The following is a 57,524-nucleotide window of genomic DNA, read 5'->3' on the forward strand; positions in this document are numbered from 1 at the left end:
ATCAGTGTCAATGTTCTTCAATCAAAGACCACTAGAAGGCCCTGTCTGGGTAGCTCAGTTGGTTAGAGCGCCCTCCTGATACCCCTAGGTTGAGGGTTTCATCCCCTGAGTTAGAGCATATACAAGAAGCAACCAATGAATGTATAAATAAATGGAACAATAAAATGATGTTTCTCTCTCTCTCCTTTTCTCCAAAATCAAAAATTAAGAAAATTTTTTAATTTTACTTTTTATTCATTATATTTTATTGTTTAGGCTAGTACAGTTGTCCCACGTTACCCCCTTTTGTCCCCCTTTACCCAACGCCCCCACCATCCCCCACTCCCTCAGGCAATCCTTACACCATTATCCATGTCCATGGGTCATGCATATATGTTCTTTGGCTACTCTATTCCCAGTGCTGTACTTTACATCTCCATGACTATTCTGTACTACCAATTTGTACTTCTTAATCCCTTCACTTTTTTTACCCATCCCCTTTACACCCCTCACATCTGGCAACCATCAAAACATTTTCTGTACCTATGATTCCATATCTGTTCGGCTTGTTTATTTTAATTGAACTGTTAAATTCAATCGTTGATAGATATATATTTATTACCATTTTATTGTTTATTTTAAGTCATCATCTTCTTCAAGAAGACCCACTACCATTTCCTATAATACTGGTTTGGTGGTGAGGATGAACTCCTTTAGTTTTTTACTGTCTTGGAAGCTTTTTATCTGCCCTTTGATTCTAAATGATACAATAGCTTTGCTGGGTAGAGTAATCTTGGTTGTAAGTCCTTGCTTTTCATGACTTTGAATATTTCTTTCCAATCCCTTCTAGCCTAAAAAGTTTCTTTTGAGAAATCAGCTGACAAACTTATGGGGAATCCCTTGTAGGTAACTAACTGCTTTTCTCTTGCTGCTTTTAAGATTCTCTCTTTGCATTTAATCTTTGGCATTTCAATTATGATGTGTCTTGGAGTTGTCCTCTTTGGGTCCATCTTGTTAGGGACTCTCTGTGCTTCCTGGAATTGTATGTCTATTTCCTTCACCAAGTTAGGGAAGTTTTCTTTCATGATTTTTTCAAATAGGTTCTCAATTTCTTGCTCTTTCTCTTCTCCTTTTGGCACCCCTATGATGCAAATGTTGGAATGCTTGAAGTTGTCCCAGATGCTCCTTACATTTCCTCATTTTTTTGAATTTTTTTCTTCTTCTTGTTCTGATTGGTTGTTTTGTTTTGTTTTGCTTCCTCATGTTCCAAATCACTGAATTGATTCTCGACTTCATCTACTCTATTGTTGATTCTCTGTAAATCAGTTTTTATTTAATTAGTGCATCCTTCATTTCTGACTGGATCTTTTTTACGCTGTTGAGATCCTAAGTTCCTTGAGCATCCTTATAACCAGTGTTTTGAACACTGCATCTGATAGATTGATTATCTCCATTTTGTTTAGTTATTTTTCTGGAGTTTTGTCCTGTCTTTCCTTTTGGGTCATGTTTCTTTGCTCATTTTGGCGGCCTCCTTGTGTTTGTTTTTATGTATTAGGTAGAGCTACTATGTCTTCCAGGGTTGGTAGAGTGGCCTAATGTAGTAGGTGTCCTGTATGGTCCAGTGGTACAGTCTCCCCTATTATGCAAGCTGGGTACTCAAGGTGCACCCATTGTGTGGGCTGTGTACACTCTCCTCTTGCAGCTGAGCCTTCATTGCTATTGTCATGTTCAAGGTCAGCCACTGCCTGTGTTCTGTCTGGGGTCACAATACTGTTCTAGTTGTTCTATAGCTACAAAGTGATCTGCAAATGGCTGCTACTTTTGATTGGCTTGGAGATATCCAGGCAAGGCCAAGCTGTGAACCAAGGCCAGGTGCTGCTAGTGCAGATCCTGGGACAACTTAACGAGAAGTACAGAGCTCACTGTAGCCAGATTCTGCTTTTTTGAGAGCATATAGGAGAATCTGAAGCATGGGCCAAGACAAGCCATTTCTATGGAAAAGACACTGAAAAGAGCTGGATGGACCTGAAAGTTGTGTATGGCAGGACCTCAGGGAATCACCAGGGTAGGGCAAACAGTGTGAGACAGGTTGAAGGAATCTCAGATATGGCACCCACCTGCTGCTTCTTTGAGGAGGAAGGCTCAGAAAAGGAACAGTGGCCTCTGCGAGGCCTTCTGTCTGGGAGAAAGCTTGTTCCCAGCTCTCACCCTGCTGCCAGACAGTTTAGTTCCTCCTCGTATGTCTCTGGTGCCTTTCAATCTGGTGCCCTGGAGCTGGAGCTCAAAGGTAATGAGTCCAGGTAAGCGTGTGCATGGGCACTTTAAGAGGAACTGCCTGGGGCTCCTGCAGTTTCTATCTTCCACAGCTCAATCCTCACTGGTTTTTACAGCTAGAAGTTATGGTGACTTATCTTCCTAGTACTGGAATCCTAGGCTGGGGGTCCTGGTATGGGACTGGGACCCTTTGCTCCTGAGCTATCCCTCCTAATTTTTACTACCACACATGGGGATGGAACCAGCCCTCTCCACATGTCTGCCCATTTTACTAGTGTCAATGTGGTTTCTTCTTTAATTTGTAGTGTAGGACTGTCATTCAGCTCAATTTCTGATGGTTCTGAATTATGGTTGTTCTATAGTTTAGTTGTAATTTTGATGTGGTTGTGCAAGGAAGCAAGCCATGTTTAGCTACACTGCCATCTTGACTGGAAGTCTCCCAATATTTAAGATTTTTTTTAAAGACCACCAGGAATATCCCTATAGCTAAACAACTTTGGGATTTACTGACTTGCAATGAAGCACAACACACCAAAGAGGGTGTTAAATTAAGGTGTTAAAAAGTACTTATTATAGTATTTAGCCTTGTGTTAAGTGCTTTGGAGGAGGTTTACGAGGGGCTTTTCTCTACATTGGATGCAGGAAGGAAGCAAGGATAATTCTATTTTGGGTATTTTAATAAACTCGATCTTGAAAGCTAAGGAGAAAATATTTGCAAGTAATATATCTGATAAAGGATTAATATCCAGAATATATAAAGAAATACTACAACTCAATGACCAAAATATTTTTTTAATGAGCAAAAAACTTGAATAGACATTTCTCCATGGCCAGAAGGACATGAAAATATATTCACCATCAATAATCATTATAGAAATTCAAATCAAAATTACAATGAGAAATTACTTCACACCAATAAGATGGTTATTATAAAAAAAAAGAGAAAATAACAAATGTTGGCAAGGATGTGGAGAAATTGGAACCCTTGTATATGGCTGGTATAAATATACAATGGTACAGCCACTGTGGAAAGTAGCATGGTGGTTTCTCAGAAAACAATACAGAATTATCAGGTAATCTAACAATTCTACTTCTGGGGATATGCCCAAATAAATCAAAAGCAGGAACTTAAACAGATATTTGTACAGCAATGTGTCAATGTAAGAAATGCCCAAACCTGTAAGAATTTTTTTATGAGTTTATTTGAACCAAAGTTATGACAATTGCCAGGAAGAAAAACCTCAATAGTTTGAGAAAATGCTCCAGAGTATAGCAGTTTTGCACTTATTTTTACATTAGAATCAAAGAAAAAGACATAAGGGGGTTACATGAAATTTATTGGTGATAGCTTAGGAAGGAAGGAGAAAGCGAAGGAGGGGCAGGAAGTGGAGAGCTTCTGGGACTGGATAAAAAGTAAAATGATAGACACACACTTCTTTCAGATAGGTGGGGTACAGGATAGTTAACAGTCAACAATTAACTCAATAACAATCAGGGGATTTCTTGTCTTCCCTTTGGTTCTCTGGTGAGGTATCTGAGCTTTGAGCAGTCTGGAAAAACAAAATTACTTTGACATTCCTAAGGTATGTTATCATAGATGCAAAGAAACAGTAGACAGCCTTAATAAAGGAAAGACTGACTTTTGTCAGGGAAGAGTCTAGCCTAGGACATGACTATGACTACCTGCCATAAACTGTTTCTAGTTAAGAAGTTTTAATTTCAGACCATCCTTTGTGGGTTACTTTAGGTCTCCGAGTTAATAAGGCCGCCGTGCAGGTCTCCCTGAGCTCTTCAGGTTTAGCATGTGGCCCCTTTGGTTCACAAATGTTCATAGCAGCATATTTACAATAACCAAAGGCAGGAGCAACCTATGTGTCCATCAGTAGATGAAAGGATAAGGAAACTGTCATAGATATACAATAGGACTATATTCTGACCCTTGCTACAACATGGATGAAACTTGAGACGCTAGCTAAGTAAAGTAAGCGAGACACAAAAGAACAAATATGGTATGATTCCACTTACGTAGGGTATCGAAAGCAGCCATTCATAGAAACAGAAAGTAGAACAGCGGTTACCAGGGATTGGAGGAAAGGAAAAATATGATTTCTCAATTACATCACATTCCACTGTGGTTATCCCTGGACGGTGGTGGACTTTCTCCACACAGAGATTCAGGGAACTAGGCTTCTTCCATAATCCCCTAGGGCTGTAAAACCCTCTGTATCCAGCTGACAAAAACAGGAAGAGAGGACAGAGAAAAGGCATAACGCTTCATAAACATCTTAGCTTGAATGTAATACACATCATTTCACATGCTTTTCACTGATAAGTATTTGCATATCCTTACTTAGATGCAAGGAGACAGGTAGAAAATGTAGTTCTTAGCAGAACAGTTATTTCCCAGTGACAACCCTCACTATGTAAGTGGGAGCTCAAATTTTGTGGCTGTCACTGCAAAGTTAATCAAAGACTTCCCTGGCCTTTTATAATTGGATCTGACAGAGACTCAGGCTATGAAGATGTGAGGTAAGCTCTGGCCTGGATAGGTGGCTCAGTTGGTTGAAGTATTGTCCTGTAAAGCAAAAGGTTGAGGGTTCAATCCCTGATCAGGGCACATACCTAGGTTGTGCTTCTAAAAAGACAAAAAGTATCCTTTCAGGCCTTCGTTACCAGAGCTAGCTATCTCTCTTTCCTTGAGTCTTTCAGGCATAACTAACTGTTGTTTCTCTGAGCCTCTATTCTGACAACTGGAGAGATTACTGAAAACATCCTCTGCACAAATGTTTTAAAACATATACAAACAGGACATACCAGACTGGAGTGTCCAAATCCAAAGATAACACCAGAACAAACTGAGCCTACACAATCAGCCCAAAACAACCTGATTTACAACTAATTACCACAACCACCCAGCTGCAACTCCCTCCTCCTTTATCATCCAATAAAAACTCACAGCCCCAATCTTTCATTGCTGGTCTATCTCTTCACACCTAGCCCCTTTCCTCTCTTGGAAAGTTAATAAAAATTTTGCTCTCTGCATTTTTCTCTCTTTGTGCGTTCTTTCACGGTCCCCAGCACCAGCCATCCTAACAGCTTCAATCCCTGGTCAGAGAATGTGCAGGAGGCAACTGATTGATGTTTCTTTCTCACCTTGATATCTCTCTGTCTCTGTCTCTCTCTCTCCCTCTCTCTCGTGCTTGAGTGTCTTCATGACAAAGCAGCTGATTTCTCCTAGAGTGAGTGATTTGAGAGACACAGCAAGGAGGAAATCAAAATGCATTTTACAACCTAGTTTCCAAAATCACATATTGTCAGTCTACCTTATTCTATTCTTTAGAAGAAAGTCACATTAAATAATTTATGGACATATTTTAAAGCAACCACATTGTCTTAACAGTTTTGTTTCATGAAGCAATACATACCCAATTTCACATAAGCTAGTTTAAACTTGGTTTCTCTTATTTGCAAATGAGAGCTCTTACTAATGCTGGAATCAAAAGGCATATATAATAATAGTATTGTACAATCATTTCATAAAACACTTTGGCAGTTTCTACTAAAACCGATCCTATCCATGTGCTAAGATCTAGCAGTTCCATTCTTAGGTATATCTCCAACACATAAACATAATACATGTGCTCCCATATATTAGATAAAAGAATGTTCATCGCAGCTTTTTTTCATAATAGCTAAAGCTAAAAACAAACAAATACATCCAACTAAAAACAAACGAAAATATCCAACTAGAACAGAATGGATAAATTGTGCAATACCTATTGTGATGGTTAATTTTTTTTTTAGTCCTGACCTGAGGGCATGCCCACTAACCCCAGAGATGTTTACTGAGAGAGGAAGGTGGGGAGTGAGAGAAAGAAACATTGATGTGAGAGAGAAACATTGATCGCCTGCCTCCCAAGGGAGAAAGTGCAAGCACACTAGGTCCTTTGTCTTGAGGCTTTTATCTCTCTCTTACAGGCAGGGAATCTTAGGGGAAGTCTTAGGTGAGTGTTTCAGCAGAACATTCCTCAGTTCCCCAGGTGTGCCATTTTAGGGTCATGGTCTCCACTGATTGGTCAGTGGCAGGGCAGCGTGTCTTTTAGTCAGTGTAGTTGGTCCTTGGGTTACCCACCTGGTTTTGATGCTTTTCTGGTCCTGGAGGTGAAATACAAGTGAGGCCTAGATGTTATCTCTGGGGAGAAGAGGTTACCCTGGGGGCAAGGTCCTTTTTTTCCCCCAGTTTGCCCCCTGCCAGGTACTGGAGGCCTTCAGTCCTGGTGACCATCTGCACCTGGATGTAAATTGCTCATCCATTGTGTTCAGCTCTGTCTCAGCTTCCCTAGTCCACTTGCCAAGAAATTTTCCTAGCTTCTTACTATCCTGCCTCATGATGATCTGTAAAATATCCTCAAAAATGTCTCTGACTGGATGGGTGAGAAGGGGAAGAATACACCAATGTAAGAGCAATATCACCTACACATTACTTCTACCAGTGAGTAGAAGTCTGGGAAACTAGCCTGTATGTCATAGCTAAATAAAAATATGTTCTGATGAAAGCTGATAAACAAAAATCAAACAAACCAATACTAAAAAAAAAACCAAAAAAACCTATCTTAATATAGTGCTTCATATAAATCAGATATTTTAAGGTCTTGTAGAATTACCCTCCTCACCGACAAGTGTAAATTATACAACCCCTGAACTGTCCAAAGATCAGTATTCTGTTGCTCCCCTGCAATAAAGGCAATCAATGGCTTAAGTAATTGTTCTCTCAGTTTTATAGCTACGCAAAATTGGTCAAGACCCGAACATGTACCACACACCTAACTGTTGATAATTAATTCACAGAAGACAAATGAGTGAAAAATTTAAATAATGTATTTTTTACACAATAATAAAATATAAGTTCTCTTAGCTAGTTCCTTTAAAATTTGCCTCACATACCCACAAGGATTGCCCCAGTACCCCTTCCCTCAAACAGCAGTGGGCAATAATTTCTAACCTAATCTAGGGAATTTTAGTTCTTTTTTTATTTATTGATCGAGAGAGAGAGAGAGAGAGAGAAAGAGAGAGAAACATTGATTTTGTTGTTCCACTTCTTTATACATTCATTGGTTGCTTCTTGTATGTGCCCTGACCAGGGATGAAATCCACAAGCTTGGTATATCCAGAGGATGCTCTGATCAAATGAGCTACCTGGCCAGGTAGGGACTCTTTCTTCTTAAAAATAATAGTATGTACCCTTTTCCCCTAGAGCAGGAGTGTCCAACCTCTTGGTGTCTTTGCGCAACACTGGAAGAGGAGTTGTCTTGGGCTATACATCAAATACCTTGCAACATGTAATCACCAAAAAAAATCTCATAATACTTGAAGTAAATTTATGATTTTGTGTTGGGCTGCATTCACAGCCATCTTGGGCTGCATGCAGCCGGCAGGCCACAGCTTGGACACCCCTGCCCTAGAGAGTACTGAATTTGGAGTCAAAGACTTGCTTTGATATTTAGAAACTGTGTTTTGGAAGGAGACAATCATCCTCCCTGAGCCTCAATTTCTTTATCTGCAAAACAACAATAATAATATCATGGGTTGTTTTGAGACTATAAAAAACAACGGGCCTAACTGGTGTTACTCGGTTGGGCATCATCCAGCAAAGCTAAAGGTCGCAGGTTTGATTCCTAGTCATGGCACATGCCTGAGTTATGGGCCAGGTACCCAGTTGGGGGCGTGTGCAACACATATATGTTTCTCTCCTCTTTGTGCCTCCCTTTCCCTCTCTCTAAAACTAAATAAAATCTTTTTTGAAAAATCACAAGGATAATCAATGACTTTGTACCTTTCTTTTTTCCTCAAATAGCACTTTTTTCAGTGTTCCCTGGAAGGTTTTTTTTTTTTTAATATTTTATTTATTTATTTTTAGAGAGAGGAAAAGGGAGGAAGAAAGCGAAAGAAACATATTACATACTATGTGAGAGAAACATAAATTTGTTGCCTCTCCTATGCACCCCAGGCATGCGCCCTGACCCTAAACCTAACCAGCAACCTTTGCTGTAGGACTCCCAATTGAGCCACCCCAGTCAAAGCATGAACTGGAAGCTTCTTGAAGGCAGGGCTTTCTTCTCAGTATTGTGGCAGAGGGTCAATAAACATTTACTAAATGAAACTCTTCATCTCACTAACGATACGGCATTCTAACAATTACAAAAGTTCCCAATCAACTCACCCACAGAGTATTAAACTTACCTATAAACTAGGTGACGCAATCACGGGAACTTCAAGGAATAAGGGCAACCAACCCATGACGTACTTCCGGCGCGACGCTGTCCCTCCAAACCGAGACTGGGTTGTGGGGGAGGGAGGCGGGTAGTGGGCTTTAGCGCCTTTCTGGCGGCGGTAGATTTGAAGCGTTTTAAAGGACCCGGGGAAGAGGAGACGGTAGAGGTGCAGGTAAGTGGTGTGAAGGCCGTGTTGTTTCGGTGGCGTCCTTCGCTACAGTCGCCTGTGCGAGAGCGGGAAGAGCCCGAGAAGAGGGGCGGAGCCGGCGCGATAGGCCCTGCGAAGTTAACCGTCTTCCTCTCAAGGTAATGGGGCTGCCTGGTTCGACAGGGGACCCTCAAGGACCTTGGCGCCGGCTTTGCAGCTGTTGCACTTGGGGGTGGCTTCCAGCCGTCTCACTCGGGCCTGGGAAGCGGTCCTCCCCCTGCCAGCCCCCGCCCTTTCCATTCGGGCGCACGCCTCCCTCCCTGACGCATTTTGCCGCACAAGCTGTAATATGGCGGCAGCGACGGCGGCCTGAACTCTAGGGAGCCGGGGTGATTTTTGATGCTTCAAAACTGTAAGACTAAACACTAATGTGGGGTAGGTAGGAGGATTGGTGGGGGAGGGCAAGGCGTAACCTGTCACACTGTCAGGGTTGGAAGAGTGGCGGGCCAGGAGCCTGGATCACAGGAGTTAAGATTAGATTGAAGGCAGACTTTACTCCGACTGCGACCTTTTATTTCCTCGTAGGGACAGCGTCTATCGTGAATAGTTAAGAGGCCCAGTCCACCTAGTTCAGCATTCTTCAAAAACTCAAATCCAGTCTCTTCCTCTCTCATCCCAGAGCTGTCTCGAAGTTCCCCCACGTTTCCGAGGATCGGGTGAGCAGCGCAGGCCTTTTAGGAGGAGATTATTACTTTAGGAAGAAAATGATGGCTACTAAGTTCCATATGCCTTGGGGGAAGTGTGCGAATTTGGCTTATCTTTAGCCTTTTAAAGTGCTAAGTCGAGGTTTGCGGGCATTAAGAACTGCCGGTCTTTCTAGCGATGTTATAAAAGCACCATTTTGTGCATTGATTTTAATTTCTCACAACACTACTTATATGTGTACGAACAAGTTTTTGCAATAATGGTCAGAAATACTTCGAAGGAACAGTTAAATATTTTGGAAATTTGGGGGTACGTTAACTTTCCGTAGCTAAAACCAAATACGGGGAATATATGTGTATCTGTATGTATTCCCATTTGGCAAAGAATGGCCATTTACCGGTTCGGAATGAAGGTGGGGAGGCTGTGTGTAAACATTTTTGAAACTGTGCCATAAAATCCAGAAAAGGCACAGATGTCTAGATAGACGCTTCTTTCACTGATAATGTGTTATGTATCAGAAAATTTAGCCCTTTTAGCATTCCCCCTTTTATTTTAACCATTTGAGATGGGATTATTTTATAACAAGTTACATACTTATGTCTTAACCAGAGTCATCTTATGTTGTTTAATATTTTCTTTAAGATTCAGGATTAATGGTGCCCTGGGATTGTTATGGGTCTTGCTTGCCTTGTGGGATTCTGTACTTTTTTAAAAACTGTATTTGCTTTTTAAGTTTTTTGTTTGTTTTGTGTGTGTGTGTTTTGATTGTTGCAGGCTCTTGCAGGGCCACCTTCTCTTGTCAGTAGTGTACAAGTTTACAAACTCCTTAGGTTAGAAATTTTTGTTTCTGGCTTAACCATCTTTCTGCACCTCAGTTACTTCATCTATAGAATATTTTGATTTCAGACTATCATGAAACTGGGTTTCAAAAGTAAATATTGAGGTTTGTTAAAATTCTCTTGTAAAACTGTCTTTCAGTAAGAACTGTGGTTCTCCTATGAGTGAAGAGCACACATTACATTTCTTGGGACGTATTAAAGGCCTTTAGTTTTTGGTGGTATTCATTTTCAGTAAGAACTCAGTTCACCTATGAATGAAGTGGAGCATACATTACACTTATTGGGATGTACTAAAGATCTTTAGTTTTTATTGCAGTCTTGCAGTATCCGTGGCCTTGAAGAAAGATCTTTGTCCTTTTGCATATTTTAAATTAGATTTTCTGTCGGGCAGCATTCATTCTATAAGGAAAGGGAAATTGGTAGCCATTTAAAATAGGATGAACTAGTTCCATTATCAGGACACCATCTGCAGTTCTTTCAGTATTGCTTTTTTAAGAAATATGTTGATGTTTTCCCTTCATATTTTACTAACAGGATAGTTCAATGGAATTAAAATGTATTATCTGTTTTTAGTATCCTAATGTACTAAGGTGTTTTACTTGGGAAGCCATAGATAATTGACTCAAATGATTTGAAGAGTTTGTTGCATAGCTTTCTGCTATGTTGTGGTATTGCACTTTTTCTCCTGCTTTAATATTACAATCAATCTTCAGTTTTCATTTGATTTACGTGTCAATAATTTTGTCCTGGTTTAATGTATATGTGATCCTAATAAGCATTCATGGTATTTTTATTTATGTAGGGCAAATCTTGTATCTTGAAATTTGCTACAGGCAAGTATTAATACTCAAAGAAAACTGTTGTAACTGGGATTTTTACTTTTAGTGCCAGAGAGGAAATCTTTTGCACTTGGTTTTAGTTTGAGCGGTGGCTTACAATAATGACCAATTTCTTTTTGAAATATAATTACATCATACCTGTAAATATAGACATCAATTTTTGATATTAAAATGGTTATTTTTAAAATGTGAATGATTCCTTAACTCACTGATTTTTAAAACGAATGAGAAACCTGTTTGTTTATATATTAAACCACTGTTAATTATGTAAAACTTTAGCTTAAGGTTTAGTTAGTCATTGCATTATGGTCATATGCTAGAAAGTTTAATAAGCCATAACCTAGAATATTTGTGACTAAGCTTGTTTCTGCAGTGAAGCTATAGAGTACTTAAACAGAAATCTTTGCTTCCCCCCCCCTTGTGACCTTGAGCCAGTCACTTCAACTTGCAGTCCTCTTGTCCTAAATCTATAAAATCAGAAGATTGGAGCAGATTCTCTCTCATGTTCCTTCTAACTTCAGGAGCTGGTAGTTCTATAGAAATCACTGAATTGAATAATGTTGATAGGATGGTATAGGCATAGCTCTGGAGACATTAAAATAAATTTATCATTATAAGAACTTAGATAATTGCAGGTACAATTTTAAGAATATTAGCAGAGATTTCCCAGTTAGCATATGCTTTTTCAGTTCAGTACTAATACAATTTTACTATATTTTTATGTCTCTTGGATTGTGTGTGTAGAAAGTGTATGATATCCTTATTGTACACTGAATTTGGCAACATGCCAGCATTTCTCTTTGTAAGTTTTCTGAAGGATTTAAGAATTTCGTAACTGCCTATACATTGTTAATTGGTGGTTCTACCAGAACAGTGGTTTATGACTGTCAAAGACACTAAGGGAAGGGCCACTATATGGAAGAGTATAGTTACCTTTCCTGACACTTCCGAATGTTAAGTTGTACTTAATTTATTAGCAATCTGGCATTCATAAGTGTATTTAAATGTTTTTGAAACAGTTCATTTTTATTTCTCATTTGTTCTCTGGTCTACATTAGGATTAGGGTAAAGAGGCTTATGTGAATGTTGGCTTGCCTCATTTGAAAATAATCTTCAAGATTGGCTGTAGTTTTTATTAGTTTAACTTATACACTATGATTATACTTAGAGGTGGAAATCTTATATGAAAATTGTCACCTGTTTATTAAACTTAAGCAGATGTCCCTTGTGTCTTGGTTATAAACTGAATATGCTCCTTTTTATAGTGGATTCTGTAGGGAGGGAGGGAGGAGATAAGAGTGAAAGAGGAAAGGAAAGGAACACTTTTCTTTAAAAAAAAATTTTTTTATTTACTTATTTTTAGAGAGGGGAGAAAGAGAGGAAGAGAAACATGTGTGAAAGAAAGAGCAATGGATTGCCTCTCTCATGCCCCCATTTGGGGACCTGGCCTTCAACCCAGGCGTGTGACCTAACTAGGAATTGAATTGTCAAGCTTTCAAGTCTGCAGACTGGTGCTCAATCTACTGAGCCACACCAGCCAGAAGGAAAGGAACACTTTTTAAAAATAAAATGCAGTAGGCAGGTCTATACTGTTTCAGTTGTGAAATAGGCTGAGAGGATTTCTGACTACAAAAATATTCTCAATACCCCCATGTGAGGAGGAAAGGCACTGAGTTTTAGAAGAGTCTAGTTCCACTCAAGCATTGATTAACGAGCATTCTTTCTATTTGATAGTCCTGGGCCAGTCATTGCTTTGTGTTGAAGATACAAAGGTTCTTGGTTTGAGGAGTTTACAGAGCAGTTTATGATAAAGAAAGTAAGATTCAACAAAGGAGGATCATTTAAGTTTTAGAGAGTTAGGGTGAAGCTCCCACAGTGTACTCTGGCTATGTTGAATCTTTAAGCATAAGCAGGAGTTAGCCAAGGGAATCAGAAAGGGCAAAGACCTGCTGATCACCTTAATATTAATAGTTTAAAAGGATTCACTGACTACTTTTTCAAGATTTCAATACTATGCTGACTCCCTCATACTGCGTGAAGCTGCCAAATAATTCTTTAAATATAATAAAGTTGCTGTATTATTTATTGCCAGATTATAAATACCTTGTCCATTACCATGTATTTTAATGATTAGTTGCCCATATTCTTTGTCCTCCCTTCTTCATGTTACTTTAGGGTGAATATGGAAGTTATTTTATGTATGCACCCACAAGATTTAACTTTTTACATATGAATTGTTACCTCTCTGATATTTTTATGAAATATACATGTGTTGTAGAAGTTTATAATCCTAGCATTTATATTTTAAAATCTTATATCTATTACTGAAATACAAAAGTAACAAAAAAAATTTTTTTTAATTAAAAATAAAAAAGGAAGCCCTGGCTGATGTGACTCAGTGGATTGAATGCCAGCCTGTGAACCAAACAAGGGGTCCCCAGTTTAATTCCTTGTCATGGCATATGCCTGGGTTGCAGGCTGGGTCTCTGGTTGGGGGCATGCCAGAGGTGTCGGATAGATGTTTCTCTTGCGCATCGCTTTTTCTATCCCTGTCTTTCTCCCTCATCCTCTCTCTAAAAAACAAATAAAATCTTTAAAAACTTTTTAAAAAGTAACGATGATATTGTTGCTAAACATTTAAAATAACATGTGATTCTGTCTGTTTAGAAAAAGTAGAAAAATAATAAGAAAAAATATTAGAAGTTATAGCTAAATGCGAGGATTTTATGCAATTTTTGTGTGATCTTTTTTCAGTGAACTTGTTAACTTTATTGATTATCTTATTTAAAAATATTTTTATTATGAAGTAGATAAAATTAAGTATATTAAGTTCAGATATCTGAAGGAGTGGGGCAGGCGAGGTGAGTGCATGAGGTCAAGTACATAAAAAATGGTAACAGCTAATAGGTGATAGCGGAAACTAGGTCAAACTGAAACATATACCTCATGTAATGAGGGCAGACCATAAATATTGCTCTACAGGAATGAGGCTAGATAATGATGATTTTTAAAAAATAATTTTTATTAAATGTATTGGGGTGGTTGGATTTTATAGAAATAGCTGCAACTCATTTAGATTAAACAAATTTGCATCAAACATCTGTAGAATACTAATTTGAAAGCTTTCATTATTTACTGTTTGAAGGGAATTTCATCAGTTATTTTCTGAAAATTGCATAGGCTTGATTTTTCTCTGCACTGTATTTTTGGTATCTCGGCATTGTTTTCTCTTTATTTTTTCTTGAAAAAAATGAAAAATTTACCAGATGTTTGTCTTGTTTGATTTTAGATACCTGAGTAAGACCAGGAAATCATAGAGGAAATACTGTGTCCTATTTCTGATCTCATGAAATCTGATTTCAATAATGTTAGAGACATAGCATTGAGCCATCTTTTGTGTCAGCATTGTTCTTTATTAGCTATTAATCATAGAGCATTTATATACTTAAGAGATTTATGTACTGCTTTTAATGATAATCTGCTTTCGTTTTTCTCGAATTAAGGCATATTTGTCATGAAAACATTTTAATCTATTTCTATGAAAAGTATATTTATGTGGTGTAACCTAAGTACAATAGCCACTTCAGACCTGTACATTATAATCTTAGAATATTATATATATATATATAACTATATTCCCAATGCTGTTCTTTACATCCCTATGACTATTTTGTAACTACCAATTTGTACTTACTAATCTCTTGTCTTCTTTCACCCAGTCCCCTAACCTTCCTTTCCTCTGGCAACCACCACTCTATTCTTTGTATCTATGAGCCCGTTTCTATTTTGATTGTCCATAATTTTTTAAAAAATGTTTATTGATTTTTAGATAGTGAAAGGGTGAGAACAAAAGAGAGAAACATTGATTTCTTGTTTCATTGGTTGATTCTTGCCCTAACCAAGGATCTAAACTACAACCTTGGCATGTTGAGATGATGCTCCAACCAGCTGAGCTACCCTGGCCAGGGCCTGTTCTTTTATTTTGTTCTTTAGATTCTCCGTATAGGTTAACATATATTTTTTGTCTTTCTTTGACTATCAATTAGCACAATACCTCTAGGTCCACTCATGCTATTGCAAATGATAAGATTTTATTTTTTGTAATATTCCATTGTATATATGTATCACAACTTATTTTTTTCATTTGTTTATTGATGGATACTTGGATGGCTTCCATTTCTTAGCTATTGTAAATAATGCTGCAGTGAACATAGGGGTGCATATATTGTTTGGAATTGGTGTTTTGGGTTTCTTTGAATATATACCCAAAAGGGGAATCACTGGGTCATACAGCAACTTCATTTTTAATTTTTTAGGGAACTTCCGTACTGTTTTTTGTATGGCTGAACTAATCTGTGTCTCCACCAACAGTGCATGAGGGTTCCTTTTTCTCCACATCCACTGCCAACACTTGTCAATTTATTGATGATAACCCTCCTGACAGGTGTGAGGTGATAATTTCAATGTGGTTTTAATTTGCATTTCTCTAATGATTAGGGATGTTGAGCATCTTTTAATATGTCTGTTGTCCATCTATCTATATGTCCTCTTTGGAGACGTGCCCATTGAGGTCTGTTGCCCATTTTTTAAATTGGATTAGTTGTTTTTTGGGCGTTGAGTGTATGAATTCTTTACAAATTTTGAATATAAACCCCTATCAGAGGTATCATTGGTGAATATCTTCTTCCATTCAGTTGGTTGTCCTTTTGTTTTGCTGACAGTTTCCTTTGCTGTGCAAAAACTTTTTAGTTTGATGCAGTCCCATTTCTTTATTCTTTTGTTTCCCTTGCCTGAAGAGAGATGGTAGAAAAAATAATGGCTATGAGAAATGTCCGAGATTTTACTGTTTATGTTCTCTTCTAGGGGTTTGCTGGTTTTGCATCATATATAAATATTCAATTCATTTTGAGTTTATTCTTGTGTAGGGAGAGAGGGAGGTGGTCTAGTTTCATTTTTTTTTTTTTTTTTTTAAGATTTTACTTATTTTTAGAGAGGGGAAACGGGAGAAAGAGAGGGAGAGAAACATCAGTGTGTGGTTGCCTCTCAGGCACCTGCTACTGGGGACCTGGCCCACAACCTAGGCATGTGCCCTAAGTGGGAATTGAGCCAGCTTGGTTCACAAGCTGCTGCACAATCCACTGAGCCACACCAGCTGGGGCTGGTTTTATTTACCTTTTTTTTTTTTTTTGCATGTATTTGTGCAACTTTCTCCACACCATATTTGAATTAACAGTCTTTACCCCATTGTATAGTTTTGCCTCTTTTGTGAAATATTAATTGACCATAAAGGCATGGGGTTATTTTGGGTCTCTGTTCTGTCCATTGATCTATATGACTTTTTATGCCAGTACCATGCTGTTTTGATTCCTATGTACTTGTATAGTTTGATATCAGATAGCATGATACCTTCAACTTTGTTCTTATTTCTTAAGATTTCTGTGGCTGTTTGGGGTCTTTTGTGGTTCTATATAAGTTTTTGAAATATTCGTTCTAGTTCTGTGAAATACGCCATTAGTATCTGGATAGGAATTGAGTTGAATCTATAGATTGCTTTGGGTAATATGGACATGTTAATGATGCTAGTTTTTCCTATCCATGAACATGGTATAAGCTTCCATTTACTTGTATCGTCCTCAGTTTCTTTCTTCAGTATCTTATAACTTTCTTAGTACAAGTCTTTTACCTCCATGGTTAAATGTATTCTTAGTTATGTCATTTTTGCTGTTGTTGCAATTGTAAATGGGATTATTTTCTTAGTTTCTTTTTCTTGGTAATTCATTATTGGTGTATAGAGATGTCACTGGTTTCTGATTATTAATTTTTCTGTCCTTTACTGAATTAATTTACCAGTTCCAGTAGATTTTTGGTGGAATCTTTAGGGTTGGTTCTCTATGTATAGTATCATGTCATCTGCAGATAATGACAGTTTTACTTCTCCCTTCACAATTCGGATGCCTTTTATTTCTTCTTGTCTGATTGCTGTGGCTAAGACTTCTAACTACTGTATTGAATTACAGTGGTGAAAGTGGACATCCCTGTCTCATTCTGATCTTAAGGGAGACACTCTGAGTTTTCCTAATTGAGTATTATATTAGCTCTGGGTTTGTTATATATGGATGGTCTTTACTATGTTGAGATATGTTCCCTCTGTTCCCATTTTGCTGAGAGTTATAAGTGGGTGCTGGATTTTATCAACTACTTTTCTTTGCATATATTGATATGATCATATGATTTTTACCCTTCATTTTGTTTATGTAATGTATCACTTTAATCAATTTCAGGATGCTGCACCACTCTTTCATCCTAAGAATAAATCCTACTTGATCATGGTGTATGATCTTTTTAATATATTGGTGAATTCTGTTTGCTAATTCTTTGTTGGGGATTTTAGCATCTATGTTCATTAGGAATATTGGCCTATAACTTTCTTTGTAGTGCGTTTATCTGGTTTTGGAATTAGGATATTGCTGGCCTTGTAAAATGAGCTTAGGAGTCTTCCCTATTCTTGAAATTTTTGTTATAGTTTAAAAAGGGTAGGGTGGTGTTCTTTGGATGTTTGGTAAGATTCATCTGTGAAACCATCTGGTCCAGGAGTTTTATTTGTTGGAAGTTTTTTTATTTCTGCCTTGATTTCATTGGTTGTAATGGATCTCAAGATTTTCTGTCCTTGATTCAGTTTTGGAAGATTGTATGTTTCTAGAAATTTACTCATTACTTCCAGATTGTCCAGTTTGTGGGCATATAGTTTTTAATATCTACTGATAGGCCTATATATTTCTGTGGTGTCAGTTATTCTCTTTCATTTCTGATTTTATTTATTTGGGTCATCTCTTTTTCTTGATGAGTTTGATTGAAGGTTTATCAGTCTTGTTTATTTTTTCAAAAACAGCTCTTTGTTTCATTGATCTTTTATACTGTTTTTTTTAACTCATTATTTCCACTCTGATCTTTATTTTTCCCCTCTTTCTACTCACTTTAGCCTTTTTTATTTTTCTAGTTCCTTTAGGTATAAGATTAGATTGTTAGAGATTTTTCTTGTTTCTTCAGGTATGCCTGTATTGCTATGAATTTCCCTATTAGAATTGGTTTCACGGTGTGCTATAGATTTTGGGTTGTGTACTTATTTTCATTTTTCTCAAGATCTCTTTTGATTGCTTTCTTGATCTCATTGTTAACCCATGCGTTGTTTAATAACATGTTATTTAGCTTCCATGTGTTTGTTTTTCTGGGGGTTTTTTCCCCCTTGTAGTTGATTTATAGTTTCATATCTTTGCATTTGGAGAAGATACTTGGTATGCTATCAGTCCTTTAAAATTTATTGAGATTTTGTTTTGTGCCCTAAGGTGGTTTATCCTGCACTATGTTCCATGTACAGTTGAAATGTATGTTCTGCTTTCAGGTGGAATGCTCTGAAAATATCAATTGAATTCATCTGGTCTAGTATTCCATTTAAGACCACTGTTTCTTTGTTATTTTGTGTCTGGAGGATATATCCATTGATGTTAGTGAGGTGTTAAAATCCCCTACTATTAAAAAAAAAAAAATCCCCAACTGTATTACTGTCGATCTCTCCTTATGTTGGGTGCATAAATTTTTGCAAGGGTTATATTCTCTTGTTGGATTGATTCCTTTATCATTATGTAATGTCCTTTTTGACTCTTAATAGCCTGTATTTTAAAGTCAATTTTGTCTGATATAAGTATTTTTACTCTGGCTTTATTTTCACTTTTTTAAAAAGATTTTATTTATTTATTTTTAGAGAGTGAGGGGAGAAAGAAAGAGGCAGAGAAACATCAATTTGTGAGAAAAACATCAATGAGTTGCCTCTTGGCCTGCAACCTAGGCACATGCCCTGACTGGGAATGAAACCATTTACCCTTTGTTTTGCAGGCTGACACTCAATCCACTTAGCCACACCAGCAAGGGGTATTTTCATTTTTATGTGTATGAAATATAATTTTTTATCTCTTTATTTACAGTCTTTGTGTTTTTCATTCTGAGGTGGGTCTGTTATAGACATGGTATGCTATATGGGCCTTGCTTTCTTATCCATTCAGCTACCCTGCGTCTTTTGATTGCACCATTTAATACATCTACATTGAAAACGATTCTTGATAAGTATATATCTATTGCCATTTTATTCTTTATATTTATGTTCCTCTTTTTTCTTAAAGAAGCCCCTTTAACATTTCTTGTTATACTGGTTTGGTGGTGATGAATTCTAGCTTTCTATTCTTGTCTGGGAAGCTCTTTTATTTTTCCTTCAGTTTTAAGTAATAGTCTTGCTGGGTAGAGTAGTTTTGGTTGTAGGATCTTGTTTTTCATCACTGAATATTTCATGCAAATTCTTTCTACAATGAAATGTTTCTGTTCAGAAATCAGCTGACAGTCTTATGGGAGCTTGTAGGTAACTAGCTTTCACTTGCTTTTAAATTTCTCTTTGTTTTTAACCTTTGCCATTTTAATAACAGGGTGTATTGGTGTGGGTCCCTTTGGGTTCATCTTGTTTGGAATTTTCTGCACTTCATGGACTTGAGTGTCTTTTTCCTGCAGGTTAGGGAAGTTTTCAGTCATTGTTTTTTCAAATAATTTTTCAGTCTTTTGCTTTCTCTCTTCTCCTGGAACCTCTATGATGTGGATGTTGTCCCAGAGGTCCTTTAGATTATCCTTATTTTTTTTAATATTTTTTTCTTTTTGCTGCCATGATTGGGTGTTTTCTACTACCTTATCTTTCAAATTGCTGTTTAGATCTTGTGCTTCATCCAACTTGCTGTTGATTTCTTCATTTCAGATAACTGTTCTTCATTTCTGACTGGTTCTCTTTTATAGTTTATTTTTTATGTCCTTTTTTATGCTTACTGTCTCTTTGTTGAGGGTCTCTCTGAGTTCATCCATTCTTTTCCTAAGTTTCTTGAGCATCCTTATAAACATTGTTTTGAACTTTGTATCTGGTGGATTGCTTGCATCAATTTAATTTAGTTTCCTTTTTCTGGGAATTTCTCCTATTCTGTTTGGGGCATTTTTTTTTTCTCCCTATCTTTACTGTCTATTTGTATTTGTTTCTGTGTATTAGGTAGATCCGTTGGTCTTGGTGTGGTGGCCTTATGTAGTAGGTGTCCTTTGGAGTTCATTGATGCAGTCTTCCTGATCACCTCAGCTAGGTGCTCCAGGAGTGTGCCTTGTGTGGGTTACATGAGCCCTACTTTTGTAGAGTCTTGATTGCTGTTGGCACGCCTGTGGGTGGGATTGTCCCTCAGGATGGCTGACTGTGAGCATTGATCCCAACCACAGTGTACAAGCTGCTGTGCTGGGTCTGACGCCATAAAGCAGAATTTGCCTCAGAAGGATGGGTTGCCTGCTTAGATCCCCCTTTGGGTGTACCACTTGTGGAGTTAATTGGGTCTCGCTCTGATGTGGTTGAAGCCTGCCACTGAGTGTATTGGTTCTGGGACCTTTGGGGAGGGACTGTAGTGCAGGTCAGTGTCAGATAGTGACTGTGAGTGGCTCTAGGCTACCTGTTTGGAGCTACAAAGTGATGCAGTTTGTGGCTGCTTCTGCTGGGCCTGAGTGCACACTGGAGAGGTAAGGTGCACCACGGCCAGCTTCTACCAGCACTGAGTCCTTGGGGCAGTTCAGCAAATGATTGAAGGCACCCCAAGATACGCCTCTGCCTAACTGCTTGGCTCAGTCACTGAAAGAGCCTCTGGCAAGATTTCCTGTTATTGTGACTGAATAATATTTTGTTGTGTGTGTATGCATATTTTTTAATGCTTTTTTTAGGTACCACGTTTAAGTGAGATCATACAGTATTTGTCTTTGTCTGCAATTATACTACAGTTTTGTAAAATGTTACCATTGGGGGAAACTGAGTAAACTGCACGCTGTATCACTGCATTATTTCCTACGACTCTATCTGACTTGACAATTGTCTCAAATAAAAATTTCAGTAAAAAGTTGGAAAAGGGAGGAATCTTTTCAGGATGGAGGATATAGATCTTTCAGAGCTTCACTGGACCTGCTGAGTTACCAGCTTTGATATTATAATTTTCAGGCAAGCATATACATTTCAGTTAGTCTCTGTTCTGAGCAGATTTAACTGTCGTTTTTATAGTTCATTTTCAGTACTGTTTACACTAAGTACTTTGTTTCTTCTGCCTTCACCTCTGTCATTTCCCACCAAGAATTATGATTCAAATGTTTTAAGTCCTTAAAATAAATGCTTTATTAAAAGAATGTCTGTTAAATAATAGGGATTTGCTGTGTAGATAAAACGGTTACATAGATTATATCACTGGTATTTTTCTCTGTCTGTACTATCAGTAAACATTTTTGCTCATGATCAGAAAATCCCTTATGTAAAACTTAATGTGCTTTTATTCAAAATATAAACCTACCATATATTATTAGTGTTGTTAAAATATCCCCCTTTCTTCCTTGATGATTTATTTTTTGGTAATTTTTTAGGGATTTGCATGTTTTCTTTTTAAAATCACCATTTTAATCAAAACTCTTATTTTTGTTTTCCAGAGCTAAAAGGTTTGGATCACTTTGCCTTTGATTTTTCTCTGTTTAAAGGTAATTTGCCTGTAGAATTCACTAGTCATACAGACTTAATACAATTTTCTGTTTGGGGTGGCAATCTATATTCGGTTGTTGAAATAGAAATTATGTCATATAATAGTTGAGCCTTTTATGTCTTTTTGTTGTCTTACAAAATGTATATGATTTATGCTATGGAAGTAAATATCAAAATAAATTCAAATATCACAATAAACTCAAACTACATTTCTACTTTATGCTCCACAGAATACATTTTTCAGAAATTTATGAAAAACCTTTGTCAGTTTGCCTGAAACTGTATTTTACTCATAGGTTGAAATATTGGAGCCATGGGAATAAAGGTTCAGCGTCCACGATGTTTTTTTGACATTGCCATTAATAATCAACCGGGTAAGAATATTAATTTTCCTATTTAACATTTATAAATAAGTATTTAATATTTTAAAGTGGTAAGGAAGTTTAAACCAATTACCTCTTTTTTTCTTTTTTTTTTTAAGCTGGAAGAGTTGTCTTTGAATTATTTTCTGATGTGTGCCCCAAAACATGCGAGAACTTTCGTTGTCTTTGTACAGGTTTGTAGACATTTTCTGTTGCCGTAGTAGTAGTAGTCCCATTTTTATTTAAACATATTTTAAATTTCTTTATGCATGTACCTTTTTTCTTTTAACATTCAGATTATGCATCGTTGACTAGGATATGAAAGTAATTCTTAGAAATATTAGTCATGATGGGATTTTATTTGACATTGATTTCTACACTCCCCAGGAAAATGTCTGATTTTTAAAATAAATTTTTAAAAAATTCTTGAGGAGAGTGAAAATTCTATCATTTAAAAATGTCTGTATGGTTCAAGAGAGGTATATTTTAGAGGGTGAAAGTTTTCATTAATTATGCTTTAATATACTTCCTTGATTTTCTTTTAAATGACCTACTCATTTTCCTTCTTTACAGGTGAAAAAGGGACAGGCAAATCAACTCAGAAGCCATTACACTATAAGAGTTGTCTCTTTCACAGAGTTGTCAAAGATTTTATGGTTCAGGGTGGTGACTTCAGTGAAGGTAAGACTTTGGTTCCCACAAAGAAAATTTTATATATTACTTGTTAAGTATCTCAAAATTAGACAAGTTTTAGAAGTACTATTCAGTTTTCTTCTCATCCCACTTAGTTTTTGCTATAACAATTAGAAACACTCATAGAAATAGATAAAAAGAAGGAAGCACAGGAAATAATTTCATGTTTGATGCATGAAATAATTTCAGAAATCTGCTTCTGTATACAAAATAGTATATTCATCTTTTAGTAACTTATCAGTATATGTGATTGTTTTTGTCACAGTCAGTAATCCTTAACTACAATAGAGTTTTTATCTATATTTTCACTATAAAAACACTGAAATTTTATTTTAAAGATACTTTGAAAAAATATCAGTAATTTCTGTTAAAAACCCTAATCGTTATTAGAATCTGACCTCTTGTTTGTTTGTTTGTTTGTTTGTTTTCATATATCTTAATAGACTTGGTCATATTCTTACTATTGTATCATAAGGGAAATAAAGTAATTTGGGATCTTGTCAGTATTGACTTTATGATTTGCTGTGAACCTTTGAGTGTTATTAATTGAAAGCTATCCAAGCACTAACTTTTTAAGAAACATTTTGTTTAGGTAGCACTTTCAAGGAGATTACTGTCTTGAGAGTTCTGAGTCTATGTTTTTCATTCCTAGGAAATGGACGAGGAGGGGAATCTATTTATGGAGGATTTTTTGAAGGTAAAAATACTTCCTTTTATTTTAAATTGTGGGGTTGTGGGAGTTTTGTTTTTTTTTTGTTCTGCCATTTAATCATTGTTTATTTTTCAGTAACAGTTGAAATACAATATTATATGAGTTTCAGGTGTATACCTCAGTGATTAGACATTATACAACTTGATAAGTGATCATTCCGATAAATCTCGTACCCATCTAACACTATACATAGTCATTAGAATGTAATTGACTATATCTCTTTTGCTAGACTTCGCATCCCCATGGCAGTCCTGTAACAACCAATTTGTGCTTCTTAATCCCTTCACCTTTTTCACCCTCCCCCAACCCCACTCTTATCTGCTGTCAAAATGTTCTCTATATGTATGTATGGGCAGTCTTCACCACCTCTTGTAGAAGCAGTATTAACATTCATTGCACCTCCAACAGCAATGCCTTCTGCAGCCATGGAAGTGGGTTATGGGTAGAGCTGAATCTTGAATGCACTCAAGACTGCCGCGACTCAACTGTGTGGTTGCAGGGAAGGAGCTGAATGATATATTCTTCATCCATTCATCTTATCAGTGGACATTAGGTTGTTTCTATATTTTGGTTATTGTAAATAATGCTGCAATGATCATAAGGGTGTGCATATATCTTTTTGAATTACTGTTTTTGTTTTCTTAGGATATATACCACAAGTGGAATTACTGGATTTTATGAAACCTCCATACTTTTTTTCATAGTGGTTGTACCAATTTATATCCCCACCAGCAGTGCACAAGGGTTCCCTTTTCTCCTCTTGTCATCTTTGTCAGTTGTTACTTGTTTTATGTTGTTGTTTTATTGATAATAGCCATTCAGACAGGTGTGATGTGATATCTCATTGTAGTTTTAATTTTTATTTCCCTGATTAGTGATGTAAAACATCTTCTCATTGGCCATCTGTATGTCTTGGAACAATGTCTATATAGGTCCTCTGCCCTTTTGGTAATCAGTCGTTTGGAGGAGAAGTGTGTGTGTCTGTGTGTGTGCGCTCACACATGCACACTAAGTTATTTGAGTTCCTCACATATTTCGGATATTGACTGTCAGATAATTAATTTACAGATGTTTTTCACTGAATGGTAGGCTGCCTGTTTGTTTGGTTGATGGTTTCCTTTGTTTTTGTAGTGCCAAAGCTTTTTAGTTTGACATAGTTTTATTTATTTTTGCTTTTATCCTTGACTGAGGACACAGATCCAAAAAAAATACTGCTATGACCACTGTCACAAGAGTTTACTGCCAATGTTTTCTTTTGGGAGTTTTATGGTTTCTGGTCTTAAATTTATTAATTCATTGAGTTTATTTTTCTATATTGTGTAAGTGGTCTGTCCAGTTTTTCCATCACCATTTATTGAAGACACATCTTTCTCATTGTATATTTCTATCTCCTTTTTCTATAATAAACTCTTAGAATTATAATGCTAAAACAGGAACTTCTGTAGCTCGATCTTAATCCTCTTATAATTCCTTTTTTAAAGCAATATGTATTTGACATATATTAATTTTAGTTGTATAGCATAGTGATATCACATTTAAATATCTTTAGAAATGATCACATTAAATCTAGTAACCATCTGTCACCATACCAAGTTATTACACTATTATTGACTATATTCCTTGTGCTCTACATTAAGTGACCATTTAAACGTGGGTTTATTTCTAGACTCTATTTTGTTCTATCTGTGTGTCTGTTTTTATGCCAGACCCATACTATTTTGATTACTACAGCTTTGCAGTATAGTTTGAAGTTGGGGAGCATGATAACTCCAGCTTTGTACTCAGTGTTGCTTTGGCTGCTTGGAGTCTTTTCTGATTCCATACAAATTTTAAGATTATTTGTTTTAGTCCTGTAAAAAAATGCCATTGGTATTTTCCATTGAATCTGTATATTGCTTTGGGCAGGAGACATTTTAACAATATTCTTCCAATACCTGAGCATAGTATATTTTTCTCTTTATTTGTGTCATGTTCAATTTCTTTGATCAGTGTTTTACAGTTTCAAAGTACAGGTCTTTCACTCCTTGGTTAAATTTATTCCAATGTATTCTGTGCTTTTTGAAGCAATTGTAAATGGGATTTTTTTTTTCCTGGTAATTCATTATTAGTGTATAGGAACAAGGCAGATTTTAGTATATAAATTTTTTTGTCTTTGGCTTTACTGAATGTATTTATTAGTTCTAATTGTTGGTTGGTTGGTGGAGCCTTTAAGCTCTACCATATATAGTATCATGTCATTTGCAAATTGTGAGTTTTACTTCTGTACCAATTGGGATGCTTTGTATTTGTTTTCTTGCCTAATTGCTGTGGCCAGCACCTCCAACATTATGTTGAATAAAAGTGGCAAGAGTGGGCATCCTTGTCTTGTTCCTGATCTTAGTGGGAAAGCTTTCAACTTTTTTACCATTGAGTATGATGTTAGCTGTGGTTTTGTCACACATGACCTTTATTATATTGAGGTATGTTCCCTCTCTGTCCACTGTGTTTAAGAGTTTTTTTTATCATAAATGGATATTGAATAATCTTAATCTTTATTAAAGGAGATTCAGCAGTATTTCTTAATAACTACATTTTTAGTGGGTCCATTTTTCTATGGTGATTTTTTTAAAACTTTGATATTCTAAAATTTAGCTATAGTTTTTCCCAAATTTAAGTTTTCTCATTGGAATTTTGATATAAAGATCACTTGAAAGACTATAAACATATGAATGTGGAAATACTTCATGTTTCCCATCTTTCACCTTTGGGAGTCAATGAATTTTGTTTCAAATTTCACTTGCTTAGTTCTTATCCTAATCCAAGAGTAGAATGCAAGCTGCTCTCTTTGCAATAAGTGATGCTGTGGCAGAGATTAAGTTAATGAGTGTCTGTGCTCAGAATAATAAATGCCCTTTTGTGTTCAGAAATGAAATAAACGGTGCTCTCTTTGGCAGCATATATACTAAAATCGTAGTGATACAGAGAAGATTAGCATGGCCCCTGCTCAAGGATGACATGCAAATTTGTGAAGCAAATTTTTTAATTCTGTATTTTTAATTCTCTTTCAAAAGAAAAGGAAAAATGAAATATAAAAGAATGCTATCTGGATTCTTTCTCTTGCTTTTTAGGGGAGTTTTTCTTTTTTTTCAAATAAGCAAAGAAAGTTGTATTGTTTTTTCTAAAAGAAATGTAAAGAACAGATATAAATGAAAAGAAAGGGGGTTGATGCCTAGGTATTGAAAATTAGAACTATTTTAATCTAAAAAGATGGAGGAGGGAATTGGTTAATATTTGATTCTTCTTTTAATCTGACTTTTATATAAATTTTGTCTGGCAGTAAAGAACACATGCTATGAACATAAGATATAAAGAGGAGTCAAAATGGTTTTGGGGGCTACTTTATGCCTTTTTATATAACTGAAAGCTTTGCTTCTCTATAGATGAGAGTTTTGCTGTCAAGCACAACAAGGAATTTCTCTTATCAATGGCCAACAGAGGAAAGGATACAAATGGTTCACAGTTTTTCATGTAAGTTTTTATAATCTGATGGCTTAAAACATTCTTCTTTTGGTGTGTCTTTCTCTGTGTGCATGGCTTTGATCCCTAATAAATAGAGGAGGGATCCTTAAGGGGGAGAATTTTTGAAGGAGAGAGAACAAAGAATTGTTGAAAAAGGGAATATTTATTGAAAGGGGAGTTGAACTGTAGTGCTGAAGTTTACAAATGATGAAAACTGGTCAAGAAGACACCAGAGCCAGCTTGAAGGGGTGGTGTTCCCACTGGTCGTAGTAGGACAGTTTGACCATCAAAGTAATGGTAGTATCAGATTATTAAATAAAACAGAAATCCAGGAGCCCGTATAGATACAAAAAATAAGTGAGTAATGGGAAAAACAAAAGCTGTTTCATAGTAGAATGTCAGGTCATAAATGTAAAAGGAATGCTGGAGTAGGAAAATCACCATTTTGCATTTATTTCAGTAATAATTGATTCATGAAGGAGTTATCTATAGGTGGTAAATTTAGAGGGCATATGTAGTAAGGAACAGGGTATTTACATACAGTGTGTCTTCATAAATTACTTAATTACAAAGAGTTAAATACAATCGATCCTCATTATTTAAAGATTCTGTATTTGTGAATTTGCCTACTCACTAAAATATATTTGTAACCCCAGAGTCAATACTGCTGATGTTTTCCAATTCTGACTACAAAATATTTGTGACCAGGGCTCTTATCAGCAATGCATATTTTTTTTATCATGTCCTGTGGGTACAGATTTGCTTTCTCTTCCAAGAGCCTTAAACTCTCCTGGTCTTGGAAGAACTTAATCTGTCGGCACCAGTGTATTCTAGTGTTCTCTATTTTATATTTGTAAGTCTCTTCTTCAACAGTGAAAAATCTGACTCCCATTATCCTATGTAGTTAAAATACCATGTTTAAAACTTACTCGAATTATTATTTTTGGTGTGAATTTTATGTAGTTTCATGACTCGAAACGTGTTAGGTTCATTTGTTTCTGGTTATATTTCATTTTGTTCTCCCTTTTACCATGTTGTTTTTTTTTTAGTTTATAAAACATTAACATGATTCCAAAAGTCAAAACAAAAAGAATTCCCTTGAAGTATCACTTTCACCTAACTCATCATTCCATTTCCCTATTTTTTCACCCCATTTCCATCCATTCATACTAGTAACCAACCTCATTAGTTTCTGTTTTATCTTCCTGTATTCCTTTTTTTCAAGCATAAGCACAGATATATATGTATTTTGTTATTTTCCCTTTTTTCTTATGCAGTGTATAACAGTGTACTTAACAGTGTATCCTGGAAATCACTCCATATCAGTTCATAGATATCTTTCTCTTTTTGCAGCTGTGTACTCTTATTATATGTATGCAGTGTGAAATAAAAGTAGGTTTACAGTTTGTAAGGAAAATGATACAATAATTCATAAGTAATAAAACAATAAACTGTTACTTGTACTCACAACTGTAAACCTACTTTTGCCCCACTTGTATACTGTAAAATATGGGTCTATATGATTTTTTTAATTGTAAACAACTTTATCATGTTTGTTGTCAAAAAATTAGATCACACAAATAAAAAAGACAACAATCCCATCCCCAGAGCATCTTTCTAATAAAAATGTATGAAGAGTGTTGCATATACTCTGTAATCAACTTTCAGATATAAATCTCTTTGCATGTCACTAAATATTAATTAACATTTTAATAGCTACATGTTAATCCATTGTTTAAATGTACTGTGCTTTATTTACATAATTGACCTAATTTTTGAACATTTGGTTTGATTTCCTTTTTTCAGATTGCTGCAGTGAACATTGTACCTATTATTTAATGCATTTTTATTATTCTTTTATATAAGTTGCTAGAAGTTTACTTACTGAAATATTTATACCTTTTTAAGTCTTTCCGTGTTTATTGCTGTATTGACTTCAAAAAAGAAGTATATTTTACTTACTAGCAGTAAATGCCAATTTTCCCTGATCTTTAACACTGTTATCATTAATTTTTCTTTTTTAGGTAAAATTCTCCCTGTGCTAACCAAAGTCCCTATGTTAAGTTCACATAATCTTGCAAGTATATTCTCTGAATCTTCCCTCCCTGTGTTGATTTCTCCTTACCTCTTTCCATTTCTAGATAACCCTTCTTTACTTCTGTATTCTGTTTTTTGAAAAGAAACAACTTCATTTTTTAATTAAAATCATTTTAAATCTTGGTAACATAAAATTTGCCATTGTAATCATTTGTAAGTGTATGATTCCATGGTACTATAGTTATAGTGCTGTGTAACTATCACCACTGTTTCCAAAACTATTTCATTATCCCAGAGACTAACTGGGGGGAAATGCCCTGCCTGTTATCGGGGACTGTAGCCCTGCATGAGCAAGGTCTGACCTATAAGTCTCAACTGGAAGACCAGGAGTGCTGGCCAGCAAGCATGAACTGATGCAGGCACAGGTGGGCCCCCCCTCCCACCCCCCCGCCCCAGCTGGGAAATCAGGCCTGAAGAAAAATAATGTATTATTTCTTTTGAAGCCTGTCCTGCTAAGAATAATGTCTTCTAGGTAATCAAGTTAACGTACACTGGATGTTTAGTTTCCAAGCACAAGATTGTCCTGATCACCTAGCGTCATGCTGTCTAATAGACCCTGATTTAAAGAGACCCGTATGTTCTTGCAGTTATTACTTCTGAACAATATCTATTCTTTGATCAACACTAAGTGACATTGATTGATGAGCTGTTACGTGCATGCCATGTACTCCCTTACCTGCTGAACTCAGTAAAAGCGTAGGGAAAAAGGAGATCAGGGCCCTTCTCCTCTGAGGGATTGGCCAGCCTTTTCTCCCGACACAGATTGTGTGTTGGAGATTTATTTCATCTGCGGCTCCAGGGTACTTTGCAGGTCAAGGTCCCCCCACAACTAACCATTTCCCTTTGTCTCCAGCCTCTGATAACCTCTATTATACTTTCTGTCTCTATGAATTTTCCTATCCTAGTTATGTAACTGGAATCATACAATTATTTGTCCTTTTGTGTCTGGATTATTTCACTTAGCACATTTTCAAGGTTCATGCATATTGTAGCATATATCAAAACTTCATTCTTTTTATGGCTGAATGTCACTACACTATACATACCACATTGTACCTATATTCATCTCTTGATGGGAATTGGGTTGTTTGTGCCTTTTGATTTTTATGAATTGTCTTGCTTACGACATTGGCATACATACATTTGTTTGAGTCCCTGTTTTCAATTCTTTTGGATATATACCTAGGCACTGAACTGCTGGATCATGTGGTTATCGTTCAGCTTTTTCAGAAGCCGTCAAAATGTTTTCCACAGTGGTTGCGTCATTTTATGTTTCCACCAGCACTGTACAAGCGTACCCGTGCATTTTCCCATGTCCTCATCATACTTTTTTACCACTCTGAGAATAATAATGAAAATACTGTGAAATTGCTCTAGGGATTACAAATAAATGCTGTTGAGCATGTGAACTTGCAAATATGGAATCTGTGTAGTGAGGATTGAATATATCTAGATGCAAATTATATATATGTGTATGTATATACTGAAAATAATGTAATACAAGTACATATCTGGTGTACACCTAGGTTTTTACTTTTCTAGGTGCTTTTAGCAAGTATAAGTAAACATAGCTGTTACAGTAAGAAAACAATAGGTTATTTTTAAAATGAACTTGTAAAAATATATGTGTGTGTTCATTAGATTTTTTTTTTAAGTAGTGTGTGTGCTTTAACCAAAGGTTAGTTTAAATTATGTTTCTTCTTCAAAATTTCTAATGTTGTCTTTGATAAAGTTTTTTAAAAATAATAAATTTTATACAATGCTTATCTTCGATTTATTGTACCTGTATGTCCCAGTAGCTAGCTACTCAAGTAGCAGCCTTCTTCATGACAAAGCTTTAGGGTTGATATGGAGAAAGAAAACATTTCAAAAAATTATTTCATTTGCAAACAGGGACTTTTACTTTCTTGGGATTTTCTCCAAAGTTTTAATCAAGATCTTTTTCTTCAGCATAAAGTTTACTTTATGTCAGTGATAACAAACTCCAAGGGCTACAGGTCTCAGGCAAGTAACATAAGTAAAGACTGTTGGGACAAGAAACTAAACTGTTAATCTCTATATTAAAGAAGACAGAGATTCTCAGGCTGGCCAATTATTTACATGTACTGGCTGCCACATCTTCCAGGTTTCCAAAAGGTCTGTAATCTGGATTTTTACATAAAAGTATCCAAAAGTTTAAACGTGTTGGCAGGTAATTTAACAATTCACAAATACTGTATGGATTAACTCTGTTCAGGTTCAACAGAAAATGTGTGAGGGCCATCAGAAGATGATCTGTGCTTTTAACTGTATAAAATACTAAGATTAAAAACGTTGTTGTTAAATCTATAAACTAGTGGAATGGTTTGACAACTTCTAGCATGTCCAGACTGTGGAACTTTATACAGCCATGAGTATTCAGTAAGAACTCAGTCATATGCAAGAAACATGGATGGCTAGAAATAACACCAAAATATTAACTTTAAATGCATAGAAATTTCCAACAATGTTTAGGTATTAACTTTTATATAAAGCTGAAGTTTTTGAAAATTCATTATGTGGAAAGCATCTTGCATTCTGTTTTACTTAAGGTTAATGTAATAAAAGTCTATTATATTAATATATGATTTGTTTGCAACTTTGTTTCCAATGCAGTTATTTTCTTTTCCTTTTTAGAGATGCTAACTTTGTTTTTTTCTGACTTTGTTTTTATCCTTCTGTCTGATGATTTCCAAAAGAACAACGAAACCAACTCCTCATTTAGATGGGTAAAGATTATTTTAATTAATTTTATACCTACTTTAAGTTGATATTAATATAAGAAGCTTTTATTTAATTAATTTTACTTGACTGTTTTAGGCATCATGTTGTTTTTGGGCAAGTAATTTCTGGTCAAGAAGTTGTAAGGGAGATAGAAAACCAGAAAACAGATGCAGCTAGCAAACCATTTGCTGAGGTGCGGATACTCAGTTGTGGAGAGCTAATTCCCAAATCTAAAGGTAAGAAATAAGTACATATTTCTGATAATTCTTATGCATACAAAACAAGCAGACACTCTAAATAGTTGACTTATGATTCACACTGAAGTGAATATAAATAAGAGGTTTTTGTGTTTTGAATATATTCTTGTGTTTTTTAAATGTGTTTTGTCTTCATGCTCTCATTTACCATGGAACCACTTAACTTACTATTATTAGTTTGCAGTAATTTGTCCTTCTGCTTTTACCTTTTTTTAAAAAAACTCAGTTGTCTAAACAGAATGGAAAATAGATTCTTTTCTAAGGAAAGAGACTGTGTAACGAAGATGACAATTGAAGAGAATAACATAGACTAGGAAACTTTAGGGGAATAAATTATTTCCCCTTCATGAATTGCATGTGATATGTTTATGTAACTACTATATTTATTACAGATAATTGAGTATGACACTCTAAAATAATGGGATTACTTTAAAAATTGTATAGAAAGCAATAAAATATTGAATTAGCTCTTCTTTCCGTTCTTTCCTAGTTTAGGGACCAATAACATCAATACTTAGTTTTTCATGATTAACAAAGGTGAGAGTCATCTGTAATGTTCTGTGATCCTTACAGTAGCCCTATAACATTATTTCCCTTATTTTATAGATGAAGATATATTTACCACATCAGGGAACGAGGTCTCACACCCAAGTATGCTGGCCTCAGATCTAGAGCTCTTACTGTTATGTTGCTAATTCATTGTTCTTTAACATTTCTTTCCCTATTGCTCTAAGTAGAACATTCTGATCTCCAGTTTTAGGTATACTGATTTCCTCTGTAACATTTAGAAATATGCACATTTTGTTCTGTTTTAATTTTAAAAGACCCAAGGTAGAGAAGTCTTACATTTGATTTTTTTGTCTCTGCATTCCATTTTGATTCTGATGATTTCCTTTTCTTCTCTGTCATATCAAATATGTACCTCATAAACCATGGCAGAGCCCTGGCTTGTGTCTTTCAGTAGATTGAATGCTGGCCTGCAAACCAAAGAGTTGCCAGTCAGGACAGGTGCCTGGCTTGTGGGCCAGGTCCGCAGTAGGGGGCATGAAAGGGGCAGCTACATGTTGATGTTTCTCTCCCTCTCTTTCTCCCTTCTTTCCTCTCTCTTAAAAATAAATAAAAATCTTTAAAAAAGAAACTACTGCAGAAATATGCTGCAGCTCATAGTGGGACTGTGTATATAACTTCTTGGCATTCATGACTCTGGCTGTTCCTTATTTGCAAACAACAGGTTTAATGCATGCCTTGTGTTTGTGAAGATTCAATAAAGAATGAGGTGTTGCTGAGTATCTTAAATTTGTAAAAAAAAAAAAAAAAAAATTTCAATTTATTTTTTAATTACAGTTAATATATGAGCTTCAGGAATATAACATGGTGATAAGACATTCATAACCTTAATTATTGTTTTAAAAAGAAAAAACTAAAAAGCTATCTATATTAATGTGTGCAGATTTTAGAACCTGAACATACTGATACTTAAGCCTTCAGAGTGTTGTTTGTACAACTGGAATATTTCGTTTTAAGATAATATTTTTTCCTATATCATCTAGGAAATCTTCATCTTTTATTCTCTGCTGGCAACTGGTTTTCTTCCTCCTGCTCACATTTTGTAGTCTTTAAAGTATCTATGCTATGATCCATTCTCTGCTTATAAAAGTTAAGAATGTTACTCTGGCCCAGTGGTCCAGTGGTTGGAGCATTGTTCCATACTCCAAGAGATTGTGGGATTTGATTTCCTGTTGGCGTGTGTCCAGGAAGCAACTGATTGATGTTTCTCTCTCTCACATCTGTGTGTGTGCGCGCGCATGTGTGTGCCTCTCTCTCTCCCTAAAATCATTAAAGCCATCCTCAGGTGAAGACTAAAACCAAATTAAAAAGTTAATGCTTTGTGGTTTACTTAGAAGGATATTGAGGTAATAAAACAAAGCTTATATTTTAAACCATAAACAGTTATCATAGACACTCTGGTAATTTAGGTGTAAAGATTATTTTGGTATTAAAAGGTTAGTGTTTGAATATTTCCTGAAAGGATGAGAATTTTAATGAATGCCACTCTATTATTTATACCCTTATTTTCACCTGAAGAGAGAAATGGTAATTTTGCCCATGGTGTTCTGGCCAGGAAGTTCTACTAAAAGTTGATATGGTGTCTCAGTGTGTGTTCCTCAAATTCATGTTAAGGAACCATACCTTGCCCTTATCAGTTTCAGCAGTTGAGGAAAATTTGCCCTTTATTAGGGTCTGCTCAGTAGTTCCTGAAGAGGTCAGATTTGTTTCTAGCCATACCTCCCATGCCTATGATTCAGGATAACACTGTGGAAAAGTAGAAAACATCTTCGTTTGAGGTCACACAGTTTGGCACCTGTGATTTATAGACCTTCAATTACCATTCATAACATTGGTCAGAGTGGACTTTGTCATACATCTATGTAAATCTTTTTTTAAGGCAGAGCTGTGTCTTACATTTAGTTTTTAAGTTTCATGGCCTCCTTACAATTTTAAATTGGGAATAGTCAGAAAGCTTACATTTAAAACCTTGTTTGAGAGATTAATACCCCAGTTTAAAAAGAAATAAATGCAGAATCTTTTTTTTTCCTTTTTCTAACTTCCTGAAAGAAAACAAAAAGACTTCTGAAGAAATCTGACTGTCTGGGCCCACCTCAAATTGGTCTTGGTGAGTCTGGACAATCTTCTTGGGCCTTTCTCCCTTTTGCTGTTGCAAGATTGGCAGTTCTGCTTTTTGTGGCTATTTGAATGTACTTGAGAAGGTTCAGATTCAAAGAGAAGAACCTTCCTACAGATGCTGAGGTAGAACACTGGAGGCTAATAAAAACTATATCCCTGAGGCTTTCAAGGGGCATAGTGGAGCGTAGAACACAGAGCTCCAGAGAATGATACCGCTACCTAGATTAAAGTAGTTCCTATATTTTCAGGAGTTGGCATGACCTCAAGGAATGCTGGTATCTTCAGAGTTCAGTTACTAAGAGATGCCTGTCCACCATCTCTGCAACAAGAGACGGAGTCATTGCTATATTACAGAGTACACAGTAACACTAGTTCAGAATTGTGGCAACATGGCAATAAATAAATAGTTATGTGAGCAGAAATTTTGCACATGTGTGGTAGGAAACAGATTGCTTGACAGGTAGTACAGAAAGAAGAACACAGTAGAGGACGCAGTTAGTGAATCTTGTACTTGGGAGACATTGGAGAACACCAGAGACTCGTTTCTATCTTGTCTGAGACCCATTTCAGTGTCCTTACTAAGAGATTGAGTTGTGATGGTACTTTTACTAGAAAATAGTAAGAAATTGTTTAAAAGAGGAGACCAGAACTGTGGAATGGAAATCCTAAAGGAGACCTATTTTAGGAATACTTCTGTTCTTTATTTCAAAATTTATTTTCATAATGTCCCAGAAATTTTCATTATAAAGATTTCATATGAAATATATTGGTGTATGTCCTGGCCAATGTGTCTCTGCTGGTCAGGCATTGCCCCACAAACCTAAAAGTCTTCAGGTTTGCTTCCCAGTCAGGGCACATGCTTAGGTTGCGGGTTCAGTCCTCAGTCAGGGCACCTATGAGAGGCCACCAATTAATGTTTCTTGCACCAATGTTTCTCACCCTTTCTTTCTCCCTCCCTTCCCCTCTCTCTAAAATTAGTGAGCCTGTCCTTGGGTAAGGATAAAAAAGAAAAAGAAATCCATTGATATAAAATCTATAGATCTCAACTAAAAATGTTAGGCAGCATTTTCTTTTTTTTTAATTTATTTTGAATTTATTGAGGCTAGATTGGCTAGTAAAAATATATTGGTTTGAGGCAGTATTTTCTTACCTTAGATTTTTACAAGTAAAATGTTCTGGAGTTGGTTTATTTTTAGTAAAGTCAATACCTAATAGGATTGAACCACATCCTATCCTAGCTTCCCCTCAAAGGGGAAGTGAACAGGTTTGGGAAATTATTTTACGTAGTGATAAGCAAACTACATAATTCTAAACTAACCATAAATGGCCCAAGAATTGATAGTATTACTGTTTATAATTCCTTTTCATCCATTTTAATGTGCATTGAGGTTTTGCTTTTAGTACTGTTTCATTTTGCCTTAAGGATACTTAGGGTTGTAAGATACTTTGAAATAGATTTTGTATAAGAGGCTAGGCAGAGGAGGAGAGAGGGTTGGAGGAAGGGATGGGAATAGTTGTCATACATGGAAGTTTTAAAATTTGTATTTTTAATTTTAATATATTCATTTGGTTCAAAATTTAAGAAGCATAAAAGGAGTCAGTAAAAATTCTTCCCATCTCTCTCCATCAGTTCCCATTTCCAAATTTTGTACATTATTCTACATGTATGTGAATGTTGATTATGTTAAGATAAATTTTTAGAAATGGAATTAACAGATTATAAATCATGCATTTTTAATGTTAGTAGCCATTGCTACTAGAATATAGGAAAATAAATTTATACCCTTTGCAGAGCCACATATAAACTTGTTAATCTTTGCCAACCTAATAGGTTTTTTTAAAAGCTAGTTTTAATCTGGTGATTATTGTTAGCATTTCTCAGAAACATTTATAACTATTTTTGTATTAGTTTATTGCTAATTGCTGCCCTCTGCCCCCATTTTTACTCATTCTGTTGTTCTTCCTTTCTGAAATTTCAGTCCTTCTGTTATTTCTTTTCTATTTGGAAAACTTTCTTTAGCTACTTTTTAAGGGTAGGTAGGTCTGCTGGTAACAAATTATCTTAGCTTTATGAAAAAGTCTTTATTTAGTTTTCATTTGATGGATATTTTCACTGTGTATAAGAATCGGGGTTGATTATTCAGCACATGAAGAAGCATTATGCCACTTTCTTCTGGACTTTCTGGTTTCAGAGGAGAGGTCTTTTGTCTTCCAAATCATTGTTCCCTTTTAGATAACTTACTGTTTCTCTGTGCTTTGCATATATATATTTTTTGTCTTTAGTTTTCAGAAACTTGATTTTGATGTGTCTTGGGGTGGGTTACCTAGAGTTTATCCTTTTTTAGGTTTGCTTAACCTCTTGAGTATGTAGGTCTGTAGATTGGGCCAGCTGTGGGAAATTTTCTGCCATTTTATTTTACTTTTTTCAGTTTTAAACCTTTTCTCCTTCTTGGATTCTAATAAGACAAATGTTTGATCTTTTGTTTATTCTACAGTTTTCTCAGGCTATGCTAATTTTTTGTTTCTTTATATTTTTCTGATACTCAGGTTGGATAATTTCTGTTGGTCTATCTTCTGATTCACTGACACTTCGCTCTGTCATCTCCACTCTGCTATAAACTTGCTCCACTAAGCAAGTTTAGTAGATTTTTATGTTTCCTTTCTAAAATTCCATTTGACACTTTATATCTTCTTTATTCCTGAGAGAAGTTTTTACTTTTACTCATTTGCTTAAAGAGTATTAATTGCATATGGAAGCATTTTTAAGATGACTTTAAAATCCTTGTCAGTTTTAACACCTGAGTCTTCTGGGTGTTGGCATTTTTTTATTGTATTTTCTTACTAAGTTGTGATTTTCTTGGTTCTTGGTATTATTACTGATTTTTTGTTTGTTTTTTCTGTATCCTGGATATTTAGGGGATTATAAGACTCTGGATTTTGTTTATATTTTCTATTTTATCAGGCAATCACCATATTTAGGTTTAGCATGTAGGTCCTGGCCTAGTTTTGTGGACTGTGGTTTCAGTGATAATTCAGTTTTCAGAGCCCTTGCAAGTGCTCTTTCTGGTTTGCTTCATTTGTGTGCTCCCCAGGGGCCCTGCTGAAAATCTTGATTCAACACTAGTATATTCAACACTAGTTTAATTCTCAAACCTTTTGCTGTATTAGTTCTGGTCATTTTCACTTGGGGGTCTGCCCAGGACCTCATATGTTTTAAGCAGTCCCTTTCTTTCGCTTCCTTCTTTCTGAAATCCATGCCATTTTCCAGTCCTGCGGTAGGCTTCCTCCTTGGTGCCCACTGACATCACTCCGACAGGGGCGTAGGGGAGCATTACGGAGTATTGGAAATTCAAGTTCTCTACTTCGCCTCTGCTGACATAGCTAAGAGGGAGTGAGTGATCTTTTCTTTTCCTTGTATTTGCTTAGAGTAGAGCAGGCATTGGTAATAATTTTTTTTTGCCTGGCAGAATTATCCTTTTTCCCATCCTTTGTCTGGAGAGAGCTTTCGTTAAGGCTTTTAAAAACATGCACCCATTGGTATTTCTGAGTTGGTTCTCCAGCATGAAATAGAGTATATGGGAGATAAATTGAAAACTACCATGTCATCCTCCAGAGGTTCCTGGCCACTCTACAGATATTCTCACTACATTTTCCTGACCCTATTTCTAATCCTAATAACAGTAATGCTTATTTTGAAAACATACATTGGTTCCATTTGATTGATATATTAGAAATCAATTTGAACATAACACAAATTTCAGCTTTGCCTGTGCATGATCTTGTCTACGAGAAACACTAAATGAATGCAGAAAATTATATCCAGCTAAACAGCTCCATGGGAATACACCAAAATCACACATACACACACCTGAAACATCTGTTAAGCTACGTCAGTTTTTCACTTCTGTTATGAGTGACACCTAAGCACAATCTGCTGAAACTTTCCATCAGATTTTCAGATCACTCTTTTTCCACTACTTTATATTAACTCTCAAGCTACAGCCCTTATGACGTTTACTTCCACGAGCAAATGCCAGGTCTTTTACAAAATAAAGTACATTATTGTCTTATTTATTTATTTATTTATTTATTAGCCATTTAACACGTGTAAAACTGCTGCAATTTTACCAGTTTTCTCTTTTTTAAAAAATGTGTCACTGAAGTTTTTGAATTATGTGCCCCAGTTTCATTCTTTCCGTAAGCCATGTGGTTTTATTGTGCAGTTTTTCATAATACAGTGATTTATAGGAGAACATAAGTTGTGTAACAGAACTAATTTTACAAAGCATTTCTACTTTACTTTTGTCCTTGTTGACCATACCCCTAAATTCAGATACAATTTTTTTTTTCTAGTTTAAATCAATACTAAGTATTATTAGAGATTATTAGACCAGGAAAAGAACAGAATAGTACAGGCCTACCAAAATAGTAGAGAGTTTTGTTAATACAAAGTCTTGTGTGTGACAATAATGAATGCATAGATATGCTTCAGATATTCTGAAGTGCAAATAACAGAGGCTCAGGTATTTTTATTTCCATTTATAAATCATACTAGAGGTCCCCCTTGGGTATGGATCCTAAGAGTCTAAAAAGATTTGGTGTATTTTCTCCATCCAAATTAATGTTAAGCAATCATTAAAAAGATCTGCTATTAAAAACTGAATAAAGACCACACGGTATTCCTCATCAGTAAGTAAGCTGAGTTTATCACAACTTGATATTTATTTATTTTTTTGTATTTTTCAATACAAATATTTATTACAACTGTGAATTAATTTTTTATTGCACATATGGTATTTTATTTTATTTTTATTTTATTTTATTTTTTCAAATACATTTGTCTCTGCCTCCCCCCCACCACTTTCCCTTGCCCCCTCCCTCCTTCCCTCCCTCAGCTCTTCCCCTTTGGTTTTGTCCATGAGTCCTTGCTATATGTTCCTTGACTTTCCCCTTCCCTTCCTTTTCCCTGCCCCCCCCCCCTTCCCTCTTGTCTCTGTTGATTTCTTTTCCTTTCAGTGTTGCTGGTCTTATTTTCCTGGCATCTTTGTATTGTTGGTTAGGTTCCGCTTATAGGTGAGATCGTATGGTATTTGTCTTTCGCCCCCTGGCTTATTTCACTTAGCATAATGCTCTCCAGTTCCATCCATGCTGTCGCGAAGTTTAGTAGTTCTTTTTTTCTTTCTGCTGCGTAGTATTCCATTGTGTATATGTACCATAATTTTTTGATCCAGTCATCTACTGATGGGCATTTAGGTTGCTTCCAACACTTGGCTGTTGTAAATTGTGCTGCTATGAACATTGGGGTGCATAGGTTCTTTTGTATTGGCGTTTTGGGATTCTTAGGGTATAGTCCCAGCAGGGGAATCACTGGATCAAAAGGCAGTTCCATTTTCAGCTTTTTGAGGAAATTCCACACTGCTTTCCACAGTGGCTGCACCAGTCTGCATTCCCACCACAGATACAATTTATAGTCAGAGTTTCTAGAAAATTTATTAAACATATATTTTCTGATGCTGTTTGCTATTCAGTTCACATTTGTCAGTCTTATTTTCCAAATGGATTGGGAACTCTGAGGGCAGAGTGCATGTCTTAAAAAATTCTCTGTGGAGCTTCCCCATATACTCTACAGTTCTTTCTCTTCATGTCTTGGCATCATGTTGCGTATATGTCTGATACTAATTCCTTCAACATACTTGTTGATTTGAGAAAGATAAAATTTCAGTCAGATTCACAGTGTTCCTAAGTCATAAATTTTGGATAACCGATTTTGAAACTAAAGCTACATTCTACTAATAGAGTGTAATCTAATACCGATATTGTCATGTCTCTAATTTTTGCCTTTTTACTCATCTCCTTTTTTTTGACGATTTTATTTGTTTTTAGAGAGAAGGGAAGGGAGGGAAAAAAAGAGGGAGAGAAACATCAACGTATGGTTGCCTCTGTGTACCTTCTAATGGGGACCTGACCTGCAAGCCAGGTGTATGCCCTGACTGGGAATCGAACTGTCGACCCTTTGGTTTGCAGGCTGGCACTCAATTCACTGAGTTCCACCAGTCAGGGCTCATCCTCTTTACTGTCATTTCTTTTTCAATAATAGTCTTTTCTAATGTTTTTCTGTAACAAACACATAAGAAAAGGGCACATAAATTAAATTTCACTTAAAACAATGCTGACAAATATTGAAAGCAGGGAACCATTTCAACCTTAGCACTTTCAAAGCTGTCTTCCAATGCATCTTTCCAAAACAGTTTCTTTTCCTCTTATAGTTTTCATGATACTCAGGCAGACTATATTACCATAAAAATGGATATAATCTTTTTCTAGCCTTCCATATTATTGTGATATCTTGTTTCACTCAGATGTTTTCTTGACAAATGATATGTAAACTAAATAATGCTGGTTTGAAATATATTTAATACATTTGGTGGGGAGAATGGGTTTGCTTTTAAAGAAACAAATGGCAGAATATTTCTGACAGGAAAGAATCCCAATGCAAAATAAATAGAAAAGTTGAAACTGGTGAATAAAACTTTGTTAATCATGGGGTAAAGCATTACTATATTTTGTCAAGTAATTTTAACAGCTATGTTTTGTACTTATGTGGAATATTTTTATTTTGCTTTCATATCATGTGGTCTGAGATATTTTTATTTAGAGTCATATATATATACACACACACACACACACACACACACATATACATATACATATATATATATATATTTTTTTTCACTATGAATTTATTTTCTTCCCCTTAGCTTTCTTTAAGTCTGGGTAGTCCCACCTACCTCCTAATATCCCTCAGGTTTTTAGTATACATAAGTTGATTTTTCAGGTTATACATATTTACACACCCACTCTGCCTCACCAACAACTTGTGGTCTTGTGTTCAGATTAACAGTTGAACTCATGGGACAAGATAGGCTTTACTCAGAAGTTTATTTACCTTTAAGAAATGATACAGGACACAAAGTAGCATGGCTTGTACAGCAGCAACATCGTGGGGATCTCAAATTCCAGGCAGAGATTACATTTGTCTCAGACATCTCACACTTGATATATCCATTGTCCTGAGCACAACTGACTGAAGAAGCCACCACTAGTGGCTAATGACTAAGAAGCCCATGCTAATGGAATCGTGTTCCTTATCTTCCCACATTCATGCAAAGTGTTTTTTTTTTCTTGCTATTTCTCTCCCCCAGTTCTACCTGCAGTCTTTTTTTTTATTATTGTTCAAGTACAGTTGTCTCCATTTTCCCCCCATCGCTCCCCCTGCCACACCCATCCCTGCCTCCCACCCTTGATCCTACCGTCTTTCGCTTTATCCATGTATACGCGTTCCTTCACGACCCTTCCCTTATTTTTCCCCCTTCCCCTCTGGTTACTGTCAGTTTGCCCTTTATTTTTCAACGTCTCTGGTTATATTTTGCTTGCTTGCTTGTTTTGTTGATTAGGTTCCTCTTGTAGGTGAAATCATTTGATATTTGTCTTTCACTGCCTGGCTTATTTCTCTAACATAATATGGATCTCCAGATCCATCCATGCTGTGGCAAAGGGTAGGAGCTCCTTTCTTTCTGCTGCGTCGTATTCCATTGTGTAAATGTGCCATGGTTTTTTGATCCATTGATTTACTGATGGGCACTTAGGTTGCTTCCAGCACTTGGCTGTTATAAACTATGCTGCTGCGAACATTGGGGTGCACAGGTTCTTTTGAATTGGTGCTTCCAGATTCTTAGGGTATAATCCCAGCAGTGGAATTGCCAGGTCTAAAGGCAGTTCGATTTTTAGTTTTCTAGGGAAATTCCATACTGTTTTCCACAGTGGCTGCACCAGTCTGCATTCCCAGCAACAGTGTACTAAGGTTCCCTTTTCTCTACAACCTCACCAGCACCTGTTGTGTGATGATTGGATTATGATGGCCATTCTGACCATAGTGAAGTGGTATTTCATTGTGGTTTTAATTTGCATTTCTCTGATGACTAGTGATGCTGAGCATCCTTTCATATGTCTCTGGGCCCCCTGCATGTCCTCCGTGGAGAAGTGTATTCAGGTCCTTGACCCACTTCTTAATTGGATTGTTTGTTTTCCTGGAGTGAAATTGTGTGAGTTCTTTATATATTTTGGAGATCATTTGAAAATATATTTTCCTATATGGTTGGTTCCCTTTTCATTTTGTTTATGTTTTCTTTAGCCATGAAGTAGCTTTTTATTTTGATGAGATACCACTTTTTATTCTTTCTTGTATGTCCCTTCTACCTGCAGTCCTGATAAAAGAAAAAGTTGAACACTTACACATTAGCATCTGGGGCTTTTAAATGTTACTTCTGTGTTTTTTTAAAAACTGTATTATCAAATGTTTAATAAAATTAATTTGGTTTATTGATTTAGATTTACCTGTTACTTTTCTAAAATTCTTTGGTTTAGTACATAGAACTCTGACCCATGAATCTGGAGATCTGGATTTTTTTTTCTTTTCTTTTTAATTATGTTTTATTGATTATGCTTTACAGTTGTCCCAATAATTCCCCTTTTGCCTCCCTCTGCCCAGTACCCACCTTCCCTCCAGCACTACCCCTGCCTTAGTTCATGGGTCATGCATACAAGTTCTTTGACTTTTTCATTTCCTATGCTATTCTTATCATCCCCCCCCTGTCTATTTTGTACCTATCAATTATGCTTTTTTTCCTTTAAAGTTTTTTATTTATTTTTTAGACAGAGAAGAAGGGGGGGAGAAAGACAGAGAGAGAAATATCAATGTGTTGTTGCCTCTCACTCGCCCCCTACTGGGGATCTAGCCCACAACCCAGGCATGTGCCCTGACTCGGAATTGATCTGGCAACCCTTTTGTTTTCAGGCCGGCGCTCAATCCACTGAGCCACATCAGCTAGGGCCAGTTATAATTCTTAATCCCTGCATCATTTCCCCTGTTTTCCCCCTTCACCCTTCCTGCTGATAATCCTCCAAATGATGTCTCTATCTAGATTCTGTTCCTGCTCTGGTTGTTTGCTTAGTTTGTTTTTTCAGTTTCACTTGTGAATTTGTTGCCATTTTAATGTTTATAGTTTTGGTCATCTTTTTCTTAAATAAGTCCCTATAACATTTCATGTAATAATGGCTTGGTGATGATGAACTCCTTTAACTTTAACTTGTCTGGGAAGCACTTTAATCTGCTCTTCAATTCTGAATGACAGCTTTACTGGATAGAGTAATCTACATTGTAGGGCCTTGCCTTTCATGACTTTGAATACTTCTTTCCAGCCCCTTCTTGCCCATAAAGTTTCTTTTGAGAAATCAGCTGATAGTCTTAGGAAACTCCTTTGTACGTAAGTCTCTGCTTTTTCTCTTGCTGCTTTTAAGAGTCTCTCTTTATCTTTAACTTTTGGCATTTTAATTATGATTTATCTTGGTGTGTTCCTCTTTGCGTCCAGCTGGTTTGGAACTCTCTCTATGTTTCGTGGACTTGTTTGTCTATCTCATTTGCCAAATTGGTTTTCTTTCATGATTTTTTAAAATAAGCTTTCGATTTCTTGCTCTTCCTTTTCTCCTGGCATCCTTATGATTCGGATGTTGGCACTTTTGGAGATGTCCCAGAGTTGTCTTATACTGTCCTCATTTTTTTTGAATTCTTATTTCTTCTTTCTGTTCTGGTTGAATGTTTATTTCTTCCTTATGTTCCAAATTGTTCATTTGAATCCCTCCTTCCTTCCCTTCACTGCTGGTTCCCTGTGGATTTTTCTTTACTTCACTTAGTGTAACCTTCATTTCTTCCTTTATGTTGTTGCCATACTCAGTGAGTTCTCTGAGCATCCTGATCACCAGTATTTTGAACTCTGCATCTGATAGGTTGGCTCTCCCCATTTCGTTTAGTTCTTTTTCTGGGTTTCATTCTACTCTTTCATTTGGGCCATATTTCTTTGTCTCCTCGATTTGGCAGCCTCCCTGTGTTTGTTTCTGTGCATTAGGTAGAGCTGCTTTGACTCCCTATTTTAGCACACCTGTTCAGTTGTATGGGGTAGATTCTTAGGTATTCACCAGTGCAGGGTGACCCCTTCACTGCTTTATGGCTCTGTGTGGGAGGGCTCGGAGAGGAGACAGTGCTGCTGCCTGGCTTCTGGAGGGTTTGCTGGCACTTGCCCAGTTTCCTGTCAGTTCACCCACACTTCCTGTATGTGGTTCACATCCTTCCAGCTATTGCCCTGATTGTAAACCCTAGAGTGGATGGATTTGCGTATGTTCTAAGTCCATGGGGGGCCTTTAAACCAATTGTCCTGAGAAACTGGCAGTTTCTTCTGCCACCTCAACCCCCAATGGTTTTTACAGCCAGAAGTTATGGGTCTTTATCTTCCCTCTCTGGAACCTTGGGCTGTGCAGTCTGGCCTGGGGCTGGAATTGCTCATTCCCATGGTATCCCTCCCAATTTTTATCTACCGTTGTCAATGTGAGACTGCCTATTCTGCAGCCACCTCTGCCTCTCCATAGCAAACCTTGTCTCCTGGTCTCTCTGCCCCAACTCTGCATCTCTGCCCCTCCTACCCATCTGTATGACTGTGGCTTCTTTAAATCCTTAGTTGTTGGACTTCCATACAGTTCAATTTTCTGGCAGTTCTGGGTGTTATTTGTTTTGAGATTAGTTGTAATTCTTGTGGTTGCGCAAGGAGATAAAGCACGTCTATGTACACCTCCATCTTGACCGGAAGTCCTGGAGATGGGGATTCTAATGCTGGCTCTTGACTCCTTTCCTATACCCTTAGTTCAAATAGCTAGATGAACTAGATGTTAAATACTGAACTTAGAAAATATAAATTTTCCACTTATAAAGTTTGTCTAAAAAGTGTTGACCAAAAAAACCTTTTTGTTTTTTAATGAAAGCTAAGAAAGAAGAAAAGAAAAGGCATAAATCATCATCCTCCTCCTCCTCATCATCCAGTGACTCAGATAGCTCAAGTGATTCTCAGTCCTCTTCTGATTCTTCTGATTCTGAAAGTGCTTCTGAAGAGAAATCAAAAAAACGAAAAAAGAAACACAGGAAAAATTCCCGAAAACACAAGAAAGAAAAGAAGAAGCGCAAGAAAAGCAAGAAAAGGTCTTAATTTTATTTTCATTATTAACATTATATTCTAATTTCCTTCTATTTATAAATCTTTTGGGATTTTGGATCAATTATATGGGAACATTATAATAGAAATACTTCATAGCATGAAGTACAAAACCGTTTTGATATTCTGCAGTCTGTAGATGAAATTTGGGTCATATTTATTTCCATTTTTAACAAAACCATTCAATTTATTTTATTTTGTTGATCACAATGAAATTATGCTTTTGGTTTTACAGGTTTGTATTTGTGGAACGAATATGGGTTTAGTGAGACTTACAGGAAGCCAATGATTGTTATCCTTATTTTCTGTAACAGTCTGTCTTGCTCTGTTGTCTTTCACTTCCTTTGCTCCTCCAAGCACATAAGGATAGAAAGCAGATACCATTGTGTTTACTTTCTTTTTTTTTTGTCTGAAATAATGTGTTTGTACTAAAACTTGTTTTTATATGCTTATTGCTTCTAAAGCAACTAGTTTCTTTACCTCCATTTTAAAGTATCGTAAGTTTATCAGAGTACATTGTTCATGGAGTTTCATATTTTAGATCCTTTTTAATGGGAAATATTTTTTGAGAATGTGACAACGGAAACATTTTGTTTTAATTTTGAATGTGTCACAGGAATGAATTGCATCTTTCCCATGTAACTGCATCTTTGGGGGGTACTGGATAAGTATATATTGATATCTTAAAGGAAAAAAATACCATCAATTGGATATTTGTGGTAGGCACTTAATAACTGAATGAAACTTGCTTTGTGTTTTTATTAAGCGCATCTAGTGAAAGTGAGGCTGAAAATCTTGATGCACAACCCCAGTCTACTGTCCGTCCAGAAGAGATCCCTCCTATACCTGAAAATAGATTTCTAATGAGAAAAAGTCCTCCTAAAGCTGATGAGAAAGAAAGGAAAAACAGAGAAAGAGACAGAGAGAGAGAGTGGTATGTAAATGAGTATATCTTGTAGAGTGCTCTACAATCTTTACCATAATCCCTTTTTTCTTAAAAAAGTGTTTACTTAATTTAGGCAAGATTTAATTGGTGATGTTTGTCCCAAGATTGAAATCTTTTCATAGGATAATGGTCATAAAGCTCCTTTTTGCTAACCACATAGCTAAAAAGGATAAATGGACTTAATTCAAACAGAATTTTGAGAAAACTTTCTTTAAAAAAATAAAAAAGCACTGCAAATGCCAAAATGATCTTAAGTGGAATTCTAAACCAGTTCCATTTAAAAGCTAGGTATTTTACTGTGTAATTGTATACATTAAACTTTTAAGCAAGTAAAAACCTTTTTTGAGTTCTCTAATGGGTAAAAAAAAAAAATGCTGTTCTTTTGTGATTTATGAAATTTTAATAATGAAAATTGATATGTTCAGATACTTTCAAAATTTTTCTACATAAAAGATTGAAGTCTCTTATTTATGATCAGATGTACATTATAAAAGTAATAAAATTGTGAGCAGTCCCCCTATGCTTCTATAATACAGTAAAAATGTGACAAGAATCTTATTTTAATATTGATGGATTGGACTTTTATTTTTCTTCATGTATTAGAAAAGGAGGTTTCTAAGGAAGGAAATACTAAAGGGAAAATGTTTGAGCTACTTTAGACAAACTTTTCAAATATAACTTAAATGGATATTGGTAATGCTAACCAATATTAACTCATTTGAAAACAGTTTTCTGTGATATAAACGTCATTCTAATTCAACTAGCTTAATTCACATTGATTACACTTTGCTATAGTTTTTTTACCAATGAACATTTTTTCATAAAATAATAAGGTACTTTGGAATAAGAGTTCTAAAACTATTCTCTCAACAGCATAGAGCCTACTCTGAGCTCTCCCATGTTGGTCTTCCTTAGCACTATGAAGTTAACTTTATCTTAGTAATGATTATATAATGATGTTTCTCAACAGGACAGAATTGGAATTTTAGGAGTAGAATAGTTCTTTGTCCTCACGCATTATAAGATTTTAGTATTCCTGACTCCTGGACACCTAGTACCAATAGCACCCTGCTTAGTCATCAACAATGAAAAAAAAGGTCCCCATCCTTTTCCAGATACCTGCTAAGAATTGATAACATACCTGGTTGAGAACCACTGATTATGTATAAGATTTTAAATTTATTACTTTAGATCATTAAAGCTGTATTCCTCAGATTTATTTTTATAAAATAATGTATTTTAATTTTCGCTTCCTTCTAGTAATCCACCTAATCCCCAGCCTGCTTCATACCAGAGGCGACTTTTAGTTACTAGGTCTGGCAGGAAAATTAAAGGAAGAGGACCAAGGGTAGGTGATTCTTTTCCCATAAATCTTAATAGTATTACATTTATTTTAAAATAATTTTAGAGTGTTTCTTAAATATTGGTTTACATAGAAGTAACTAAAATTTAGAGTAGATGTGGATATTGAATTGGTATGTTCTCTTTTCATAGTAACTTGTTTTAGTACTTCCAAACTGAAAGTTCATGGATTTTACATGTACGTGGTGTAAAATAAGATCAAGATCTTTCTTGTGTCCCCTTGTTACTCCTGATATCTCTATTCTTGATAAAAATTATTCTTATAATTCATCCTCTTTCTCTTTACTGGACTGTCCTCATCAGAATTGAAATATCCACTGTGTTTTTGGAATTTTAGAAACTTAGCTATACTTAGTATATTATTTATTTACTTCCTATTCATTTCTCAACCATTTCAGTTTGTCTTCTACCATTCCGCTGGAACACAGCACTTGCTGTGTGATCAGCTTCGTGTCACAAAATCCAGTGGATCCTTTCAATTCCTGTCTTACTTAATCTCCCTCCTTGTAATACTCGTTTCACTTTGTTTCCATCGTATTTTCTTCCTATCTCTGGCCAGTCTATCTTGAATTTCGAGTGTCAGTTCATATTGTTCTTCTCCATTTTTAAATATTGTAATACTTAAGTGCTACAACTCTTCTCACTCTGCATATGCTCCTTGGACAGTCTCATCACACCCATGGCTTTAGTGGCTACCTGTATGCTGATAACTGCCAAATTTTCATCTGCTCTCATCAAAGGCTTATTTGACAGCCATTTAATTGTTTAATGGGCACCTCAAACTCAGTATATATAATGTTGAGCATAAGCACTTTCACTGATCTTCCTTTAGATTCCTGGTCTTGTGACAAAGACCACCACCTATGCAGTTACTTAAACCTAAAGCTCAAGAATCAGCCCTGGCAGGTGTGGCTCAGTGGATTGAGTGCCAGCCTGTGAACTGAAAGGGCACTGGTTCAATTACTGGGCACATCAGCATTTGTCTCCCTCCCTTCCCCTCTCTCTAAAAATAAACAAATAAACCTTTTTTAGAAAGCAGCAGCACTTTGTTTCCCTCCCTTCTTTCCTACATTATATATCTTTTTTTTTAATTCTCACCTGAGGTGGTGCTTACTGATTTTTAGAGAGAGGAGAAGGGAGAGAGAGAGATGGGGAGAGAAACATTGATGTAAGAGAGAAACATAATCAGTTTCTTCTTTGTAAAATTGGAAATCTGGTTAACAAGTCACTCCTTTGCCATTGGCTTTAATAAATCCAAAATTGTTAACCATGGCCTACAAGAACTCACAAAATCTAGTTCTTCCTTACCTCATCAGTATTATCAAATACTACATTCCCTTGCAGTATTTGTCCTTAGCCACACTGATCTGTCGTCTTCTTATCATATCTAAAACATACTATTTCTTCCTATCTCAGGACCTTCAAACGTGGTATACTGCTAATGCCTCACATATTCTTCCTCACCCATCTGTCCTCAGCCCCTTTACCTCTTTTTCCTCACACTTGCCTGGGAAAGTACTCATACATATTCTTTAATTCTCAGCTTTTAATTATTTAATTGTTTTACTCATTCCCCATACTAGGTCAGATAACCTTGTTATATATTCTCTGAAGGCCTTTTACATTCATTCTAACTGTAGCTTTATATATGTTTAACATCTGTGATAATATGCCTGTCTCTGTGTTCCCCTAGCCTTGCAGAATGTTAAGTTCCAACAGTGCAAAATCAAATGTGTCTTGGCTTACTAATGTTTCCTCATTAATGCGGTAGAGTGGTTAGCTCTCTTAAGAGCTGAGTAAATACTAGTTGAATAAATGAGCATCTCTTCATTTACTCTGTTTTTTCATAATAAGGGAACTGTTTGCTTGGAAAAAACATCAAGAATACTCATACACATTTTTAAATTGGAACTTGGCAACTTGTAAGGGTTCCTTGCACCTACTATGCTTTAGCATCACTTAAATAGGACAGTTCCACAGAAAAGATGTGGGTGACTAGAGTTTCTATGGTTAATGCTTTTTATTTGGAACTTACAGTGTGACTGTAATTGATTTCCTACCTAAAATTGGGAAATTTTATTTTAGCAGGCATAGAAATACCAGGCATTTTATTTGAACCTAGAAATATGTACACTGTAGCTATAATATTTTTATTTTTATGTTAATTTTTTTCCCTTTTAATTTTCTTAAGCGTTACCGAACTCCATCTCGATCCAGATCAAGGGATCGTTTCAGACGTAGTGAGACTCCTCCACATTGGAGGCAAGAGATGCAAAGAGCTCAAAGAATGAGAGTATCAAGCGGTGAAAGATGGATCAAAGGGGATAAGTAAGATTTAACTATATTATTTCAAATGTAGTGACAAGTTGTTTTGTTTTTTTACTATTATACATAAAGTTTCTTCGATATCTTAATGAAAATAGAATACCATTGTAGCTTACAATGAACATGTCTTAAAAAAATTTCAAAAAACCTTTTTTTCTTATTTTTTAGGAGTGAGTTAAATGAAACAAAAGAAAATCAGAGAAGTCCAGTTAGAGTGAAAGAGAAGAAAGTAACTGATCACAGGCATGTATCTGAGAGTCCAAATAGAAAAAGTGAAAAGGAAAAGAAAGTTAAAGACCATAAATCTAACAGCAAAGAGAGAGACGTCAGAAGAAATTCAGAAAAAGATGATAAGTATAATAAAAACAAGGTGAAGAAAAGGGCCAAATCTAAAAGTAGGAGTAAAAGCAAAGAGAAATCAAAGAGTAAGGAAAGAGATACAAAGCATAGACATGAAGAAAAGAGAATGAGGTCAAGGAGTAAAGAAAAGGATCATGAGAATGCTAAAGAAAAAGAAAAGTCTGATTCTAAAGGAAAAGACCAGGAAAGGAGTAGAAGTAAAGAGAAATCTAAACAGTTAGAATCAAAAAGTAATGAGCATGATCATAATAAAAGTAAGGAGAAGGATAGACATGCACAGTCTAGGAGTCGAGAACGTGATGCAACTAAAGGCAAACACAGTTACAATAGTAGAACAAGGGAACGAAGCAGAAGTAGGGACAGGAGCAGGAGAGTGCGATCCAGAAGCCATGATCGTGATCGCAGCAGGAGCAAGGAGTACCATAGGTACAGAGAACAGGAGTACAGGAGAAGAGGAAGGTCACGGAGCCGAGAGAGAAGAGCAACACCCGGAAGATCGAGAAGTAAAGATAGAAAGAGAAGGAGGAGAGATTCACGGAGCTCAGAGCGAGAAGAAAGTCAAAGCAGAAACAAAGAAAAATATAGAAACCAAGAAAGTAAGAGTTCGCACAGAAAAGAAAATTCTGAGGGTGAAAAGAGAATGTACTCTAAAAATCGTGATTATAATAGTTCAAATAACAACAGGGATAAAAAGGCTGATAGAGATCAAAGTCCATTCTCAAAAATAAAACAAAGTAGTCAGGACAATGAATTAAAGTTCTCCACATTGAAAAATAAGGAGGATGGGAAGACCAGATCCTCAGTGGAAAAAGAAAACCAAAAATCAAAGGGTCAAGAAAATGACCATGTACATGATAAAAATAAAAAATTTGATCATGAATCAAGCCCTGGAACAGATGAAGACAAAAGTGGATGAGTGAGTTGTATAAACTTATTTCCATTCTGTCTTGAATTTTAAGTTTTAGAGACTTGTTGATGGATCTCCTTTATGTTTTCTTCTTTTCATTGTTTTTGGTTTGTTTTATGTTTGTCCTTTTTTTTTTTTTAAACGTGGACTTTATTGAGTTGATCTTTTTGATAATCTGCAACCTGGATAATTTGTACTGCTAAAGTTTTAATAAACTTGAAATGAGAAAAACTTTGGTGTAATACTGTGTGCTGTGTTTCACTATTTCATGTATACATTTTTGTGTTGCAACAATCAGGCCATAGCAAACATGCTATTCTATACCCTAATTTTTGTAATCATAAGTTGAAAACAAGCATAACTGATTGTTGGAATACATTGTTAAAAAAGTTTGTGTTTCTCATGATTAACTCTAGAAGCCACTAGGCTAGAAGAAATCTTGTAAAGATTCTCTGATTGGATTTATAATAGAGGCTTGCAGCAGCAGCTTTTAATTACACAGAAGCAGGATTCTAATAACTTGAGATCTTGTCATCTCTTGATTTTATAGTAATTTGTGCTTTCAAATAGATACTTATTTATATTTTACTTCATATGCTATTCTTTATAGTTCCACATGTAGCTTGTTTCTTCATATTAATATTTTTCATGTCTAGTTTTGTTTTACTTAACTGTCTATAAAAATAGTTGAGTATTTTTTTTTCAGTTGATGTACTGAGTGACCTTGACTTGCTGTTATACAGCGTCTAACAAGTTAACCTTGAAAGATCAGATTGTGATTCTCAATCTATGTTGCTTTTGGTCTGAAGAGATTAAACTTTTGCTTTTTGAGAACATTGTTTTATTATCCTTCTCCAAAGTGGGGGAAAAAAACGCTTTTCTTATTAAAGCATACCACTTGTGTGACCCTTTAAGTTAGATTTTAAAAGTTGTTAGTATTGACACATTAACTTCCAAGATTTATTTTTGGCCACTGACCTATATAGACTTAAGTGTTAACTCTGCATGTGTGTGGGGTTTTTTTTGTTTTTTTTTCTTTCTTTTTTTTTTTTTAACTGACTTCTCTAATTCTCATAGATGTGAGTTTCAAATGGCAAGAAAAATGCATCTTTTCTGTATATGTATCACAGTAGGCTACAGCATGTTTATGACTCTGGTTTCTTTCTATTCAGGTGGTTCATACCATTACTGTTAAAATTATTTTAACTGGGCATGTATAACATTGCCACATAGAGTAGAAAGTTGCGAACTTTTATAGCTTATAGAGTTAAACATTAATGATACCTAAAGTCCATTTAGAATTTTATGTGTTGTATATTGCTATTTTTGTGATGTGTGGCCTTTTATTCTGTAATTTCTCTTCTAAATAAAATATTGAACATCCAGCAAACACAAAACCTGCCTCATTTGAAAAGAAATTTCAGAATTCCAATTAATAGTAGCTTCTACAGTGTTCTGTAATTTAATATTTGTCAGTATAGTGTCAACTCTTATTACCAGGGCAGCTTCTTGGTAAAACAGTAGCTACTCAATGCTGTTTGTACTGAATGAAGCAATGCTTAACATATTTCCCATTGTTGGTTAATACATTGATGGCATCATGGTAGCTGTTCACATAATGAATAGGGTAGTGATTATACAATTGTTTGGAATATCTTGAAACAGATATTCACAGTGGAGTCTTTCCAGATTGTTTTTCCTGATTATAAAGTCCATGTTTATGATAATTTAGGGTGATTGATTCCTTTGAAACTTTGACCACACACCCACTTTAGGGATAATTGAGTCTTGAGTGCACAAGCTGTATAATCTGTTACATATTTTAAATTAGTGTTTGTTTTAAATTCAGTAAATTGCATTTTTAAAATCTTTGTTATAAATTATTGGAGCTTTGAGAAAGGTGCTATTTAAGAAAGGATTTCTAGTAAACAGTTATATTTAAAAAAAAAACATGATAAGTAAATATACTTCTATATTGTCTGATGATCCAGAGCTTTATCTACTAAGAATTAGGCAGGTAACAATAGGGGGGGAAATTTTAGTAAATTCTATAAGTGGTAGTCTTTTATTTTGATTATCTGAAGAGCAACCCTGCACTAAGCATTATTTACAGTTTTTTTTTTGTTTTGTTTTTTAATACTGACTAGAGGGTGTATTGATTTGGGAGAGAGGGGAAAAAAAATGTGAGAGAAACATTGATCACTTGCCTTCCGCATGTGTCCCTACTGGGGATCGAACCTACACCTCGTAATGTGCCCTGGCTGGGGATCAAATCTGCAACCTTTTGGTGTATGGAACAGTGCTGCAACCAACTGAGCCACCCAGCCAGGGCTATACGTCTGTTTTTTTCAGAAAAAGTTTGTTAGCTGTTTTTAACCATGGAGCAGATAATGGCAAAGGAAATGAGAGGTGACAATCAGCTAGATTTTACATTTAGAATATAAAGAATACTTAGAAAATGATTAAGCAGCATTTACTATACCTCAAGTCTTCCTTTGCATCTGAATAGCAAACAGCTCAAACGGTCCTTCTCTCCCACTGCATTTTTAATAGTTAACTACCTTTAGTTATTACATTTTGTTTTCCCAAAAGTCAGCCTTTTAATACCTTGTAATTGTTATGCCTGTGCTTACAGTTTAGCTCAAACTATTCTTGGACTTAATGCCGTCTTAAAGATATTTAAATTGGTTTGTCTTTATTGCTTGATTGGCAATATCCAGGAAAAATTTTTCCTGATTGTTATTTTGAGTGAACGCTTTCTCTGGACAAAGCATCTACCACAGAAATTGACAATATAGAGTGATGCTAAGTGAGCAGTAGTGAAGCTGCTCAGTTGCTTTAAAACATTTTAAAATTACACAGGTAGAGAGTTCATACATAGACCATTGTAGTTTTTAAATTCCTAAAGTCAAACCCTTTGCAGAAGTTTCAAAGAATTTGATAAATATTTCTCTGTGCAAGTGTGATGCTGATGCATAATGGCTTTGCTGAATTGCCTTTTTTTAAAATAGATTTGAGAGAGACATCGATTTGTTGTCTCACTTATTTATGCATTCATTGGTTACTTTTTATAATGTGCCCTGACCAGGGACGGAACCCACAACCTTGGTGTATCAGGGTGATGCTCTAACCAACTGAGCTACCCAGCCAGGGTGCCTTTGATTCTTGCAACCAGTGGTAGATAGGAAACTGCAATGTAAAAATTTCTTAATATTTTAGACAAGAATACATTGGGTTTCTTGTATTTTGAATAGTGGTATTAACTGACAATTCTAATTTGTTTTCAAGTTATATGAAATGAGTAATAAGTCATTTATTGTGCTTCACCTTGGGTGGCAATTTTTTTCATCATACTTTGAGCCTTTAGTAAGTTTCTGTAGAAATTTATTCCAAGTCTTTACCTTCACCAGAAATACTTTAAATACGCACCATATAGTTAGTTGATAGTTACAAAGAAACAAAAATGGAGTTTTTTTCTGTCTCCTTTTGGTTGTGTTGACTAAAATTATTGTTTAATATTTATGCATTTAGAATTGAATAAAATCTCCAAGAATTGTAGGTTATAACCTGTTTATGGTGAAAAGATGTGTTGTATTACAAATACTTGTTTTAAAATGTAACAAAAATAAACTCTAGAAAGTACAGTAATGGCTGACTCATGCCCTTAGTGGTCTTTCTGGCTGCCTTTAAAGGATTCAGGTAAAGGCAAACTCTGGGCTGTGATGTCACACAAGAAGTAAATATTAAAGGAAAAATCACATAAATTTAAAAAATTCCATCAGCAAGGTAGGAGAATGGAGTTGTCAAGGCATGAGAGCGAGTGGTGGGTTTGAATTGTGTTGTCCCCCCCCCCCCACTTTTTTTTTTCTTAAAGCAAAATTCCTGTTGACCCAAAGCACATGCTGTATTTTTTTTTCTCCTTTCTGTGTTTATAGTGTTTTGAAGGACTGATAAATGAATTGGGTATTTGTATTTGGGGATGTTAAGAATTGTGGCTGTTCTCTGTGGAGGGGAAAAACAGATGAAGTTAATGCACTTCTTTTCCAAGCTCAAAGTCACTGTGATGTATATTTTTTTAATGAAATTTAGGAATAAAGCTCTTGTCACAATTGTAAAATGTTTCAAAATGCTGCTTCTCCTATCATTAGTCTAGTAACTTGAACTGTTTTCTGCAAACTGCATTGTACAGAATTTAAACTCAAACTATCAACTTTTATAGTTAAACATTGTATTAAATAAACTATGTTATGGTAACAGTTTGTTTCTGTATTTTAAAAATTATTGTATTAGTTACCTAACCTTTATTTTTATTAAAAGCTAAATAATGAAGATAAATCAACTAAAATATACTTTTATTTTACCCATGGGTATATAGAATTTGTGTTAGGCAAAAACTGAGCAGAGTTGAACAGAACTGAGCTTAAGAATTTAGCCAGCAGTAACAGTTTCCAGAAGGTTTGCGAATAAGTCCTAGTATAAATGTTTAATAATGATGTTTTCGATTGATTGCAGTGTGTCTTTGCCTCAGCAAACTTTTAAGGTTACACTTGGAATTTGCATTACCATCTAGTAGAGAAGCTCATGTGCTTTTTAATTTCTCCAAATTTCCCAGCATTTTGAATACTGTATTATATCCTTTGCCTGCCAGCTCTAATAGAACACTGTTGTAAAGCCATATAACTGTTAATTGACTTGTAAGAAATATCAATTCTAGTTTTTGGTTTCGGTTTTTTTGTTTTGGGGTTTTTAAAAAAATTTTTTTTTTAATTTAAAGTAGACACATGTTGGGGAAAATGCACCCGAGAGTCACGGAAAATACATATGCTTAGGTAAGAATGTTCTGACCATCTAGTAATTTGTATGTATGAACAGGTGAATATTATTAAACTTTCAAATTCTGGAGTGTTTTTTTTAATGTTTTTTTTTAGCCAGGAGAATATGTAAAATGTTGAGTGCTTCATCACATGGACTGTGCAAATTGTGTATTAAAATACTTTTAGTATCAGTTTGCTTTTCCTATTTTCATTTTTCTAAGACTGTTTCCTAAACATTTCTTAATCTAATACTGTATACCCTTTTTATTTTTAAATTCTGGTTCATAATTTTAAGGCCCCTCCTAAAGTCCTAGATACCCAAATTGTATTGGTTCTAGTTTACATTTTTGCCACAAATTGTAGCTGTGGGTTTCTTTTATGAAAGTCGCAGATTAGAACAATTGTGTTTCCATTGCTCTGTGTATGTTTTGCCATTCACTCTTTATACTGAATTGTTTGTAATAATTTTAAAACTGTAGACTTTTTAATGTGCCTAACTCTAGTACAAAGCACAGCCCAATTGAATCAAATTGTGTATGTTAGGGAGAAAATCTAGTAATATCTTTGGTCTTTTATGTTACCTTTAACTGAACTAAGTTGGTTATAAAACATTTATATAACTCACCATTTTGTAGAAACTTGTTTTCTGTTTCATAATGTGAAGATAACTTTATCCAAAACTAGTCATCACCCCTATGTAATACACTCCCTAAAGCAATTTAAAGGAAAGGATATATATCAGAGGTTCCCAGACTTTATTAGTTCATTGTGCCTTTGCATGACAACTCTAAGCCAAAAACAAAAAAAGAAAAAAGAAAAGATCCCCAACAATTCTATTGAATAGTTCAAATAGCTAAAGCCTGTCATAACAACTTAGTAGCTAGGTGAAAAATTTATTTCACTCTTTCATGCTTAAATACAATTAGTTACTAATGGGATATATGCAACTTAGTCATTGCACTAAAACCTTGAAATCAGATTGGATGCCATCACCCTCTTGTACATTCTTGTGTCATACTTGCAGTTTTTTCCAGCA

The 57,524-nt window shown here is 35.6% G+C and overlaps 1 protein-coding gene and 1 non-coding gene across 6 annotated transcripts; both read left to right on the forward strand.

The window, feature by feature from the left end:
* Positions 1-8,567: 8,567 nt before the first annotated feature.
* On the forward strand, positions 8,568-56,019 carry PPIG (peptidylprolyl isomerase G). 5 transcript variants are annotated; one of them, XM_054562654.1, is made up of 14 exons: positions 8,568-8,831; positions 21,584-21,631; positions 21,929-22,006; positions 22,114-22,188; positions 22,568-22,675; positions 23,340-23,384; positions 26,819-26,906; positions 31,712-31,741; positions 31,833-31,972; positions 45,548-45,761; positions 46,541-46,708; positions 47,981-48,068; positions 50,274-50,410; positions 50,576-56,019. In XM_054562654.1, the coding sequence occupies exons 3-14, from the start codon at positions 21,946-21,948 to the stop codon at positions 51,681-51,683; spliced, it is 2,262 nt and encodes a 753-aa protein (XP_054418629.1). In that variant the 5' UTR covers positions 8,568-8,831; positions 21,584-21,631; positions 21,929-21,945; the 3' UTR covers positions 51,684-56,019. The 5 variants fall into 5 exon arrangements, with proteins under 5 accessions (XP_054418629.1, XP_054418627.1, XP_054418632.1 ...); XM_054562652.1 differs by having other exon boundaries at positions 8,568-8,697; XM_054562653.1 differs by lacking the exon at positions 8,568-8,831 and adding an exon at positions 8,978-9,085.
* Positions 26,317-26,423, forward strand: LOC129061992 (U6 spliceosomal RNA). Its single transcript, XR_008528236.1, has one exon. It is a non-coding gene; the product is annotated as a U6 spliceosomal RNA (small nuclear RNA).
* Positions 56,020-57,524: the final 1,505 nt, after the last annotated feature.

The sequence above is a fragment of the Pteronotus mesoamericanus genome, unplaced genomic scaffold, assembly GCF_021234165.1.
Source record: "Pteronotus mesoamericanus isolate MK-2021 breed Mesoamerican mustached bat unplaced genomic scaffold, CSHL_Meso_final scaffold_651, whole genome shotgun sequence".
In the NCBI taxonomy this organism is placed as follows: domain Eukaryota; kingdom Metazoa; phylum Chordata; class Mammalia; order Chiroptera; family Mormoopidae; genus Pteronotus; species Pteronotus mesoamericanus.

What these genes read in the sequence shown, in the direction of transcription:
- PPIG (XM_054562654.1), top strand. Translation starts at nt 21,946, where the DNA reads ATGGGAATAAAGGTTCAGCGTCCACGATGTTTTTTTGACATTGCCATT. An exon ending in TGCCATTAATAATCAACCGG is followed by an intron (nt 22,007 to 22,113) that starts GTAAGAATATTA and finishes TTTTTTTTTAAG; the next exon opens with CTGGAAGAGTTGTCTTTGAA. An exon ending in AGATGGATCAAAGGGGATAA is followed by an intron (nt 50,411 to 50,575) that starts GTAAGATTTAAC and finishes CTTATTTTTTAG; the next exon opens with GAGTGAGTTAAATGAAACAA.